This window comes from Furipterus horrens, unplaced genomic scaffold (genome assembly GCF_987537825.1).
Source record: "Furipterus horrens unplaced genomic scaffold, mFurHor1.1.pri manual_scaffold_1, whole genome shotgun sequence".
NCBI lineage: Eukaryota > Metazoa > Chordata > Mammalia > Chiroptera > Furipteridae > Furipterus > Furipterus horrens.
In genome coordinates, this window is record NW_028327171.1 from 128,138,720 (window position 1) to 128,210,808 (window position 72,089).

Consider the following 72,089-nt stretch of genomic DNA (forward strand, 5'->3'; position numbering starts at 1 on the left):
AATACTATAAATGAAATATATTGCTCATTAATTAAACCTTTTCTTTAAAAAATAGTTCAGCATTAAAATTCTACATGCCCAACACATTTTAGAAATAGGTTTGTAAACAATATTCCATCCACGTTCTCACGCACTATAGGGGTAAAACTTCTCAGTGACAATATAGCAAACAATGAAGATCTCTCAATTAAATCAGCAGGGAAGTTGACTGGGTCAAGAAAGCCACATTCTGGGACAATAGATACCACTTTTCTGTAACACTGATTTCCTGCCTGGACAACAATCATCTTCAAGTGAACATCTGAGAAGGCAAAGAAATCTCCAAAATCTTTTAATAATGTTCAATGACAATGACTTTGGCCATGAAAATAAACATTCCTGGAGATCATCAGATTTGTGAACACACTGATCCAGCAGTCTTTTTCACAGAAACATTTCTGGATGCATAATTAGAAGAGGCACATTCCACCTAGTTGACTGCTGTCTCCTACAATCTCTATCTGGCCAGTGATCATGTAGCCATCATAGTTTTCCATAACCCCTATGGTCCTATGACCAGTGACCCACACTGACTGTACTGTAGACATTAGGACACAAGGTTCCTTGCATAAGTTTCTGAACTTGTTCTGGTTTGACTCTTCTACAGTTAGCACTGCAATAGTATTAAACTATTAAAGTATTAAACTTGTCCCTGGCTGGTTTGGCTCAGTGGATTGAGCGTCGGTCTGCGAGCTAAGTGTTGCTGGTTCGATCTTCCAGTCAGGGCACATCAGAGAAGGAAAACTCTGACTCCAAAAAACCTCCGCTGCCTTGCGGCATACCTCTTCAGGGGAAAGGCTAAGGGAGTAAACCCCGACAGAAAATCCGGAGCCGGAGTCCCTAAGGTGGTTTGACGTTGTAGTCAACACCGGCAACTCCTGCGGCGCACCTGAAGCCAAGCTGTATTGACTCCGTCTTTCCCTTGGACCCTTCAGCTGCGAAGAGAGGGGGGGTCTGCTGCATGGGCAACAGCAGACCCTCCATATCACCCTGCCCAGGCTCTGTAGCTTCAGCTTCACTGGAGACGACACTCCAGCGTCATCGCAAGATGTCGATTCAACACGGGAGGAGACAGATACCGTGTCACTCCCGAGTCGGACTGCACAACCATTCTCGGCAGTGCAGATAGACTCTTAAGAAGCTACACCATCGTCTCTCGAGACGGACGGCTGCCGACGAGTATTAAACTGTGCCCTCTTCATTGTGCTGCCATATCATATAACCCCCAAATCTCAATAGCTTCCATCAAAGTTGTATTTCTTGCTTGCATTTTATATCAGGTGATGACTGACTACAGTTCTGTTCAATATCTACTTTTTAAAAATTTTAATATGTTTTATTCAGCCCAATATATCCATAATGTCATTTCAGCATGTAATCAATATAAACACAATTTTATATATTTTTTAATTTTTCAATTACAGTTGATATATGTTATATTAGTTTCAAGTGTACGATATAGTGATTAGACATTTATATAACTTATGAAGTGATCACCCAATAAATCTAGTACCCATCTACACCATAGATATTATAATATTATTGGCTATATTCCCTGTGCCATACTTTAAATACCCATGCTTTTTTTAAGTATATTTTATTGATTATGTTATTACAGTAGTCTCAATTTTTTCCCTTTCCTCCCCTCCACCCAGACTCCCCCCCCCCCCCCAGCCCTCCACCAATCCCACTGCCCCTAGTTCACATCCATGGGTCATACATATAAGTTCTTTCACTTCACCCTTTCCTGTATTATTCTTAACTTTACCTTGTCTGTTTTGTACCAACCAATTATGCTTATTAATCCCTGCACCATTTCCCCTTTTCTCCCCTTCCACCTTCCAGCTGATAATCCTCCAAATTATCCCCATATCTATGATTCTATTCCTATTCTGGTTTGCTTAGTTGAATTTTGTTTTTATTTGTTAGATTCAGTTGATGATAGTTGTGAGTTTGTTGTCATTTTAATGTTCATAATTTTGATCTTTTTTTTCTTAAATAAGTCCCTTTGACATGTCATATAATAAATAGCTTGGTGATGATGAACTCCTTTAGCTTTACCTTGTCTGGGAAGCACTTTATCTGCCCTTCCAGTCTAAATGATAGCTTTGCTGGATAGAGTAATCTTGGTTGTAGGTCCTTGCTTTTCAAACTGGTCTGCTGCTGGTGTTACAGAACCCCTGGGCTGTTCCAATTGAAAACAAACCCACGAGCTCTTTAATTAGGGGTCCAATAGCCTGCTGCCAGAATTACAACTCTTAATACTTTAGTTGAGTGAAAAGAAAATTGTTTATTTAACAGTTACACATATCCTTGCCTCCCCCCTACCAAACCTAGACAGTTTTAGGAAGGTCAGAAACACCGTTTCCCTACTTCCCAAACATAGTTCAGCTTTACCAGCGGCTGCCAATCATTCAATCTGATTGGGGAGGTCCTTTCTGTGCTGTGGTACTTTTCAGCTCTCAATACAAAACCACCAGGATTCTCAGCCTCCTTGTAAACTGCCTTCTTTCTGCAAACCTTGTGGATCTCCTCTCCTTCTCCAGAGCACCCCTGCGAACACCCGCCAGAGAGGGAGACAGCCCCAGAGCGTGCCGTCCTAAAGTGTTCGCAGCTGCCTATATATCCCTGACTGCGACCTCTGATGCAGTGGGTGTTGCCAACAGTTCTGACCATTCACAGAACCTTATGTAGGCTCTGTGTGCTTTCCATACCGTCCCCTGGTTCAAGACTCCTCCCATCCACCTGAGGCCTTGGAAGCATCCAAGCAATTTTGCATAATGAAAGACACCAGCCACCAGCCTCAGGCGTGTGGAGGCATTCTGAAAACTGCTTCCTTCTCCCCATCCCCCAGCCGCAAACTCTGGGGATTTTTGGACTCCCCTGTTTCTGTAACACTGGGAGTGCTCCTCAAGTGTCCCTCCCTAGTTTTGTTTTGTTTTTAAGTATATGTTATTGATTATGTTGTTACAGTAGTTCCAATTCTTTTCCCATTTGCTTCCCTCTTCCCAGTACCCACCTTCCCTCGAGCAATCCCACCTCCCTTAGTTCACGTCCATGGGTCACACATATAAGTTCTTTGGCTTCACCATTTCCTATATTATTATCTTCCCCCTGTCTATTTTGTACTAATTGATTATGTTTCTTAATCCCTGCATCATATCCCCATTTCTCTCCCTTCTCCCTCCCAGCGGATAACCCTCCAAATGATCCCCATACCTATGATTCTGTTCCTATTCTGGTTTGCTTAGTTGGATTTTGTTCTTATTCTTTAGATTCAGTTGTTGATAGTTGTGAGTTTGTTGTCGTTTTAGTGTTCATAGTTTTGATCTTCGTTTTCTTAAGTCCCTTTGACATGTCATATAATAATAGCTTGGTGATAATGAACTCCTTTAGCTTTACCTTGTCTGGAAAACACTTCATCTATCCTTCCATTCCAAATGATAGTTTGCTGGATAGAGTAGTCCTTGTTGCAGGTTGCCTTTCATCACATTGAACACTTCTTGCCAGTCCCTTCTTGCCTGCAAACTGTCCTCTGAGAAATCAGCTGATAGTCCTATAGGCAGCCTCTTGTAGGTAACTCTCTGCCTCTCTCTTCCTGCCCCCAGGACTCTGTCTTTATCTTTCACCTTTGGCATCTCAGTCATGATGCGTCCTGGTGTGGTCACCTCTGGGTCCAGCTCACCCAGGATGCTCCGTGCTTCCCAGACCTGTATGTCCATCTCCTTTGCAAAATTTGGGAAGTTTTCCTCATTTTTTTCAATTCTTGCTTCCTCATTCTGCACTGGTTGACTGTTTTTTTCTTCCTTATGTTCCAAATCAGTGATTTGAACCCGTTTCCTTCCCTTCACCATTGGTTTTGTGTGGATTTTCCTTCATTTCACTTAGCATAGCCTTCACTTCTTTTATGCATCTGTCGTACTCAAGCATATCTGTCAAGCCTATGAGCATCTTTATCCCCAGTGTTTTGAATTCTGCATCTGTTAGGTTGGCTATCTCCTCGTCACTTTGTTCTCCCACTGGATCCTTGATTCATTCCCCCTTTTGAGCCATACTTCTCTGTCTCCTTATCCTGACAGGCTCCTGTGTTTGTTTGCCTCTGCGTCCCGGGTAGAGCTGTTGTTCCTGTTACGTTGTAAGAGGAGGACCCTTAGGGATTCGTCAGTACAGGGCGCCCTGTTTTACCATGTTGTGGTGCTGTATGTGGGGGAGAGCTCCGAGAGGGAACAATGTCGCCTGCCCAGCACTCGCCCCTTTTCTAGGCACCTCTCCCACTTTTGCACCACACTGGCACCCCTCTAGCTGCTTCCCTGGCCGTCGTTCTCAGAGTGGGTGTGTCTGCGGATGTTCTAGGACATCTGCTGAGAGACCAGCACTTTCTGCTTCCACCCTGACCCCCACTCGTCTGCACAGTCAGAAGCAATGAGGCTTGATTTTCCCCGGTGCTGGCACCATGGGCTTCGAGGTCTGGTGAGGACCAGGGAATGCTCCCCAGGTGTCCCTCCTGACTTTAAAACACGTTACTGCGCTTTCTGCCAGCCTGCCACTGCTGCCGTTGCTGCTGCCATCACACCACATTCTTCCCACCCTGGTTCCACCCCTCCTACCTGTCTGGATGAGTATTTCTTCTTCACATTTTTGTTTGTTGGACTTCCATGCAGCTCAATTTCTGAAACTCTGTTTGTGTCTAGTTTTGGGGTAGTTGTGTTACTTCTTAGTTGTGGAGGGAGATGCAGCGTGTCTGTCTAGGCCTTCATCTTGGCTGGAAGTCCTCCATGTCTTCTTCATTCTGAGACCCAGGCTTAAGGAGCAGTGCCTGTCTAGGGATGCAATTCTTTTATTTTTTTAAATTTTGATTTATTTATTGTTTTTCTATTATAGTTGTCCCACTTTTTCCCCCATTGCTGGCCCCCACCCTACCCACCCCTTCTCCCACAATCAACACCCACCCCATTGTTTATGTCCATGGATCATTTATACTAACTAGTTCCTTGACTAGACCACTCCCCTTCATCCCCCTCTTCACTTTCTCCCCCCTTCCCCTGGTCTCTGTTTCTCTGCTCCTTGTTTACATGCCTCTGGTTCAATTTTGCTCATTTGTTTGTGTTGGTCATTAGTTTCCTGTATTAGGTGATATCATATGGTACTGTATTTGTCTTTCATTGCCTGGCTTATTTTGCTAAGTATAATTCTCTCTAGTTCCATCCATGTTGTCCCAAACGGTATGAGCTTCTTCTTTCTTTCTGCTGCATAGTACTCCATTGTGTAAATGTACCACAGTTTTTTGATCCACTCATCTGCAGATAGACACTTAGGCTGTTTCCAACACTTGGCTACTGTAAATAGTGCTGCTATGAACATAGGGGTGCATAGGATTTTTTGAATTATTGTTTCAGGATTCTTCAGGTATAATCCTAGCAATGGAATTGCTGAATCAAAAGGTAGTTTCATTTTTAGTTTTTTGAGGATGCAATTTTTGAGGCAACAGGAAAAATGAGCAAGTCACATGCCTAAACCTAACTTGAAAAAAGGAGAATGCATAATTTTCTCACAGGAGAGCAGCTGATAATTGAGAAAACATACAATCTAATACCGAACACCTTTTGGCCACAAATTTACATTTTCTTCCCTTATATACCCAAAATACATTTATTTTCCCTTGAATAAAAGTCATAAAATTTCTAGCAATAAGAGTTAAATTCTGAAACTTGAAAGTACATATAGTCCAATCAAGATGTGGTTCCTCTTGCTCTAGAAACCTGTAAACTAAAAAGACAATTTATATCCCTAGGGAATCCAACAGACAATGATTGAAGAGGGGTAGCATAACTATAATAAACAACCCCATTCAGAGAGAAGGACTGGACATACAGAATTCTGAATTTCTCCTTGGCAGAAGTTATAAGGGCTCAGTACCCTAGCACTGGAGAATCGTCGGCAGCCGTCCGTCTCGAGAGACGATGGTGTAGCTTCTTAAGAGTCTATCTGCACCGCCGAGAATGGCTGTGCAGTCTGACTCGGGAGTGACATGGTAGTATCTGTCTCCTCCCGTGTTGAATCAACATCTTGCGATGACGCTGAAGCTACAGAGCCTGGGCAGGGTAATATGGAGGGTCTGCTGTTGCCCATGCAGCAGACCCCCCCTCTCTTCGCAGCTGAAGGGTCCAAGGGAAAGACGGAGTCAATACAGCTTGGGTTCAGGTGCGCCGCAGGAGTTGCCGGTGTTGACTGCAACGTCAAACCACCTTAGGGACTCCGGCTCCGGCTTTTCTGTCGGGGTTTACTCCCTTAGCCTTTCCCCTGAAGAGGTATGCCGCAAGGCAGCGGAGGTTTTTTGGAATCAGAGTTTTCCTTCTCTGATGTACCCTGACTGGAAGATCGAACCAGCGACACTTAGCTCGCAGGCCGACGCTCAATCCACTGAGCTAAACCAGCCAGGGCAGCACTGGAGAATAATCCTTTAATTAAACTCCAATTGTAGTTCTTGGCTCTGCCCTCTAGGAGGCCCTTAATTTCCCATTATCCTTCTTGACCCGTATGAAGAAAACAGTGAAGCTCCCTTAAGAGGTAAAGGAGCTTTCTCAGTCTGCTCCATATGTAGAAGTTTAAAGCCTGACTCCAAAAAACCTCCGCTGCCTTGCGGCATACCTCTTCAGGGGAAAGGCTAAGGGAGTAAACCCCGACAGAAAATCCGGAGCCGGAGTCCCTAAGGCGGTTTGACGTTGTAGTCAACACCGGCAACTCCTGCGGCGCACCTGAAGCCAAGCTGTATTGACTCCGTCTTTCCCTTGGACCCTTCAGCTGCGAAGAGAGGGGGGGTCTGCTGCATGGGCAACAGCAGACCCTCCATATCACCCTGCCCAGGCTCTGTAGCTTCAGCTCTTAAGAAGCTACACCATCGTCTCTCGAGACGGACGGCTGCCGACGACGACGAAAGCCTTAAAGACCACATTTAGTCTTGAGTATTCATACTATTTTAATCCAACTTGGGCATTCTTTTGGTCATACAGTCATCTCAAAACCCAAGTTGTCTTTTTTATTCATTAGACTTCATTCAGCTCCAAGTGCAAAGAGCCACACACATGATCATTTTCCAGACTGGCCTATTTGTCTCTATCTAGACTTTATTCAGATATAAACTTACCCAGCTTTGTGAGAGAGTATATCCTTAGTCTTTTTCCCATAAGTCATTTCTCCAAGTGGAAGTATTTGCTCAGCATCCATGTAACAAATGGTAATAAACTAGATAGTCCTGGAGTGGGAATTATTCAATTATTTTAAGCTTTCTGATTATTTTAATGAGAAAGTCTCAGTTTTTATGCTCTTCTGCTTTTCACATTGTTCTAGTGTTGACTAACAGTAACCAATATAAAGCAAGCTTAATCTAAAAGGTTCTGTGGGCAACAGCTCTTGGTTAGAATTTAATAGTGTCATTTCATGTGTTTTTATAATGATTATCTCTGCCATATAAGACTTATTTTATACTAATATAAAATGATGTAACATACAATTGTTTTAAAATATATTTACTTAAATTAAAAAGGCAAGAAAAAGGAAAATATTAAGTTAGTAATAATTTCTGCAGTACAGAAATTACTAAAGTTTGAGAAACTTTGTTTAGAATATATCATAAACCCAGTATGGTTCTCAGCAGGAGGGGCTTGCCTTCTAGGAGACAATTTGAATTTTTGTGTGAACATTTTAATTGTTTACTACAAGAGTGCTCTGAGTAGGACTGAGGGGTGCTAGAAGTCCTACAATCCATGCAGTATTTCTACTCCAAAAGAATTAACCACTAGACATTCATGTAGGTGAATCTTCTGCTTTTTTTGTCTTTGGGAAACTTTTTAAAGTAAAATTCATATACTTTAACAATACATCCTAAGACACGCTTACAAATGAATAGACCTGTGTACCACAATATAGAGAACATGCCCACTATCCCAGAAAGTTCCTTCATGTTCCCCCAGTCATTTTTTCCCCTTGGAATTAATCACTATCCTGATTCCGCTCACCACAGATGAGTTTTATATCTTTTGAAGTTCATATAAATGAAATTATTTATTACACAGTCTTTTAAGACATGTTTCTGTTATTTAATATCATGTCTGAGATTGTCATGTGACTGTATGTAGCAGTGGCTTGCTCATTTTCACTGCTATAGCATATTTTATTGTATAAATATACCATAAATTACCATGTCAATAGTAATGGACATGTGGCTTATTTTTATTTGTGGCTGCTATAATCATTCTTGCATACAACTTTTGTGAATATATGTGCTGCTTTTTTTTTTTTTTTTTTTTTTTTGAGTATATGTACCTGAGAGTAGAACTGTTGGGTCATAGAGTAGGCATATGTTCAACTTTATTAAACTTTGCCACACAATTTTCCAAAATGACCTTACCAATTTACAATACCATCAGCAATATATGATAATTCCTCATATTCTTAGGTTTGGGGCTTCTGAAACTGTTTTTATAATAGTAAATACACTTACTTTTAAGCATCTGAGTTGAGATTCTACTTGCATATAAAGCCTAGTATATTTGCAAGGTTTTAATATACAGATTTTTTTTTGAAATTCAACTATTACATACATGTAGGGAATACTGCATTTTATTTTATTTTAAACTTTGCCAAGATATGTTCATTCTGCAGAAAAATCATATTATTGATGGCAATATCACTCGTGGTCCTTGAGCCTATAATAAAGTCAATACACCCACATCAGTTTGCATTTGTAGCTGCCAAATTCACAATGCTTCCATGTGGAAAATGACTATGAAATTGATTATTTATTATGTGTACTAGTGTTTATTTCTGTGCGTGTCTGAGCATTTATATATTGAAATAGATATTATTTTATCATAAATTCTTATTCTTTTATTGTTCTTTATATTATAGTTAGGACATCATAATATTTATAATTATTATTTACACACATGGATATTTATATTTCAGAATATTAAAGAGGACTTCACAAACTATTTCTTATAAAAATAGTGTGTTGGTTTGATATGACTGAGAATTATTGCTTTAAGAACAAAGAAATGGAAGGAAAGAACTGGTTGTGCAAAGAAATCTTGTGAATCAATTTTTTTTTTTGAGGGGGCAGGCAAAATATAGTTTATTGCTAACTCACAATACTTATCCCCTTCATCCACTGTCAGGTCTCATCAATCCTCTGCCACACTTCTTACCTTCTTTTCCAGTCTATCCAAAATAACATGTGACAATGTATGAAAAGGATCTTCGGTGGTTCCTCCACAACTTGGAACAATTAGTCACCCTTATGCACTCACCAATCTGACTTGATATACACCTTTTGAACACTCACCTTAAAGCTGCCAAAATGGTATCTTTTACAAAGAACATTTTGTAAATGTAGGAACTTGGTATACTGTAATCTCAGGACATGTTTCATGAGATCAGAGACAAAAGTGACATGAGGCCCTTAAACCTACATAGCTCTCTTCCAGTAGCAACTTTGTAGAAACACTTTCTCTTTTAGAAAAATGTATGTTAAATAGTCTTAATCTGCTTTATTTTTAGGTATATTTTATTGATTATGCTATTACAGTTGTCCCAATTTTCTTTTTCCCTCCATTTGCCCCCATGCCACCAGGTACCCTCCCATGCCTCTAGTAACCTCAACCCCTCTGCCCACCCCCCCACCCCCACTTAATACATGTTCATGGGTAATGAATATAAGTTCTCGGCTTTTTCAATTACTTTACTGTTATGAATGCCCTCCTGTCTATTTCGTATACTTACCAGTTATGCTTCTTGATCCCTTCACCTTTTCCCCTATTTTCCCCTTCCCTTGTTGATAATCCTTCATATAATCTCCATGTATATGGTTCTGTTCCTGTTCTAGTTGCTTGCTTAGTTCATTTTTTGTTTTTTAGAGTCAGTTGTTGATAGTTGTTAGTTTGTTGTCATTTTACTATTCAGTTTTGACCTTTTTTTTTCTTAATAAGTCCCTTTAACATTTCATATAATAAGGACTTGGTGATGATGGACTCCTTTAGCTATACCTTGTCTGGGAAGCACTTTGTCTGCCCTTCCAATTCTAAGTAATAGTTTTGCTAGATAAAGTAATCTTAGTTGTAGGTTCTTGCTTTTCATCACTTTGAATTCTTCTTGCCAGTCCCTTCTTGCCTGCAAAGTTTCTCTCAAGAAATCAGCTGACAATCTTATAGAAACTCCTTTGTAGGTAACTCTTTTCTTTTCTCCTGCTGCTTTTAATATTCTCTATCTTTAACTTTTGGCATTTTAATTATGATGTATCTTGGTGTGATCCTCTTTGGGTCCAACTTGTTTGTGACTTTCTGTGCTTCCTGTACTTGTATGTCTATTTCCTTCACCAGATTAAGAAAGTTTTTTTTATTATTTTTTCAAATAAGTTTTCAGTTTCTTGCTCTTCCTCTTCTCCTTCTGGCACCCCTGTGGTTCAGGTTTTGGTACATTGAAATTTGTCCCAGAGGTTCCTAAGCCTCTCCTTGTTTTTTTTAATTCTTGTTTCTTCATTCTTACTGGTTGACTGTTTGTTTCTTCCTTATGTTCCAGTACATTGATTTGAACCCTGGCTTCCTTCCATTCACTATTGGTTTCATGTCAGTTTTTGTTGATTTCACTTAGTGTAGCCTTCACTTCATCCCTTATGCAGTTGCCACACTCATTCATTTCTCTGAGCATCGTTATCTCCAGTGTTCTGAACTCTACATCTGTTAGGTTAATTATCTCCTCCTCATCTAATTCTTCTTCTGGAGCCTTGGTATGCTCCCTCTTTTGGGCCATACTTCTCTGTCTCCTCAATTTGACAGACTCTTGTGTTTGTGTCTTAGATAGAGATGTCACACCTGTTATGTTATAAGGGATGGAGCCTTAGCTATTCATCAGTGCTGGGTGACCTATTTCACCACTTTGTGGTGCTCTATGTGGGGAAGGGGTCAGAGAGGCAAAAATGCCACTTGCTCAGCACTCACCCCTTTTCCAGTCACTTTACCCACTTCCTGTATGAGACTGGTGCCCCGCTACCTGTTGCCCTTGTGATGGTTCCCAGAGTGCATAGACATTCTAGGGCCATGAGGATCTCTAAAAAATCTCCCCTGAGAGACTGGCCGTTTCTTCTGCCACCCCAACACCCACTGGTTTTCACAGCCAGAAGCAATGGGGCTTTATTTTCCAGCACCGGAACCATGAGCTGCGTGGTCTAGCCTGGGGCTAAGATTGGTCCCCAGATGTCACTCCCAGCTTTATAATGTGTGACTGCTCATTCAACTGGCTGGCCACTGCCACTGCCTTGCCACTACCTTCGTGCCACTGCCACCATAACACCATGTCCTCTCTGCCCTTGCTTCCCATCTCCACCCCTCCTACCAGTCAGGATGAGTATTACTTCTTTAAATCTTTGTTTGTTGGACTTTCATGCAGTTTGTTTTTCGGGAAGTTCTGGGTGTTTTCTGTTTTGAGGTAGACATAATCCTTCTTATGGCTGTGCAAGGAGGTGAAGCCTATCTACCTATGCCTCCATCTTGGCTGGAAGTCCCTTCTTAATTCACTTTATATAGCTATGCCCCTGGAAAGTGTCTGATGTAACAAATAATATAGGCTGTAGGTATATCTGTTAGTCCAATGAGCTAAAGCCCTGATATCATTAATTTGGTTAATGTGGCTACAGGATGCTTATGTAGGTATATCTATATCTCTAAGTAGAACAGTAAGAGAAAGAGAGATCAAGAAGAATCAATGAAAACAAAGTTGATGTTACAGCTACAGAAGTAGATTGATCATCTGGGACCATGTTATGTCTTTATATATAAAGCCTCAGTCTTATAGAATATATTTAACCCTAAAACCTTCAATCTACCAGGAACTTTTCTCTATTGATTTTAGAGAAAAAAAATTAAATATAAATTAAGAAGAGAAACAACAGAAGGATTTTCTTCCAATGACAAAAATAAAGAAATCAGGAAGCACGCTTATCAAATTAATATGTAATAGTAAACTAGGAACGAGAGCTAAAGTTTCATATAATAGAATTGGGATCCAATGTGGTTCCAGCAAGCTGAAACCCTGGACTAGTTGTTCTCAACTCTGGCTGCACGTGACCAGTAGTTGGAGAGCTTATAAGAACAGCCATTGCCTGGGATCTACCCTCAGAGATAATAATTTAATTAATCTGGGTAAGGGTCCAGAAATCAGTAGTTTTTAAATGCCCCACAGGCAATTCTAAAGCATAGTCATGTTTGAGACCACTGCTTTAGTTGATGCCCAGAGTTATGATTGACAGCAGTGATAGAAGGTGACTGAGAAAAGAATGACACAATTCAAGGACCTATCTGCTTGTCTTAGAAGGGAAAAAAAGGAGATTCAGAGAGAGACACAGCTAAAACCTACACGTAATAAGAACTAATAGAATCATCGAGTATTTTTTACATACCAGGCACTGAGCCAGGTGCAGAAACTTAAAAACATTACATTTTCTATATATAAAAAGATAAATTAATAAATGAAGAGATATATAGGTGAATAAATATTCATGGAAAATCGGGAGGAGGATGCCCAAGAAAGGAGATGATGGTTGTCTCCACAATGTGAGTTAAAGAAAGACATTTTTATTATAAGATTATATATGTGTTTGAACTTCTTTTTTCATTTTTCCTGTGTCATAATAATTTTAAAAATATTACTTAAATAATAGCAACTTTGGATCTCAATAAGACTTTTTTTCTATTATGTCCCCCAGCTCATGTAGCTTGTTGCCTCTCTTTCTGATACAAATACTCAGGATTATATTTGGATAATCCCCTTTGTTCATTGCTCATTCATTGCACATACTTAAAATGAGCTCTGTTGTTAGCAATTATCCTCAGTACTTTTAAATGACACTGGGCTTGGTACTTGCTGAAGGTCAGAGCAGTCCAGATCAATTGGCAGCATTCTGCCATGGAGACTTGCAGGTTGGGAGTGTACTACCTGGGGTGCCATTATAGATATACTTGGGGCTTTGCAGATATGCTGTGTGTGCCTACAGTTAGCAGATGGGCTAAAAAAAAGCCTGTGCCTGCTGTGAGGTAAGAGTATACAGATAAAATGGAATTTGCATTAGCTTGCAAACCCTACTCTTTTTGTAGCTCCCTTGGGTTGCCAAAGGTCTATAGAACTGTTAGCTCTCCAGTCTAATGATCAGGTTTGCCTTTGATATTCTCCTTAAACATGCATCCCCAGAGCAGAAATGTGGGTCGGGGAGGAGGGGGGAGGGCATGGGAGAAGAGGATATTGCCTAGAATCTCTCTCCCTACCCCCTACACACTTACTACTCCATTCAAAAGCATCCCTTGATCACCACCTGTCAGGAAGAAAGCACTTTTTCTTTCATAGGAGGAAAAGGCACCAATGTGGGAAATAAGAACACCTGGGATCTACTGGTAATTTTAGGGTGAAGTTGTCTGAATGTAGGCTACCTACTCTACCCATGAGAGGAGAAAGATTGAAAGGATAAATTTCAGCTTTTTAGCTATGTTCTACATCTTTGGATGGTGCATACACTTAGTAAAATACTAGTCTTTATAATACTGGTTAATGTATTCTCAACTTCAGTCTACTTGAAACCAGTGGCCTGTAAAATCTAGACCCAAAAGATAAAAATCATGTAAATTGTCAGGTAATTTGACTACCAAACATGCAAAATTACTTTTGGTATGGATCAACCAGACACTCAATTCTTCTTCTCAATTGTCTACTTGGGCTAGAGAGCCAAGTCACTATAATGTTCTCATTGCCACAATAAAACTTGGTGTTATATTCCAAATACTGAGCATTCTTGTTATACATAACTAGAGGATTCTATAGATGCATTCTATAGGTCTATCTATTACAAGAAGCACAATAGACAACACTGAAAAGTTATGGCATCTGCCATAGGACTCTAAATTTATTTTCTACCAGTAAAGTGTAAAGGAGGAATCAAGTCCTGCTTTCAAACAAGAATTCTTAATCTTTTTGTTTCCTTTCTAAAATAATAATTTATAATTTATATAAAATTGTATATGAGATGGAATCATTTTAATGACTAAAAGACTGACAGTTTATTCAACAGATGATCAATATGGCAAATCAATTTTATTCTTAAGAAAATAAGCATCAATAAATCCCTGTTCATGCATTTTAACAAAATTGTATGTTAAGCTTTTCTATAAGAGATATCATTACCAATCAATGGATTTTAGTTTTCAAAATTTTATTAGAAGTTCCCACTATTTTTTATTCATCCTCTGACCCAGAGGAGAAAAAGAAAGCTAAAATGGAATTTTTAAAAAATTACATCTTGATTTACAAGTCATATTTTCTGGTCAGACTTACAAATCCAGCTAAAATGTTTAATCAATATAGAGCACTTAAATATGATGTCAGTTATAGAATGCTTTCACCTGAAAGTGGTGCTTAAGCTAAGTTCTTGTTTAAAAAAACTAACTTTAAAAAACCCACCTTGCTTCTCTTTGGAATTTATTTCTCTAAATTAAATATAATGCTTAAGACATTACATCAAGTCTAAACTTATTTTCTAGCTTTTATTGAAGACACTGCATAAAATAAAAGAATAGATACTCAAAAATAACTCTCTGAGTACTAATAGACAGATTTGTGGAACTTTGAGTGGATGATTCAAGGACCTCTGTCTCTTGCTGAGAGGCCCATATTTCACATGGACTTATTGGAGGTTAGCAACAGCTGGTGGAAATATCTCAGTCACTTTCCACCATGAGGCACTAAATCAGAAGTGCCTACTTTTCTCAATGTTGATATTTAGAAATTAGGCCTCTTTAATTCAGAAATAGAAAGCAGAGAAGGTATTTGGTCTAAGTCAGTAAGACCATGAAGGGTACAAGTAGAGTAAAAATGAATAAGGTCATTAAACCTTGAACTCAGCTGTTAGGCCACCACATTGAAGATGAAAGCTGTCAGGATGACTAAAAGGAAGCACAGCTTTGAGTAGTCAGTAACAATTATACCAGAGTGATGAGTCTAATAAAGAAAAAAGTATAAATAGTTTCTACAAATGTTTAGATTAATTTATGGATAATTCAGCCATGAGTTAGCCATTAGGGGGAGTTGCTGATACATTTTGAACCAAGAGCAGTATTATGCCAGGTGCTTGACATGTAAATTTTTCATTAATTCTCACAAAATCTCTGTAAGCAGGTATTCCTAACTTTAGTTTACAAATTATGAGAAGTCAAAGGTTAAGTACATTGCTCTAGGTCACACTGTGGGTGATGAAGCTGGGATTTAAACACAATTTGACCTGATTTCAGGACCCATGAGCTTTCTCATAAGTGAGGCTGTCTCTTAAAGACCAATAAAACCTCTAACACACTAAATACTTACTGAGGTCACTGTCAGGCACATAATTGTCTACTGTCATCCTAATGCTGCAATAACTAAAATTTGAAAACCTGTTGGCATAAAATAATAAACATTTATTGTTGTCTACTAATCAATGAGTCAGCTGAGAAGCTCTGCTGAGTTTGGCCAATTTAACCCAATCTCACTTATGTGTCTGTGGTCAGCTAGCAGGTTGGCTGGGACTGGCTGCTCTAGAATGTTCTCAGCTAAGATGATTTGCCTTTCTTCCACCTAGTCACTTGCCCTCAGTAAGCTATCTTGGGCTTACTTTCATGAAAAAGACAGTTCTAACAAAGAATGGGAGCAGGCAAGGCTTCTGGAGACCTAGGTCCAGAGGTGGCACACTGATATTTCCACAATATTTTATGGGCCAATGCAAGTCTAAACCAATCCAGATTCAATGAATGTGAAAATAGATCCCACCTCTTGATAGAAGAACTTTAAAGTCACATTGCAAAGTGCTTGTACAGGGAGGGGTAGAATTAGATCATTTTTGCAATTAATCTACTACAATAATGCGGAGATAAAAAGAATAGCAGTATACACAAGGGTTGATGTCTCAACATTTATTTATTCATTCAAAAAATATGAATTTATCCTTTTCAGGCACTTTACAGGTACTGAAAATTCTAGAGGTAAGTAAAACAGATAAAAATTTCTCCCCAAATAAAACTTACATTCTAATGAGGGAGACAGGCAGTATACAAAATAAATAATAAAAATAATTAGTAAGTATATTATTAGTGTGCTAGGGTTACCATAAAAATATTACAGAAATGTATCTTCTCACGATTCCTTTTTTCTTTATATATATATTTTATTGATTATGCTCTTACAGTTGTCCCAATTTTTCCCCTTTGCCCACCTCTGCCTGGTACCCCAATTCCCTCCAGCAATCCCCTCCCCTAGTTGATATTCATGAATCATATATGTAAGTGCTTTGGCTACTCAATTTCCTACACCCTTCTCAACATCCCCATCTATTTTGTACCTACCAATTTGTACTTCTTACTCTCTGTAACTCTTCCCCCTTTATCTCCCTTCCCCCTCCCAGCTGATAACCCTTCAAATGATCTCCATATCTATGATCCTGTTCCTGTTATGCTTGTTTGCTTAGTTAGTTTTTTATATTCAGTTGTATTTTCTCACAATTCTAAAGGCTAAAAGTCCAACGTCAAGGTGTAGCATGTTTAGTTTCTCCTGAGGCCTCTCTTTCTAGCTTTCAGATTGCCCTCTTCTCACTATTTGCTCATGTGGAATCTTCCCTGTGCATGTACCTCCCTGGTGTCTCTTTGATTTTCATAGGAATACAAGGCCTGTCCAGAAGGTATCCAGCCATATAATACAAAAAAGAGAGATATTTATTGAAAAGGATACAAAAAATATTGTACATAGGACAATGATGCCTCAGTCCCCTTCAAAGTAGGCACCTTTGGACCTCACACAGTTCTCCCACTTGCCATCAGTTGCCCTGTCATATTTTCCTGAATTTCATCAGTGGTCTGAGATCTCTTCCCTTTCACAGGTGATTGTAGTTTTGGGAAAAGCCAGAAGCCAGAGGTCACCAAATCTGATCTGTAGGGGGCACTGAGTCACCTTGGTGATTTGATATTTTGCCAAAAAAAGTCTGCATGAGATGTGATGCATGAGTGGACATGTTGTTGTGATGAGTCTGCCAATCACCAGTTGCCAATGTCTGTGGCCATCTGAATATCCAGAGAGGTTCTCCAGAGGAATGTTCAAGTTTAAAGTAAAATGAGATGCAGATTTGTTGCTCGCATTTGAATGCAATGGCCACACAGTAAACACAGGTTCACTCAATGCCATCTACTGATCCCACTGACTAGTACAATGAAGTCATCATTGCTCATGCATGTGCATTCCAGTCCATTCTCCTTGGCTATCAGGTTACATCAGTGTCACTCAAACCATTCTTGTTATATTAACAGTGACTGGACTTTTTCCTGACAGACCTTCATATAAGTCATGTTATATTGGATTAAGCCTCCACTATTCTGACCTTGTTTAACCTTATTGACCTCTTAAAGGCCTAATCTTCAAATACAGTCATGTTGGGAACTAGATATTCAACACATAAATTTTGAGGGGATACAACTCAGTTCATTACCAGAATCGTCGTCGGCAGCCGTCCGTCTCGAGAGACGATGGTGTAGCTTCTTAAGAGTCTATTTGCACCGCCGAGAATGGTTGTGCAGTCCAACTCGGGAGTGACACGGTATCTGTCTCCTCCCGTGTTGAATCGACATCTTGCGATGACGCTGGAGTGTCCTCTCCAGTGAAGCTGAAGCTACAGAGCCTGGGCAGGGTGATATGGAGGGTCTGCTGTTGCCCATGCAGCAGACCACCCCTCTCTTCGCAGCTGAAGGATCCAAGGGAAAGACGGAGTCAATACAGCTTGGCTTCAGGTGCGCCGCAGGAGTTGCCAGTGTTGACTACAACGTCAAACCGCCTTAGGGACTCTGGCTCTGGATTTTCTGTCGGGGTTTACTCCCTTAGCCTTTCCCCTGAAGAGGTATGCCGCAAGGCAGCGGAGGTTTTTTGGAATCAGAGTTTTCCTTCTCTGTCATTACCAGAATATTACAAAATAAAAATAGCAAAGCCACAAAAAATCAGAAAGAAAGATAGAATAGGCAAGATAATCCTCACTGAGAATGTGACATTTGAATAGTGGAGCTGGTCACATGAATATCATGGGAAGAACATTTCAGGCAGAGGGAACAATAATTCTAAAAGCCTCAAAGAACCCAGCGGCAGCATCTGCCTGGTTTGTAGAGGGCCTGGTGGGAGAGGTTTGACAATGGAGAGAACATTAGAGTATGGACACAGAGAGGTAAAGTGGTCCACATCAGGCAGATCACAGTGAGCACTCTGGCTTTTATGTAGAGATGCAATGAGAAATTATTGGAGGATTATGAGCAGAAGATTTGCATAATCTGATTTATACTTTTAATAGGATCTTCTGACTGCTTTAAGAACATTGTTGAGAATAACCTAGGCGAGCAGTTAGAATAGTGGTTCTCAACCTGTGGGTCGTGACCCCTTTGGGGGTTGAACGACCCTTTCACAGGGGTCGCCTAAGACCATCGGAAAACACATATAATTACATATCGTTTTTGTGATTAATCACTATGCTTTAATTATGTTCAACTTGTAACAATGAAAATACATACTGCATATCAGATATTTACATTATGATTCATAACAGTAGCAAAATTACAGTTATGAAGTAGCAATGAAAATAATTTTATGGTTGGGGGTCACCACAACATGAAGGACTATATTAAAGGGCCATGGCTTTAGGAAGGTTGAGAACCACTGAGTTAGAAGGTATGATTAAGTCTTGTCATGGACTAAAATGGTACCAGTGAGACTGGAAAACTGGTTGAATTCTAGCTGCATTTAGAAACTAGAACCTACAAAATCAAATAAGGACTGTGATAGAGAGTGATATAAAGATAGTGTTAAGATTTTTGGCCTGGATAACCTGAATGAGTGAAATTGTCATTAAAAAAAGATAGGGAAGGTGATAAGAAGAGAATGATATGCTTGTGTATTTGTTATTTTATTCTATTGATTAATAAGGAGAATAGCAAGAGATCAATTTTGGACATTTAACTTTAAGGTGGCTGTGTAAAGGATCCTCAAAACCATCTTAGCTTCAAAGATTCATGTGAAGAACTCACAGGATGCAGAATATAGCTGTGTCATGTCTAGGCTTTCTTATAGCAAAAGGATACAAAGCAAATTCAGCAAAGGAAAAGACACATAAAAGAAAGTTGGGAAGAAACAAGGCACCAGTTTTATTTAAGAGTCCTTTGCCTGTGGAAAAACACAGGACAGGATTAATTCCTTCAGCAAAAAGCTGTGGCAACACATGCAAAGTGTTCTGAAAAATAAAAGGTCATTAGCTACCCAGAGCCAACATTGTTATTGGAGGTTGGTTGCAGGCATCTTCTTTCTGCATACATAAAAATCCCAGACTTGCAGAAGGAAAACATACATTCAATATTGTATAATTTAGATATAGTGAGCTACTCTGAGCAGTTAACTGTTGACTGTGAATACTCTGAGGGTCAAGTTCCCAGATGCCAGCCAACAGCTGACCTTGCAAGCAAACATTTCTACAGATAGCAATTTCAGACTTGCTATATTAACACTTTTCTGCACAATGCCCTTTGGACTTAGTGTAGATGTCAGGCAGGCAGATGTCTGTATAAATCTTGAGTTCGGAAGCAAATTCTGGACGGAAAGTACAAATTTGGAAATCATCAGCATAAAAACTGTATTTAAAGTAATGAGATTTTAAGGTCCCCTAGAGAGTAAAACAATAGAGATCCATGAACAAGCTCTGGGGATCTCTAACACTTAGTGATCAGAGAAACAGGAAGGAACAGTCGGAAAGTGGAGAGGAACAAACAAAAAACTAAGAAGGAGTGGATAGAAGAGAAAGATAAGAAGAGAAGCAGGAGCCAAAGACATCCTGGAAGCAACATAAAGAGAATGTTCAATGAACTGCAACTTGAGTAAAATAAGTGAAAAGTTATGATTGGGTTATGTTTTGATGTTTATAGATAAACTACACTTCTTATTCTGATATAATTTGGACATAACTAACCCATATCCTTGGCTTTTCACTTCTGGTGGTAGAAAATCCATGGAAATAAAGCAAGCAAGCACAACCCCAGTACCACTCCCTCTGTCCCCATCAAGCAGCCCTCACCAAGTGCTCAGCAAAGACAGTGACAGAGAAGCATGTCTTGGAGGCATCCAGGATCAAGTGGGAGGAGAGCTATCTGCTTGTGAGAGAATAGTTCAGGCAGATGGAGAAGTACCCTATCACATCATCTGCAAATAATGACAGTTTTACTTCCTCCTTTTCAGTTTGGAAGACTTTTATTTTTTCTTCCTATCTGATCACTGTGGCTAGAACTTCCAACACTATGTTGAATAAAAGTGGTGAAAGTGGACACCCTTGTTTTATTCCAGATCTTAGGGGGAAAGATTTTTAACTTTCACCCATTGAGTATGATGTTGGCTGTAGGTTTCTAATACATGGCCTTTATTATTTTGAGGTATGCTCCCTTTATTCCCACTTTGCTGAATGTTTTTTATCATGAATGGGTGCTGGATTTTATCAAGTGCTTCTCCAGCATCTATTGTCATGATCATGTGATTTTTGTCTTTCATTTTGTTTATGTGGTATTTTACATTTATTCTTTTATAATTTATTTATTGTTTTTTCAGTTACAATTGTCCCACTTTTTCCCTTTTGTTCCCCTCCACCCCACCCACCTCTTCTCCCACAGTCTATCCCCACCCTGTTACCCTGTTGTCCATATCCATGGGTCATTTATACTAGTTCTTTGACTAAACCCTTCCCCTTCTTTCCCCCTTCTCTTTCTCCCCTCTGCCCTGGTCACTGTGAGTCTGCTCCTTGTTTACTTGCCTCTGGTTCAATTTTGCTCATTATTTTGTGTTCTTCATTAGTGTCTGGTATTAGGTTGTATCACATAATATTTGTTTGTTGCTGTCTGGCTTATTTCACTAAGCATAATACTCTCCACTTCCATCCATGTTGTCGCAAATGGTAAGAGTTTCTTTTTTCTTTCTGCTGCATAGTATTCCATTGTGTAAATGTACCACGTTTTTTGATCCATTCATCTACAGATGGGCACTCAGGCTATTTCCAACACTTGGCTATTGTATATAATGCTGCTATGAATATAGGGGTGCACAGGTTCTTTTGAATTTGTGTTTCAGGTTCCTTCAGATATAATCTTAGCAATGGAATTGCTGGATCAAAAGGCAGCTGAGGCAGGCTGCCTCAAACACCCCAGCTCGGTGGACACTCCCTGTCCAGTAGAGGTTTCAGGATCATGGATGAGGGAGACAAAATTACCCAGACACTGTCTTTTGTCTGGGAGTAGAGGTGGCAAATCTCTCTAGTGGAGAAGATCCCCAAATGTTCCCTCTTAGTCCCTTTTATTGAGGAGGGTATTTGGGAGATACAAGGTCAGGATTCATAAATTACCGATCAGCTTCAAATGCTTGGGTTACAGTTAACAATTACTGGTTACAGATAACAATGTAAGGAACACGATGACCATTCTGTGTCAGGGTCTGTTAAACACCTAAGCACCATACTGACATCAGGTGCAAGACTTTATACATTTTTTGCTGCACACTCTTTATGGTTAACTAAGAGATAAGAAAAGCAGAGCAAGCTTCAAAACATAATATACGTTCTTTAAATCTAACTCCCATGGGAACTCTCTAAGTGGCATTTGATTCATGTCTGCCTCTGGCCTTCCTGGTTTTCCGTTCAAGACTTACAGACAGATAGAAACTAGAAAAAAAAAATCCCATTTACTATAGCAACAAGAAAAATAAAGTACTTAGGACTAAACTTAACCAAGGAGGTAAAAATCCTGTACTCAAAAAACTCAGAACACCAAAGAAAGAAATTAAGGAAGATACAACTAAATGAAAGCAAATACCATGTTCATGGGTGGGAAGAATCAACATCATTAACATGTTCATACTATCCAAAGCAATTTATAGATTTAACACAATCCCTATTAAAATACCAATGGCATATTTCTCAAACCTAGAACAAAATACTTCAAAAATTTATATGGAACCAGAAATAGCCCCACAATCTTGAGGAAGAAGAACACAGTAGGAGGAATCACAATACCTGATATCAAACTATACCACAAAGTGACTGTAATCAAAACAGCCTGGTACTGACATAAGAACAGACATATAGATCAATGGAACAGAATAGAGAGCCCAGAAATAAACCCAGGTCTATGTGGACAACTAATATTTGAAAAAGGGAGAAGAAACATAAAATGGAGTGAAAATAGCCTCTTCAACAAATGGTGCTGGGAGAACTGGACCAGGACATGCCAAAAACTGAAACTAGACCACAAACTTACACCATGCACCAGAATAAACTCAAGATGGATCAAAGACTTAAATGTAAGTTGTAACATCATAAAAGTCCTAGAGAAAAACATAAGCAGAAAAATCTCAGATATCACACGTGGCAATATTTTCACCAATATATCTCCTAGGGCAAAGAAAATGAAGAAAAGAATAAACAAGTGGGACTACATCACACCTAAGAATTTCTGTTTAGCAAAAGAAAACATCAGCAAGATGAAAAGGGAACCAACTGTATGAAAAAATGTATTTGAGAATGATACCTCAGACAAGGGTTTGCTCTCCAAAATATATAAAGAACTTATATGACTCAACACCAAGAAGACAGACAAGCCAATTCAAAAATGGGCAAAGGACCTGAACAAACACTTCTCCAAAGAGTACATACAGAGGGTCCAAAGGCATATGGAAGAATGTTCAACATCACTAGCCATGAGAGAGATGCAAATTAAAACCACAATGAGATACTACCTCACATCGTTCAGAATGGTCATCATCAACAAATCAACAAACAAGTGTTGGTGAGGATGTGGAGAAAAGGGAACCCTAGTGCACTGTCAATGGGAATGCAGACTGGTGCAGCCACTGTGGAAAACAGTATGGAATCTCCTTAAAAAAGTAAAAATGGGGTTGCCTGTAAGGGACCACTCTGTCTCGTTTCAAGAACTGTAGCCCAAGCTTTACAGAAATGCCATTGATTTCTGAATATTGACTTTGTACCCTGCTATTTTGCCAATTTTACTTAATGGGTTGAGTAGTTTTTTGGTGGCATCTATAGGGTTTTCTGTGTACACTATCATGTCATCTACAAATAGTGATAGTTTTACTTCCTCTTTTCCAATTTAGATGCCTTTTATTTCTTTTTCTTGTCTGATTGCTGTGGCTAGAACTTCCAACACTATGTTGAACAGGAATGGAGAGAATGGACATCCTTGTCTTATTCCTGATTTCAGGTGGAATGCTTTTAGTTTTTGCCGATTAGTATTATGTTGGCTTCAGGTTTCTCATATTTGGCCTTTATTATGTTGAGGTTCGTTCGTTCGTTCGTTCGGCAGCCGTCTGTCTCGAGAGACGATGGTGTAGCTTCTTAAGAGTCTATCTGCACCGCCGAAAATAGCTGTGCAGTCCAACTCGGGAGTGACACGGTATCTGTCTCCTCCCGTGTTGAATCGACATCTTGCGATGACGCTGGAGTGTCCTCTCCAGTGAAGCTGAAGCTACAGAGCCTGGGCAGGGTGATATGGAGGGTCTGCTGTTGCCCATGCAGCAGACCCCCCCTCTCTTCGCAGCTGAAGGGTCCAAGGGAAAGATGGAGTCAATACAGCTTGGGTTCAGGTGCGCCGCAGGAGTTGCCGGTGTTGACTACAATGTCAAACCGCCTTAGGGACTCCGGCTCCGGATTTTCTGTCGGGGTTTACTCCCTTAGCCTTTCCCCTGAAGAGGTATGCCGCAAAGCAGCGGAGGTTTTTTGGAGTCAGAGTTTTTATGCTTCCTCTATTTCCACTTAGCTGAGTGTTTTCATCATAAATGTGTGTTGTACTTTATCAAATGCTTTTTCTGCATCTATTGATGTGATCATGTGATTTTTGTCTTTCATTTTGTTTATGTGATGTATTACATTTATTGATTTGCAAATATTAAACCATCCTTGCATCCCTGGGATGAATCCCACTTGATCATGATGTATTTTTAATGTGCTGTTGGATCAGGTTTGCCAATATTTTATTGAGTATTTTAGCATCTATTTTCATCAGCGATATTGGCTTGTAGTTTTCTTTCTTTGTTGTGTGTCGACCTGGTTTTGGAATTAGAGTACACTGGCCTCATAGAAAGAGTTTGGGAATCTTCCCTCTTTTTGGATTTTTTGAAATAGTTTGAGAAGGACAGGAGTTAGTTCTTCCCTAAATGTTTGGTAAAATTCTCCTGTGAAGCCAGTAGGTCCAGGGCTCTTGTGTGCCAGAAGTGTTTTCTGTTATTGCTTCAACTTTGCTAGTTGTTATAAGTTTACTCAGGTTTTCTGCTTTTTATTGATTCAGTTTTGGAAGATTATATGTTTCCAGAAATTTGTCCATATCATCCAAGTTGTCAAATTTCTTGGCATAATTTCTTGTAGTAATTTCTTACAATCCTTTGTATTTCTGTGGTATCAGCTGTGATTTCTCCTCTTTTATTTATGATTTTGTTTATTTGGGTTTTCTCTCTTTTTTGCTTGGTGAGCCTAGCCTGGTTAAAGACTTGTTGATTTTGTTATATGAGATTCTTCTATCCTTTTTAGGTAGGCCTCTAGTGCTATGAACTTCCCTCTCAGGACTGCCTTTGCTGTGTCCCATAGGTTTTGGACAGTTGTGTGTCCATTATCATTTGTTTCCAGAATATTTTTTACTTTTTCCTTGATGTTATTGTTAACCCATTCATTATTTAATAGCATGTTATTCAGTCTCCCTGAATTTGAATGTTTTTGAGTTTTTTTCCTTGATATAGGTTTCCAGTTTCAGGTCATTGTGATCTGAGGAGACACTTGATATAATTTCAACTTAATTGAATTTTTTGAAGCTTGTTTTGTGTCCTACCATGTGGTCTATATTTGGAATGTTCCATGTGCACTTGAAAAAGATGTATATTTTGCTTCTCTGGGGTGAAAGGTTCTATATATATCGATTAAGTCCATTTGATCTGGAATGTTGTTCAATGCCTCAATATCCTTGATGTTTCTTTGCTTTGAAGGTCTGTCCATTGTTGATAATGGGGTGTTAAAATCCCCGACTATGAGTGTGTTGCTGTTGATATCCTTCTTGTAGTCTTCTAATATTTTCCTTACATATTTGGGTGCTCCTATGTTTGGTGCATATAAGGGTTATATCTTCTTGATGGATTCTTCCCTTAAGTATTATGAAATTTCCTTCTTTGTCTCTTTTTATGGCCTGTATTGTGAAATCTATTTTGTCTGATATAAGTATTCCTACCCCCACTTTTTTTTCCATGTTCATTTGCTTGAAATTCTTATTTTCCATCCCTCCACTTTCATTCTGTGTAGATCTTTTGTTCTGAGGTGAGTCTCTTATAGACAGCATATATGTGGGTCATGTTTTCTAATCCATTCAGGTATCCTATGTCTTTTGATTGGTGTATTTAATCCATTTACATATAAGGTTATTATTGATAGATACTTACTCATTGTCATTTCTCCCCTTTGTACTTGTGTCCTTCTCTGTCTCTGTCTCTCTCTGTTTCTTCATCTTCTTAAAGCAGACCCTTTGGCATCTCTTGCAATGCTGGTTTGGTAGAGATGTATTCTTTTAGCCTTCTTTAGTCTGGGAAACTGCTTCTTTCATCTTTCATTTTGAATGAGAGCCTTGCTGGGTAGAGTAGTTTTTGGTTGTAGGCTTTTTTTTTTTTTTTTTCATTGCTTGAAGTATTTTTTGCCATTCCTTTCTGGTTGCAGTGTTTCTGTTGAGAAATCCACCGATAATCTTATTGGAGCTCTCTTGTATGTTATTTGCTCTTTCTGTCTTGCTGCCAGTATTTTACATTTCTTGATTTGCAAATATTGTAGCATCCGTGCACCACTGGAGTGGATTCCACTTGGTCATGGTGTATGAAAATTTTAATGTATTGCTGGGTCCAGTTTGCCAATATTTTGTTGTGGATTTTAGTATCTATGTTCATCAGTGATATTGGCCTGTAGTTTTTTTTTATTTGTTGTGTCTTTACCTGGTTTTGGGATTAGGATGATACTGGCCTCATAACAAGAGTTTGGTAGTCTTCCTTCTTCTTAAATTTTTTTGTAATACTTTAATAAGGACAGGAGTTAGCTCTTCCCTAAATGTTTGGTAAAATTCATCTGTGAAGCCATCTAGTCCAGGTTGTGACACCATAACAGTCCTAGAGGAAAACATAGGCATTAAAATTACAGATATCCCACAGAGCAATATTTTTGTTGCTATATCTCCTAGAACATAGAATATAAAGGAAAGAATTAAAAAATGGGAATACATCAAATTAAAAAGCTTCTGCAAGGCTAAAAACATCATCAGCAAAATGAGCAGAGAACCAACCATATAGAAAAACACATTTGCCAATGATACCACAGACAAGGGTTTGATCTCTAAAACATATAAAGAATTCATAAGACTGAACACCAGGAAGATAAACAATACAATTAAAAAATGGGCAAAGGAACTTAACAGACACTTTACCAAGATGGACATACAATAGCCCATAGATATATGAAAGGATGCTCAACATCAGTGGCCTTCAGAGACATGCAAATTAGAACCACGGTGAGATACCACCTCACACCTTTCAGAATTGCCATCATTAAAAAATCAATAAACAACAAGTGCTGGCGAGGATTTAGAGAAAAGGGAACCCTAATGCACTCTTGGTGGGAATGCAGACTGGTGAAGCCTCTGTGAAAAACAGTATGGAATCTCCTCAAAAATATAAAAATGTAACTGTCTTTTGATCCAGCAATCCCACTGCTGGGATTATGCCCCAAGAATCCTGAAACACCAATTCAGAAGAACCCATGCACCCCTATGTTCATAGCAGCATTATTTACAATAGCCAAGTGCTGGAAACAGTCTAAGTGCCCATCATCGATGCATGAGTGGATCAAAAAACTGTGGTACATTTACACAATGGAGTACTATGTAGCAGAAAGAAAGAAGGAACTCCTCCCTTTTGCAACAGCATGGATGGAACTGGAGAGTATTACGCTAAGTGAAAAAGCCAAGCAGTGAAAGAATATACTATATGATCTTACCTATAAGAGAAAACTAATGAACAAAACAGACAAATGAGCAAAATAGTGTACTGGACAGCAAGGAAAAATATATTTATGACTTGGTCATGCTCTAATTCAAGAAACACACTCTAGAGAAATTTGAACAAATGATCATATTGTAATATATACCATTATCTTTATAATCAGTCTAAACTGAAGTCACAAAGAAATAATAAACATGCAACATAAATGCACCTTCTGTGATTGTCACATAGGCTCCAGAAGAGCAGAAGGCCTCACTGTAGGAGGCTTCATCCAGCTGATGCTATAATACAGGGCTGTGCAGACATTTTCAAAAGGTATAATTGCTTCATTTTATTATTTAGATTGGAGATGGTGAATATTTTCTATCCATAACATTAAGCTTAGCATTTTTATTCAATTCTCAGTGGAACTCTGAAATTTTTAGCAGCATTTAGGGACATCTTAGGCATGATTACTACATTGTATTACATTGTCTGGCTGAAAACACAATTTGAGGCTTTGAAGGAGACATATGTCAAATCAAATTCTGTAACAGAAGGCTCACTGGACATAAATTTTACAAATCAAATTTTGTGCAGTATCAAGCAGACACAAGAGCTCTCTGAAAGTCATAGGTGCGTTATAATGTATGGATAAAATCATGGAACTCCAGACTGAATGTCCAGTTATTCCTCCAAAGACTTGCTTCCTGGAAGTGCCTGAGATTCTTCTGGCTTCAAAGTTTACAAACTGAAGTAGGTCCAAATGATGGTTGTTGTCATGATTTGTGTGCTTGATGCGATGTTTTATAAATTGGACACAATGTTTAAAAATTGGGTGATTTCACATGGAATCTATATTCCTAGCTTCTCCTAAAAAAATCAAAATATATAACAACTGGACTAAGGTTCTCTTATGAGAATAAGTACCTGGGTCTCTGTAGAATCTGCCTTCTTTGTAGAGGCAAACCTTCCCCAGCTGTCCCATGAAAACATATGTACCTACATCTGCTTCAGTCACTTTACCTGCCTGGCCCTAGGAACATTTTAATTTGCTGTCTATAATCTAGCAGCATGTATCTAATTAAAGCAGGTCATTTAGAAACAGAGATGGGTACTGTCAGAGGAGTGAAGCCTGGGAGCTAATTTAATCAATAGTTTTACATTTGCCTTGTTTTCTGTCCTAAGCACAGCCTAACCTATTCATTATAGTGGCTCAGTAAATGATTGTTGGTGACTGTCTTACAGATAAACGCAGTGGGTAGTGCACAGTACTAAAAATCAGAAGGCCAAGTGTTACAGTATGGAAGAGCTTTGCTAAATATCATAATAATATCAAAATATTGTAACACTCCCTACACAAATACAACTATCACCTATGATCTTAAATTTTCATTCCACTTCTTTATAAATTAAAAAATAATCCAGATGTATATATATTTTTAGGTGCTACAGTTCAAAGATACTCAAGAAGCCCTTGCAATGTTAGAATGCTTTCATCTTTAATGCCTCTCAAATGCCTCATTGGCACTTCTGAACTGGAAGCTTTATTCATGCTCTGCAGTCTAGACCTCACTTTCTTTACTCCCATATTCAGTTCAAATCCACCTCATCAACGTTACTTTCTAGTTCTGAAGCCTCTGCTGACTCTCTTCTCTGAATTATGGTAGCTCTGCCTGCCTTTTTCACCCTTGGGAGGGGGTACTTACTATATATTCTCTTTATGATTGCTTTTTTCTGCACTGACTCATCATATAAATTAGTAATACAGTGCATAATGACTATCAAGTTTATAAATTGTATAAAATTCCATCCTTACAATTCATGAAAGTGGCATTCAACTGTATGTATCACCCATATTCCCACAGTTTCCAGTTCAAAATTGAGCACATAATAGGCCCTTAAAAAATGCTTATTAAGTAGATTATTTAATGCAGAAAATGAATGAGGAAATGAGTGTATGAGTAAATAAGCAGATGTACTGGTGAACCATGCATTTCTGTGTGCTTTGGATTGATCATGCATTTCATGTTTGGAATTTTACATTTGTACCATGACGTGCCAGGCCACATTCCCAGCCATGAACTGCTCCAAATCCGAAAACACTGCACCATGCTGCTCTGTTTCTGTGACTTCTATGGTAACACAAATAAATTCAGAACAAGGAGAGAAAGCCAACCTAGTGTGTATAGGAAAACACAGAGAATTAGGAATCCACAGACTGTTTCTGGGTCCAGAATCTGCTGTAAGTGGACACATTTGACTGTGAGTTGCATGTGGATGGCTAGTTGGTCCACTTTAAGATTCAGTTTCCTCATCTGCAGAGTAACAAGGGTAGATTGCATCCAATCTCAGAATCCATCAGCATTTACTTATTATGATCTGAATTAGACTTGGAGAACACTAGAAATTAATTGGCTTTCTCTAACATTTAAAGCATCAAGAAGAAATAATAAATTCTAAAGCACAACAAAAACAAGGAAAAGAATGTTTTCACCAACATATTTTGCTCTGATTGTTGTTGCTTTGAGTTTTTCCATATAGTTACTTTTGATCCATAATGCTGATAAATACCAGGAAAGTTTATCTTGCTTAAGTTATAAATACAGAATGACAGTTATTCTCTCTCTTTTTCATGTCCCTTTATCTGAGCAATCAGGATAGGAACTTGCTGCTTCTAGAATTGAATTCAGTGGACTTGACTTAGAATGTCAAAAAACATTAGGTTAGACTCTTTTATTTATTTATTTAATCCATAACTTATTCAGAGGAAGGTAATAAATAGCAGTTCTAGAAACCATCCTAGAATGACACTCATTACTTCATAAGAGAAATAAAGTGGAGATTCATAAACATTAACATGTTTCAGGATCACTTGGAGGACTTGTTCATACAATAATTACCGGGTCCCCACCACCCTGAAAGCTTTTGATTTAATATTTCTGGAGTGGGACCTGATAATTGTATTTATAACAAGTTCCCAGGTGAGGCTGATGCTGGTGATCAAGAGACCACACTTGAAAACTGCTTTTCTGTAATATAATGTCCTCCTTGAAAGTAAAACAAAGACTCTATCAGCAAAAATTACCAAAATTTCACTAAAACAATTTTTAGAAGCTAACTTGCCCAATAATACAGCGGGAGCATCCTAGCACCTGGAGACAACATGACCACCACATAGGAGTCCTAAAAATTCAAAGGTAAATTAAAAGGCCTCTAAAGTTCTTACATATCTCAGCTGCTATGAAATTCTGAACAAATGGATGAATGAATGAACAAGAGAATCAGTATATTTTATAAAGTGTTTAATGCAGCAAATTTATACTCTAGCCCATAATTTCCTTTAATTAATTTGAGTCTGATTTTTTTGCAGTTGTTATTTTTCATGTACTTCAAAGAGTGAGCCTCTCTGTTCCTCACATTCACAGATTGAAGAAGCTTGCTTTTATCCATCCATCACACACTTCAAATAAGCAGGGAGTTTTAAAAGGTCTTTACTCCCTTTAGTCTGTATCCTGACTGACAGAATAAAAAATTTAAATGAGAGAAAATCAATTATTGATCTACATTCTGTCTTCAAGATGTTTTCGTGCAATTACCCTAAGCTAGTTTTTGCTGGGATTTCAGCAATACACATCATGCTAATTGATTTTGCTTTATTGAAATAAAATTGTAAAGTTACTAGATCTACTTTTGCCCTTAATCTTCCAGGAAATGTTGTTTATGCCAAGAAAAAGAGCCAAGTTGAGTCACAATATGACTCTCTTTTGAAATATTTCTATTATTTTATATTTGCAGAAAACATAAGCCTTTTCAAAAAATAAGCCTTTTATGAGATGTCTCTAGTAATGAGAGACTGGCAGATTTTTAAATACCTGTGTTACAAATTCAACAAATTTGTCTTGAGGGCCACCTGTATGCTTTAAGCATTAATTTATTGATTTTTGTCACTAGTTTTTTTCACCAAACATGTATTGTCACACCCCATGTGTGTTTTAAGGGAAAAGAGAAACAGAAAGCAAAAGAACGTGGATGGATTGCAAATCCAGGAGTTCCCCTGTTGCCTTCTTTGTTTGCTTTTTCTGATCACCTGGCTACAACAAGAAGAGTTAGACTAAAGAACAAAGTGAGGCTCAAAACATTGACTGGACAATATAATATGCAATTGAGATTCCACTTTAATACATTGGACAAATTAATAAGAATCAGTAGCAGGAAGCAAAGCAATGCATAAGGGCAAAACTAGAGGGGGTTGTGGTGTAATGAAGCCATGAAACAATGAACTGATAAGAAAGAGCTGGGGAAGAAGCTTTCAAAAGGCTGCTTCTGGGTCTAAGATTTGAGACTTTATATGTCATATGTATATGCATCTATATATGTATCGCTGTATATAAACATGTGTGTATATTATGTATTGCCAAAATCTTTAATGTAACTTACATATCATTATAATTTACCCCTAAGTGAATCAACACCATTTTCCAAAAACTAATAATTTCCTACCTAACATAATACTATTATCACACCTAACAAAATTAAAAACAGTAATGACTATTATCATCTGATATACTTTCCCCATATCTCAAAATCTGGGAACTTTCCATGGCAGAAACCCTGTCAATAAGTATATAAAAGATATTTTCTTAAAGTTTATTTAATAAATTTAGTTTAAAATTTATTGATAATAGTTGGATATAATGATAGATGTTCCAGTCAGTGCTGAGGTATTTTTACCTTACTACTTTTATTCTACATTTTATTTTAAAATAAATTATTAAAAACAAAGGTGATTACTGTATATTTTTAGTGATCTTTATGTTGTTTTTCATAAAGTTCTAGATTTTTATAAATATTTTGTTGATGGTGATAATGTGGTGTTATCAAACTTTTATTGGAAGAGTACAATGAGAGTTTTGAAAAGAACCTATAATTAATTTTTAAAAAATTCCCTCATCGTGGAAAAACATATCTACAACCCATACAAAACTGAGCACATTGATAAAGTTGATAAAGAGAAAGAGGTAGAAGGCAGAAAAACAGACAAGTAAATAATAGGAAACATGTAAAGACAACAAGAATATGAAGAAATCAATCTTACTACCACTAAAAATTCTGAGGATGCAGGAAAATAATGAGTGAAAATTCAGAAAGTTTATTCAAAAAGAAATGCACAAAGGGTATTTCAGGGTTATTATTTTAAATTATTTTTCTGGACAATCAGGCACAAAGAAAATGTGATAACTAGTAACATGCAACCTACTAAAAATGTTTACAGTCTTTCTTTATTCTCCACACAAAAAATATTATTGTCAATTATCTTTCTATGTGTTCATGTTTTCTATAGACAACACAAGATTTGAGGCCATCTTAAATATCATTGTCTCTTTCACACAACCTGGCAGCATAATGCATTACACATAGCAGAGATTCAATAAATATTTGTTGTCTCTCTGTTTAATGAGAATAGAAAGCCTAATTTATTTTAATTCTTGTAATACCAAATCTAGGCTACTAATAAACTATCCTAGGAGTCCCTGGAAGCATTAACTTTCCTTTTTGAGAATTTTTAATCTATAAAAGCAAACAAGCTCCTTATCTTTAAGAAATAGGGAATAGATCGTAAATGCATGCTCATAGTACCCCAAGATTGCAATGACTGTCCCCATCTTGAAACAATGACAGAAGGTATATTAACCACAAGATCAAGATGCCTAATCAATTTGCAAGCACACAAAAGGGTTCACAATACTGGATAATAACCAGCATGACTTTGCGACCAACAAATCATGTTAAACCAATTCAGTTGCCTCTTCTGACAGAGAGGCAGAACTTGTATGCAGGGAGGAAGGGACAGACATAAAATATTTGGACTTCAGGGAGGCTTCTGACTTTATTCCACATGACATACTCATCAACAAGGTAGGAAAATATGACTTGCTGTCAGAGATGGATTAAATTGATTAGAAATGTAGCTAATTGTGAAGAAAAGAAAAGCTGGAGACTGCATGACAATACAATTACTCAGTGGATTTGGGTCTGGATAATTTCAAGGGCAAGTAAATATAGCAGGCAGAGCAGAACACTGTTAGATGGCAGAACCCTTGCCCATAAATAGAATAGCTCACCTCTTTTAATGGGATTTGTTCTAACTCTGGACATTAAGAAGTGCACAAATGAATGAACACTATGTTATTGTACTCATTGGAAAGTCATTATTTTACATTAAAACTTTGTGTCTCTAAAGTATACTATTAAAATGCAAAAAGTAACTAGATATAATCATTTTCTATTGCACTGTTAAGAATACATCTCCGTCAAGGATAAATTTGACAGATGTCCCAGATATGGCAGATTGAATGAGAACAGGAAAATAAAATGGCTAATTTTCAAGGGGAAAAAATAAGAGAGATAGTTTGGAGGATGTGTGACAGCTAATGGAAAAAGCAATATCTTCCACTTAAGATATTGGTTAAGGTCTGACTCTGAACTCAATATTTAGGGCAGGTCAAACAATTTTTGAATCAATCAAATCACCTGGAGGAACTACCATAGAAATTTGGTCAGGACAATCAACAAAGATTGGCGACTGACAGTGTGAGAACTAGAAGCTGATCTGGGGATTCCAAAACTACTGCGTCCAAGATTTGGATGCAGGATCCTGGCATGAAACATGTGGCAAAATTTGTTCCATGGCTTCTGCTACCAGAGCAGAAGAAACATTGTGCTGCAATTGCTAATGACTTAATTCAACCCCTTACCAATGAAGAGACAGAGGCATTATTTCCCTATGTACAGTGTTTCTTGTATCTTGTATCTTCCTCAATCAATGTCTCTATTTTCCATTAAAAAAGAAATTGGGTGAGGAATTGAAAAATCATTAATTATAACAAATCAGCTGTAAGTAATTCCTCATTAAACACCCATTACATATCCATCTCTACTTAGAGAGAGCCTCTGTCCTCAAAAATCTGTAGCACAAAAAGAAAAAGTAACACCTATGAAGATATGTGTTCTGATCTCTCCTCTCTTCAACATCTATGATCTTTCTCTCAACCTGAGTCTTTCTTACTTTACATGTATCCTAGTGCCCTTTCTCTAAAATCTTGCACTTGATTTTATGATATCATGTGTGGTGGTTTTGAAAGATATCTAAAAATTCTTTGAGATTTCTACTGTAAAAAGGTGGATCCTAATTCTTCTCCCCTTAATTGTGGGTTGTACTTAAAGACTGCTTCTACCAATATGACAAAAATGCTGGTGTGTCACATTGGAGAACATGTCTTAAAAAGCACATATAATATTAGTCATAAGAGAAATATTGATATACATGGTAACAATACAATTAAAAACTACTATTTATTAAGACATATAATAAGTAAAGTGGCAAAAAAACAAATCACAGAAAGTAGGAAGATATTTTTAACCAGATCATCAGAATACACAGGGAACTATACATTGACAAGAAAAAAATTAAACAAATTAATAAAAACAGTAGGCTTAAGACTTAACTGGATATTTAATTGGGAGTAAAAATAAGAAAATCCAATTGACCAATGCAAAAATCTGGTCAACTTCATTAGAAATGAGGAAATTGCAAATAGAGACTAAAGCAAAATACAACTCTACATTCATCAAAGTGGCTAAAATAAAAATCTGGGGAAGTCCAGTATTGGTGATGATATAAAGCATTATCTGCTAAAATTAAAACCAGTCTCACACTACAACTCATAAATTTCACTCCGAAGTAAATATACTGTAGAAACCATGGATACACAGGCACCAGATACATGTACAGTAACTTTAACAACAGTGCTTCCGGTGGAAACAGGATTCCTCCGTGGAGTTGTGAGAAAAACATTTTGGGACTCACACATAGGAGAATCTGAGCAATAGTGGCACTATTTATTGGAATTAAAACAAAAGACTGCCCCCAGATGTTTGATGTCTCATCCATGATCAAGTGACTCAGCTTTCAGGTAGCTCAGCTTCATCTCACTGAGGAAGTAGTCCAATCTCTGGGGCCTCATACCTGTACGAGAGCCTGTCAGGCCCAGAGGGCCAACATTCAGAGATGCAGAACTTCTCTGTGTCTCACTTCACCATCTGTATGTATCTGCCACCAAGGCCCCATGGCTCTTGGCCCACGACCTGCGCTGCACTTGGGCTTGCACGTCAGCCCACATGGATGCTACAGAGAGAGAATGAACACTCACATAAGCCCCTGGCTTTTGTTAAGCTTTGATTATATTACCTCAGGCTTGGGAGAGAATGAGTTTTCTTTCAAACTAATCAATCTTTTTCCTAATTCTTTGCAGGCTTGTTCTGGGACCTCCCTCTATCCAATCCCTTTCCTGGGTCTTCTGGGGTTCTGTGCCCATATCCAATCTTATCTTTTCCCAGGTCTTCCCAGATTGACTCCTCCCTTTTATTTGTGTTATAATTTTAGCTCCTGCTGCTCATGCCTCAAAGTAGAAGACCCCCTACCCTACCCTACCCATGCCATCTTGTCTTCTACTGTGCATGCCTCAGCAGAAGAATTTCCCCTCTACTTATTCTCCCTTCCTGCGGTAGTCTGTGGAAATGGACTCGTTGTTTCCCTGGGAAATTGGTTCCTTCCTGCTCTGGGATTAAGTCTCTTTGGCAGGGACTAACTAACTGCTGTAATAACAGCATAGATTTTGTGACCAAAGCCTAGGGAAAAATTATTTCAGCAGCAGAAAATGTAAAGTTTACAAAATGCAGCAATAAAAATAAACCTAAAGCAATGTGAATCAATTTGGATGAATTAAATAAACATAATATTGAATGAAAAAACACAAAAGAATATAGATATTGTAAATTACAATACATTGCTCATATTAGGTTCACAAAATAAAAACTAAAAAGTAATATGAAGGGATGCATATATTGGTGCTAAAATTATAAAGCAAAGCATGAAAGTTCAGCATAGTGGTTACCCCTAGCAGGTAGAGAGAGCTGGAGATATTCCAGAGTGAATATACAAAGAGCTTCTGGAATGCTGGCAATGTCTTCTTTCTTGACCTAAGTTGTGATTCACAGGTTTTCTTTTATAATTCATCTCAATAGATTATTTATGTTTTACACAATTTTTCTGTGTGCAATATTTTAAAAGATTTATGGAAAAGTAACAACAAAATTTATACCACAACCCCACCAATTAGCTTCAGTACCTGTAACTTTATAATTGCCCCCTGGGTTTTTCCTCAAGAATCCCATTAAATGGTTAAAAAGATGATTTTACATTGTTTTCCTGAATCATCCAGCTTGCAAATATTCATTAAACAAATTCTACTTAAATTTCTATTATGTGACAGGCACTGTTCTAGGTATTTAGATTTACAGCAGTGAAATAATAAAATAAAATATGCTGCCCTCACTTATGAAACATATATTCTTGTTTAAGTTTAAAATAACTAATAATTTTAGCAATTATCATTATAAAAATAAAGTGAACCTAGCCTCAGGAAAGACTGCATCCAGGGATTCAAATAGCATTGTGATTCTCAATCTCAACCTGCCTCTCTCTCCCTTAGCTTAAAGTTGTAATTTAGCCTTATTTCCTTAGATCAGCGGTTCTCAACCTGTGAGTCACGACCACTTTGGGGGTCGAATGACACTTTCACAGGAGTCATTTAAGATCATTGGAAAACACATATATAATTACATACTGGTTTTGTGATTAATCACTATGCTTTAATTATGTTCAACTTGTAACAATGAAAATACATCCTGCATATCAGATATTTAAATTACGATTCATAACGTTAGCAAAATTACAGTTATGAAGTAGCAATGAGAATAATTTTATGGTTGGGGCTCACCACAACATGAGGAACTGTATTAAAGGGTCGCAGCATTAGGAAGGTTGAGAACTCACTGCCTTAGGTCCTTCCATAAACAGAGGGCATATCCACAATTATCTTTGCAGGCATATTCCTTTAACTTGCAGTTTAAGGAAAAAGAAAGAGCATCTGTCTCCCAGTGTCTATTAAAAATAATCTAGGGAAGAGCTCTGGGTGGCCACATTAGAATCATTATTTCATCTACGAGCCAATCATTGAGAAGAAGATAATTGTGTTCTATGACTGGCCAAGCCTGGCCCTTATACCGAGCCCTGTGATCAGAGAAACCTGGTATTGTTGTTGTTAGCCCTACTAGAACAGAATGAAGTTGGTATGGGAAATTTCCAAGCTAAAGTGCTAAATTAGAACTTTAAGTGGTGCTGAGTAGACTAAACAGTTGATGTGCTCTCCAATAAGTAGACATAATACAGATCAGATTGTGATTAGGGTAATCATAAAAGTAAAATATAAAAAAGCCCTGCAGGATCACAGAGAAAGGAATAGTTATTTCTAACTGAAAAACCAGGGAAAGTTTTTTCATCTCATACCCACCTTCTCTCACCCCATAGAACCAGGTGTCAACTTAACCCCTGAAGGAATGACACTGACCATTTTATTGAGAATGAAAGAGATGCCGATCTGAGAGGAGCCTTAGTGTCATGCCAGCCATGCCAACACATTCTGAAAAGGACAAGTGATTTATAGAATTGCACACCTAAAACCTATATAATTTTATTAACCAATGTCTCCCAATAAGTTCAATTTTAAAATTTAAAAATAAATTAAATAGGCCATTGTCCTTTCTCTTCTCACAATCCAAAAGAATTGTCTATAATCAATTATACTGATGTGACCAGACTTTAAAATGTCTTCACTCTGACCCCCGCTCTTGCTTTGGGACTCTCAAAAGCGACTAAATCTTCACACCCAGCCTCTCCCCTTCATGATTTTATACTGTGTATACATCTCTCTCTCTCTCAGTCCTACTGCAGGATAAAAGTCCCTTTAGAGTAAGTGACTGTGCCTCCCTCATCTTTGTGTTTCTTGAACTCATAACATAATCTTGGACCAATAACCTAATGCTTTATGCAGAGCAGACATTTAATAATGGTTAACTGATAATTTTCAAAAATTTACATTAAATTGCAAGTGATTCTGCCATCATTTATCTTTCCAAAATTCACATGAATCAGAGAAAATGCTTACAGATCTAATAACTACATTTTGAGATCAGGGGACCAGAACTGAGACGTACAAGAGAGTGCTCTATGGCTAGTTATAGGGATACAGGCACGTAATAATTAAAAGCATGGAATCCACTATCAGATATCTCTTGAGTACAAATCTTAGCAATCTCGTTAAACTCTGTGACACTCATTTCCCTATGCATGATATGATATAATGCCCTTCTCGAAGGGTTAGTGTGGAGATTAAGTGAAATAATTTATATAAATTGAATAAACTTTCATGTAAATAATAATTAATGATGTGTGTGTGTACATAAGTTATATTTTGAGCTCCTGGTCATCCTATGTAATGGAAGCCTTATCTCAGCTAGTTTGGGGTCTCTATTCTTTCCATAGGGTTACCTCTAATTTGGGGAACCATTTACAAAGTTCCAAGGTGTGAAGCCAGGTAGGGGCATCAGTTCCACAGATATGCACTGAAATAGCTGGACTTTTACATGGCTGACACACCCATAGCTCCCATCTTCACTGATCCTTAATCCCATGGGCGCTCTGCTAGTTCTGTGCACAGCTATGGGAGAAACCTGCATGAGGTTGGCTGTGGCCCTGTCTGCAGTCTCAGAGTATTGTTCCCTAAAGAAAATACAGAACCCCTCTAATTTGTCCACCTCCAAGGTCCTGTCAGAGGAACACTAAGCAAGGCTCTCTCTCAGGGACCCACCAAACTCTCTAATGTCGGTGTTTCTCTTGCCCCTAGCTTCTCCCACAATCTGAGAAAGTTTCTCTGTACTGTGTATAGGGTGAGCTCAACTTTTCTCAAAGTCCATTTCTCCCAAATATTTTGCCTTTATTTTGGGTGCTCTCAGATACCCTAACAAGTCTTAAGTACTTAAAACTAAAGCCAAGAAAAGTGTCTTTTTTTTTTCTTTGCCTTTTTTACTTTGCCCTTCACCATGGTTAATGGAGTTAGAAGAGAAAAGCAAGGCCACAGGTAGAATGAAAGCACAGAGAAAATACTGGGAGGAAAATCCATCCAACAAGTGACATTATTATTACTAGTTCAACAGCAGGTGAGGATGGCCAGAATACTTCAGATACTTTAATTTCTTCATATTCCTTGAAAAAGAGTGTCCCAAAGTGGGAACTCTATTTTATAAGATTACTGACCAATAACAGTTACAATTGTTCCACAGAGAACATGCTAGTTTTGGAAAGAAAGAAGTAGACTGCAAGCAGAGTTTGCCCTCCAAGCACTCCTATTTACCCTCCACTTTGTATTTTTCCTTTCATTCAGGCATTCATTTTCTTCACCTCCCAGAGAGATTCATACAGATCTTCCCTCCTTAGATGGAACCACGGGTCAATAGGTAACATTCCTTTACCACAAATCCCATTCCCTCTGTAATTTAGCTCATACTCATGTCCAAACTGAAGGCTTTAGTGACCTAACACTTCAGAGGATACTTTCATTTAAAGAACACTAAAGAAAGGAGTCTGAGTCCCAGGCCCAGAGCCAGTCTGGCTGTGAGGGGTCAGGGGCCATGGTGTTGGGCACAAGGCCTGCCTCACCTGTCTCGGGCTGACCAGCATAAAGGTAATAGCAATGCTGATGCTGGCAAACGAAGTGAAGAGGGCCGATGGTCTCAAAGCATCTCCGAGGTCAGCATAGCCTCCAACTCCACTCCGAGGATGCCTGTGAGAGATAGGCTGTTCCTTCAAGAGGTTGCAGAACTTAAAGCTGACTTATACATGAAAAGTGCATTTTGCAGATCCAAACAAGCTCCGATGCTTTCAGGTAACTGTGAGGGTTACTACCTTGGTGGAAAACTTCAGTTTGAAACAGAAGTTTCTGATGTGTTCAACTTGGTGCCTCCCAAAATGAACTGCTTGACCAGGGCCTGGCTTCCCATCACCACAGAGGCCAGCCAAATATGTCTGAGTTTGTGGAGCGAATATTCGATGGCACTGGCTGGGCTCCCACAAGGACATTAAAGGATGTTGTTTGGGGATTAAACTGTTAATGATCTTTTGAATTTTGATGATCCACTGAATACTGAAAATGCGGAACATCACTTAAGGGACAAGGAAGACTTCTGAATAAAGTTGAACACTACATTAAGTGCTATGTTAGATGACAGGAGGGAAAGATTGTAGAGCCACACACAGTGTATTAGAAATTTGTCTCCAAGTTACACAAGAGGGAGCCCTGCACCCCAGTCCTTGTGCTGCTCCAGTCCCACTGACTTGTTCAGAGCCCTGTGACAGTCCTGAAAGGGACCCTCTTCACAACTGTCCATTATAGACAGAGAGTTCCACACAAATACAACATGAAAATGTGTTTGGGTTATAAAAAGTTGTCTGCTTACCTTAACATGCTTACCTTTTTATTATTAAATTTATGGGGTGATGCTGGTTAATAAGATTATATAAGTTTCAAGTGCAGATTTCTATGATACATGGTCTTCATATTGCATTGTGTGCACTCCATCCAAAGTCAAATTTAAAACTGTACAGTATTGGATGTTGAGGAGAATTTTGAGAAGTTGTAATGAACTCAGACTTAAGGCTAGAACTGGCCTACACCCCAAAATAACTTTCCTACACAAGTGATAGTAATGAGGTGCTCACTGTAGCTCACAGATTTGCAATAAAAAATGCACTACAAATTGTGTTTGGATGCAGATTCTCTTAGCTCCTTCCACCAACAGTGACCCTGCCTAGGGGTCATAAAACTTCCCAGAATGCATAGAGGCATTCACTGTAAATCTCTCACTGAAATATGTATTTAATGTAAATATATTTTGCTACAGATCTGTAATTTGTAAAGTTTAATGTTTTGATTATTTTTTCTATTCTATTTTCTATTCTCTTTTAGTTGGTATTTTCATTGTATAGATCAGACAGAGAGATGTTGTGTCAAACAACTGTTGAAGAGAAATATAAAAAACAAATAAAAGACAAAATAAAGAAATAAAGGAAGGGAATCCATAGTAGTCACTAGCAGGTAGCCATGCTTTTTGATGGTTGAAGAACCTTCTTACAGCCTCTCAAATATGGAGCAGCTGAGAATTATAGCATACATATTCCTTTTAAGGACATCGTTTGCAAAAATGACAGACACAGAGAGATAAAGCAAATCTTGACAAATTTTAATGGAGATAAATTATATAGACTATATTTCCAACCCTGATGGAATTAAATTAGTTGTCAATAACAAAAATGTTGTAATTAGCCAAAACACTATATATTTTGGAAATAAAAAATATATATATCTCACTCTGACTTGTGTGGCTCAGTTGTTTGGGTGTCGTTCCACAAAGCAAGAGGTCCCCAGTTCTGTTGCTGGTCAGACATATGCCAGGGTTGCCAGTTAGGTCCCAGTTGGGGCACAGACAAGAGGCAACTGATGGATGTTTCACTCTCGCATAGATGCTTCTCTCCCTTTCTTTCTTTATCCCTTCTCCTCTCTCTAAAAGTACATAAAAAAATTTTTAAAAGATACCCCTAGCTATATCTGTCAAAAATTTTTAATCTGTTTGTACTAAACAATAACAAAACACAACATTGCAAAATTAGTGATGTGGAGATAAAGCAGAAATTAGAGAAAAATTTCTGAGACATGTACTGGAAAACAAAAATGTATAAAAATTAACAAGCATCCACCTGACTCAGATTCTTCTTCAGAGAAGCACTTGCTCCTGTGCTATGGGTAGTGTGCAGTCAGCAGACAGTCTCTATTTGTCAGCTCCTCCAGAGTCTGCCTCAGCTTCAGAGAGCTGTCTACCCTAAGTCCATGCCCACATCTAATAACTGAGTGAAGAAGGGGTTTAACAGCCCAGCCCAATGCAGAAAACCCAATGCAGGACTACCCCTGGTTGGCAAAATCTGTGCCAGTGAGTGCCACAAAGTTGGCTCAGGCTTAAAGAGCCTGCCTCACAGTTCAGCTTTTCCTCATGCTTTAAGTCTGCTTTCCATCTCACACGACAAACTTCTTTTCAATGTATGCACCAAAAGAATTTAATCTGTGATAACATCTCAAAAAAGAAAGAGTATAGCACAGTAAATCAGTAAAAGTTATAAAAGAAAATAATAACTATATTACTGCATGTTGCTGAAAAAAATCCACACATTCAATAGAGATCATTAATGACCATTTGAAATAAGTAATAAAATTTTTGAATCACTGGTAAAAGTTACCAAAAAAAAGAAAAGGAGTGAAAGCACAATTAGCTAGTACACAGGATTGAGAAAAGACATCACCCAGATGCAAAAGACATTAAATAAATAATAACTATTTTTACTTATTAATACTTCTTAATAAATGTAATAGTCCAAGAAAAATATAACTTATCCAAATAAACTTGGGAAGGTGTTAAAAATCTCAACAGCCCCATAGCCATTAAAATAAATAAGTAATTTTAAACATTTCACATAAAAACTCAAAGCCCAAATAAATAATTCATCATCAAATTTTGCCAATTATTTTTTAAAGGTTTTATTTATTTATTTTTAGAGAGAGGGGAAAGGAGGGAGAAAGAGAGGAAAAGAAACATCAACGTGTGGTGGCTTCCCACATGCCCCCAACTGGGATCTGGCCTGCAACCCTGACTGGGAATCGAACCGGCAATCCTTTTGTTCACAGGCTGGTGCTCAATTCACTGAGCCACACCAGCCAGGGCAAATTTTACCAATTATTCTTAAAATAATTTAAATATTGCATAGTAATATAGAAAAGGAGTAAAATATATAGAAAATGGGGCCAACATAAACTTGCTGTTATAGGACACAGTATAACAAGGACAGTGTAAGAAGAAAAATTGCAGCTAATTTTTATCCATTAACCTGCATGCAAATATTTTTAAAATGTTAACAAAGCAATCTAGTGAAAACAAAACACTGGGTTTATACTGTAAGTTTTTGTTGTTAACATTAGAAAATAAATATACTTACCACATTAATAGATTACAGAAAAGTTATACAATTATTTCAATGGTTTAAAAAAACTCAGTGAAGTTCAACATTAATTCATGAAGAAGAAAAAAGAAAATCTTTAGAAATCAGTTTTGAAAATAAACTAATCAAAATAAATTTCTATACAAAAATTTTGGACCAAACATCAAATTTAAAAATCTTTCCCTTTACTCTATCATCATTTAATCTGGCATTATGTTAGATATCTAAATAACATAGTAATGTTTTGTAGCACCTCTCCTATATACATTTAAACTCCACTGATGTATGTTAAATAAATGAAGAGATTTTCATGAACTGAAACACCATTAAGATATCAAATATATTCATATTGATATACAGATTCAATTCAATGTCATATAAAATCCTAGTAAGATTACTTTTACAAAATTTGAAACTTAGAGTCTAAAATATATTGAAATGCAAAGTAGCTGATGATAACCAAGACACTCTAGATGAAGAGAAATGGGTGGAGAGGGCTTTCTCGCCTATATATGTAATTGGATTTTTTAAACTATGGTAATAAAATATGTATAGACAAGTAAACTAATGTAATAAAGACATGAGAAATAGAATCCATAAAACACATTTGATATATGACAGAAATAACATTGCAGATAAGTAACAAAATGACAGACAGCACAATAGATAATTCTTATAAAATTGAATAATCATATAAAAAGTGAATTTGAACCCTTTTCTTACTTTATACATAACCATGAGTTCTAGGTAGATTAAAGGTCTAAATGCAAAAGGTGAAATTATAAAAAATGTATAAGGTGATTCCTCAGAAGTTCTAATTAAAAACATAGATTCTTAAATAAGACATAAAAATAACTATCCATAAAGGAAAATACTGATACTCTCAACTGTATTATAATTAAAAACTCATGCGCACAAAGATAAAAAGCCAAATCCAGATTGGTAGAAAGGTATTTGCAGCAAAAACAACTTTAAATAAATAAGTATGGAGGATGTATAAAGAATTTCTAAAAATGAATAAGAGCAAGACCATCCACTTTTAAATAAAAAATGAGCTGAACAGTAACATAAAAAGGAAGTCTAAATAGCCAGTATACATGAAAATTATAGTCTCATGTATAATCAGAGGAATGGGAATTAAAACTATAATTAAATACCATTACACACTAACTTGCTGAGTAAAGGGTAAAAAGTCTGATGCGATCAAATGTGTGAAAAATATTGAGAAAAGGAACACACAAAATGTGGTTGATAGAATACGAAACATTTGGCATTATCTAGTTAATGAAAGGTATATGACTTATGACCCATTCCCAGGAATATACCCTATAGAAACTTTTACACATGTGTAGCAGGATACTTGTGCAACATGTTAGTAGAAACAATTTTTATAATAGCCCCCAAATATAAACAGTCTAAATCACCACTTTGATAAGGGAATTGTAGTATATTCATACAATAGGCTACTATACAGCAGTGAAAATTGAACTACAGCTGTTCCCAACTTTATAAATGAATCTTATAAACATAATATTGAGAAAAAGAATAAAGGCAACTATATACATATATAGTTGACCTTTGAACAACACAGACTCAAACTACTGCATGGATCCCCTAATATGCAGATTTTTAAAAATAAATACATTACATTTTTTTTCTGGAAATTTACAACAATTTGAAAAAGCTTGCAAACAAAATGCATAGCACAGAAATATCAAAAATTAAGAAAAAGGTATGTCATGAATGTATAAGGTATATATATATGCTAGTCTATTTTATCATTTACAACCACAAAATATACACAAATCTATTATTAAAAGATAAAATATGACAACATTTACAGTAAAAAGAAACATAAACAAATGCAAAGTTACAGTATTAAATCATAACTCCATGAAATTAACTCTAATACTGTATTACTGTAACAATTTTGTATCCACCTCCTGTTGCTAATTTTGATGACCTCAGTATGCAAGTATGTCCTTAAAATACAGTATGATACTAGTATCTCCAGTGGAGCAGTTGTCTCTCTGGTAAATTGCGTATGGCAGTAAAAAGTGATCTCTTGTGGCTCTCGTGCATTTTTTTGTGTTTAATACAATACTCTAAACCTTGAATAATACCATGGGGCTCATACGAAGTGCCACTAGTGATGCTGGAAGTGCTGCCAAGAAGCAAAGTCATGACATTACAAGAAAAATTGAATTGCTTGGTGGGTATCATAGGTTGAGCTCTGCAGCTATGTCTGCCCGCTATTTCAAGATAAATAAATCCAGCTTGAGGATTATTGTTAAGAAAAGAACATTTATGAAGCCATCACCGCAGCTATATCAGCAGCCACAAAAACCTTGCACTCTTTGTGAAATACAATTTAATCTCACATTGAAAATGCAATTTTTATATGGGTGAAGATTGCTCTACGGCACACATATAGACTCTAAATATGTTCAAGAAAAAGCAAAGTCATTATATGACAACTTAAAGCAAAAGGAAGGTGATGGATCTAAAACTGGAGGATTTAATGCCAGCAAAGTATGGTTTGATCATTTAGAGAGAGATTTGGCTTTAAAAATATCAAGATAACAGAGTAACAGATTCTTCTGACTAAGAGAGAGCAGAGTTTCCAGATGCCATTAAGAAAATCATTAAGGAGAAAGGTATCTGCCTGAACAGGCTTTTCATAAAGGGAAAAAAATGTCACAAAAGATACCTATTGTTAAGGAAGAGAAGTGAACACCAGGATTTATGGCAGGAGGATAGGATAACTCTATAATCTTGTGCAACTGCAGTCAGATATATGATCAGGACTGCCCTCATCTGCAAAGTTGATAAACTCAGAGCCTTGAATGGAAAAGACAAACTGCAGCTGCCAGCTTTTGGTTGTACAAGAAAAAGGCCCGGACAATGAGAGCCCTTTTTCAGATTGGCTGCTTTGATGCTTTGTCCTTGAAGTAAGAAAGTGCTTTGCCAGAAACTGTCATTTTTAGTTTGTTTGTTTTTTATATTAGGTAATGTCCCTGGTCACCCAGAACCTCATGAGTTCAACACCAAATGCATAGAAGTGGTCTACTCTTCCCCAAACACAGCCTCTCTAATTCAGCCTCTAGATCTGGGGACAATATGGACCTTTAAGACTCATTGCACATGGTACTTTATGGAAATGTTTGTCAACAGTATAGAAGAAAACATCATGAAAGTATGGCAGGATGACACCATTGAAGATGCCATCATTGCTATAGAAAAAGATATGAAAGTCAAAACAATAAGTTCCTGATGGAAAGAAAAAACTGTGTCCAGATGTTGTGCATGATCACAGAGCCAATCCAAAAAAATTGTGAGAGAGATTGTGGATGGGGCAAAAAAGGTGAAGCAGAGTGAAGGGTTTCAAGATATGGATCTTGGAGAAATTTAAGAGCTACTAGACACCACACCAAAGGAATAACAGAAGCAACCTGATGAAGATGAGTGCTTCCAAACTAGGCCTGGATGATGAGGAAGAAAACTGGAATAGGCATTTGACATAAGGCTTCCAATTATCTGACTGCTTCTGAGTTGTAGGACATGGGCCCTTCTGTGATATGGCACTAAAACTAAATCAAATGATGAAGAAGGAAACATATAGAGACCTTTTTATAGAAATAAAAAATAAAAAGATTAAACAGAAATTAAGATGAGTTCCTGTAAAGTTACACCAAGTGTGCCTGCCTCTCTGGCCTTCCTTTTCACTCGGCAGGACTCGTCTGCCTCTGCCATGCTTCAGTAAGAAAGACCAACCTTCCTCCTCCTTCCCCTCCTCCTCCTGTCCCCAGCCTACTCAATGTGAGGAAGACAAGGATGAAGACCTTTATCATGATCCACTTCCACTTGATGAATAATAAACAATCGCCATGCTATACAGTTAGTAAACTTATCCATGTCTACATGTGTCTTCACATGAAAATCAAATAACTGTACAGCAAGGACTGTCTGAGACTTTTTGTGTTATCCTTACCTGAGTTTTCTTCATGTAGAACATTGTATGCAAGGCTGTTATTGAAGTGGATAGCCTATCCTAACACAGACATAATATGAGTGACACTATAAAATTAATAATGTGATTGTTTTCTTAATGTCTTAGAACTTTATTTTCAAGTAATTGTGTTACCACACTTTATGCTTCTTGTCACTGGAGAAACTACGTATCAGCTTATAATCACAGGTAAGTGTTTTTTTAAATGTAATAGTGTGTTATGAATATGACTGTCATATTGTATGTCATAAAAAGCTTAGAACAATTTATTCATTAGTGTATAGGTTTGACTACCATGAAGCAATTGTATCAATTAAACTAGACTACCATAAAGCAATCATATTGTGGCTTCTTTATTATCAGGGATGAATTGTTATAGCTGTAAATAATTATTAATTTCTTTTGTACATTATCTTTTCATTTTTGGTGTCTAGTTTTAGTAAGATGTATAACATCTACAGTGTTCTGTATCACATAAACTATTGCATATGTACTGACAGATGATTAAGTCATCTTATAAATTATGATGTAAACTTACAGTATCAATGAATATAATGTAGTACTATAAATGTAGTATCTTTTCCTTATGCTTCTCTTAATAACATTTTCTTTTCTTTGGCTTTATTATAAGAATACAGTATACATACAAAATATGTGTTAACAGACTGTGTGATATCAGTAAAGCTTCCAGTCAATAGTAAGCTATTAGTAATTAAGTTTTGTATAATTTTTGACTGCGTGGACATTTGGTGCCCCAACTCCCACACTGTTTAAGGGTTAACTGTATATACAATATGATTCTATTTTTATAAACTGGAAAAAGGGAAATATTAAACTATATTATTTCATCATATATAGATGATTATGTGTCTCTTCTACACTTATGTTTCACAGTTTTAAAAATCAGTAACAATAAAATGAATGAAAGATAAAGAAATACAATGATTACAACAAATTTTTAAGATGTTTACCTTTAAAAAGAAAGAATATGTCATATCAGTATGTCATACATCTTATTTTTATTGTTTATTTTTTAAATTACCATTTACTTTCAATATTATTTTGTAGTCAGGTGTACAGCATAGTGGTTAGACAATCATATACTATGTAATACATCTTAAATTTACACAACATTATGTATAAATTACATCTCAATAAATCTAATAAAAACAAAAACAAATACATAAATAACATTAAGAAGATAAAAATACTCATATCCTCACATCAAACTAATAAAAGCATTTAATAAAAATAAAGAGAAATCATAGTATTGCAGAAGGCAGACTGAAAGGAACTACTTTTAATATAAATATGTGATTATTTAAATATTTATTAGAAGGTATCAGTATTAAAACAGGCATTAAAAATACAGGAAAGTACCCTGATTAGTGTGGCTCAGTTGGTTGGGTGTCATTCCAAAGAACAAAAGGTCACCAATTTGACTCCTGGTCAGAGCACGTGTCTGGGTTGCAGGTTTGGTCCCTGGTTGGGGCATGTAAGAGAGGCAACTGATTGATGTTTCTCACATCAACATTTCTTTCCTTCTCTTTCTCCCTCCCTACTTCTATCTCTAAAAATAAACAAATAAAATCTTTTTTAAAATACAGGAAAGTGAGTAGATAAATACCAGCATGTTACTCTTAAGAAAGCAAAAAGTCATGGACTCAGAACACAGAGGTAAAAGAAGACAAGAATGAATGCAGATGAATGTAATTTTGTAAATGACAGGCCGATCATCTGATGGTTGTATTTTTTCTCTGAGGTAGGAGGTGAGACCTTAATCCAAAAACTAGCCTTCTTGGCAACAGGAAGCTGACAGTCCTTTTCCTCTCTACTGCTCCAGCAGGCTGAATTGAAACTTCTTGTTGCTGCGGCTATGCAGATAATGCCCAGTGCGGATGCCAGTGTACTCACCAAAGCCAGTATAATGGGCATCCTAGCACTGCCAAGAGCTCTGGACTGTCTCCTGTAGGTGTCAAGCTGCATGCACCAACGGTGCGGGAGACTGCTAAACTGAAATACCACACATACTTTCACTTCTCCCTGCTGTTTTATTACGCTCATTCTATCCAGTCCATGAAAACAGAGTCAGAGAGTATCCCAAGTTTTGACAATATGCTGTGCGTAGTGTTTTTTTAACCTTTTATGTTCCCCATTTTATTTATTTTTAAATTTGTATTGAATTTATTGGGGTTACAGTGGTTAATAAAATTATATTGGCTTCTGGTATACAATTCTATAATACATCATCTGAATATTATATTGTATGTTCACCGCCCAAAGTTAAGTCCCCTTTCTGTCATCATTTATCGCCCCTGTACCCTCTCCACCTCCTCCACCCTCCTTTCCTTTAAACTTCAGTACTCCTTCTGGAATTTATTTGTCACAGAAATTTCCAAGTACAGTTTTTGTCAAAATGCTATGTGGAGTTTCTGATCCAGTAGAAAAGAAGAGGACTTGCAGTTCTACATTATTAACAATCTTTCAGGTAAACTCAATGTTGGTCCCCAATCACACTGTGAGGGACCAAGGTCTTAGGAACTTCATATTAAAAAGCATAGAAGGCCTAGTGTATCTATTCACATAACGTTTCAAAACATGCCTGAATTATAGGTAAACACAGCTTATGTTTATGTTGGCACATTCTTAAGACTACCCATTGAAGTGAATGATTAGCATACTTGTCAGTCAAAACTAATTGAGCATCCCCTATGTATCCTACTATGTGGGCTGCAGACAATTAGCAGGTATTGTCTCTGCCTTTGTTGAATTTATTTTTAACTCAGTGAAAAGCAACAAGATACTAGAAAAGTACAAAGAATATCAAGGACACTCAAACTAAAATAAAGTATTCAACTAGACACAGTCCTGCGGAACTGTACAAGTTCTTTATATCTTTCCCTTACTGACATGTTATCAAATTCCTTAGTATATCTTAAATTTCATGGTCTAGAAATCACAGCCATGCTTTATGCATTAGTTTCTTCTATGGATAGTTAGCTAAAGAAGTTATCCTTCTGAGTAAGCCATGGTATTAAATACAACATATCTAGAGTTTCTATCCATCATTGACATAGAGATTCTTTACCCCTTACTACAATGGGAAGCCACTTTCTTTTTTTCTTTTTTTAATTTGACAATTTTATCTTTTAATTGGACACTTCATCCATTGGCATTTAATGTAATTACTGATTTATATGGATCTAAACCTACTATTTTATAATTTTCTTTCTTTTAAAATAATATTTAAAAAATTTTATCTGTATTTTTATTACCATCTAACCCCCTTATATCTCTTCCCCCCTGCAATCACCATACTGTTGTCCATGTCAATGAGTACTTTTTCCTTTTTGCTTAATCTCTCCACCCCCAAACTCCCCCACCAATAGCTGTCATCTGCTCTCTATCTATGAGTCTGTCTCTATTTTGCTTGTTAGTTCAATTTGTTTATTATATTCCACATATAAATGAAATCATATGGTATTTGTCTTTCTCTGACCGGCTTATTTCATTTAGCATAATTTTATCCAGGTTCATTTCGTGCTGTCACAAACGGTAAAAACTAAACCCCCCAAAAACAAACAATCCAATTAAAAAATGGGCAAAGACCTGAATAAACACTTCACCAAAAAGAACATACAGATGGTCAGTAGACATATGAAAAGATGCTCAATGTCACTAATCATCTGAGAAATGCAAGTTAAAACCACAATGAGATACCACCTCATGCCTGTCAGAATGCCTATCATCAATCAATCAACAAACAAGTGCTGATAAGGATGTGGATAAAAGGGAAGCCTTCTGCACTGTTGGTGGAAATGCAGACTGGGCAACTACTGTGGAAAGCAGTATGAAGATAACTCAAAAGAATTAAAAATGGATGTCTCTTTTGACCCAGCAATCCCACTTCTGGGAATATATCTGAAAGAACCAAAACTTTAATTCAACAGAACATAAGCACCCCTATGTTCATTGCAGCATTATTTACAATAAGATATGAAGGCAGCCCAAGTGTCCATCAATAGATGACTGAATAAAACAACTATGGGACATTTACACAATGGAATACTACTCAGATATAAAAAAGAAGAAAGCCATTTTCACTTATTCAAAAATACTTTTTCTCTTTAGATTAAAAACTAGTCACTTCAAAATTAAAAAGACAAACAGCTGGTAGTATTTAATTTTGGGTTTATTCTACCTCCTTTTGGAAAATCAAAGGTGTTCACAAAGAATTTGGAAAATTTAATGGAAGTAGACTTTCTGAGAAAAGTTTGAAATTTGGTATCCAAGGACCAACATGTATATCACAAAGTAACCAAACTCTAGTTCACCTGGGACTTCCCTTTCACTGTGAAAATGAAACAGTGTAGATATTTGGGTAAAAAACTGTTAACTGAGGATCTCTGTATTTGTTCCGGTTATTATTTGTGTGGGAGGGTCACATTTTTACTTTCAGATATATAGGGGCTCAGAAAGCCTAATACCCAAATATCCTTTCTGAAAAAATTATTGGAAGATGTAGACCAGCCAATGGAAAAGTTACTCAAAATTAAACACTCAAGAATGAAGTTGGGCTTTAATTGTGATTTAAAAGGATGAGTTATGATCACTAAAATGAGTTAACCAAAGAGTTTATAAGACATAAATAAAACAATAATAAAAATACAAATAATAATTTAGTCCTAAAAAATAATTATTTAAACAAAAATTAAGAAATACAGAATGAGAATATAAAAAGTTCAAAAATGCTAATAACTTTGTCCATGAAATAAATATTTTTTTCAGCTATGCTGTGCCACATATTTTGTTAGAAGCTCACATTACAAAGGGTGATTTACCATTAAACTTTAAAATTAAGAGAAGAGTAAGTGAAAATATGTTTTCTTCTGGCATCCTCTTCTTTTGTTTATACATTTGTTTTGAAAATTAAATATTTTAGTTAGTTGTCCAAAATAAGACATGTAACTTTTTTTTAATTAAGAAGTACAGAAGTGTTTTTAATAAAACAAGAACAGCACCCTAACTCACCTTGATCTCAATTCCAAGGTGCAATTACTTTTTAATTATTTCAGCTTTGTTTTCCTAGTTTATAGTCTGCATATTTTCAGTGCAAATGCTTATCTTTTATTGCTTAAATATTCAATATTCGATATTATTTGTTAACTCCACTCTGTGAAAGAGAATTTAGATAATTCACAGGATGTTCTAAAGTGCTATCCACTTTTTCCTTCAGGCTTTACCTTTTTTCTTTATTGTCTCCCAGCTCGTGATCTGTGCTCACAGATCAGGAAGAAGGTGGACTTGCAGCACTCACCTGTGAGTCAGCAGAAATACTTCCACAGTGAGTCATTTGGTCAATGGAGAAAGATTTCCATGGTCAATACCAAGTTTGACTCCACCCTGAACACCAGGTATGAGTGAGAAATACCAGTTTTTATATTCTATATATTGACCTTCAAGCCCACTGTTGTCAAGCCATGTTTCACTTCTCTGCCTCCCAACTTGCAAACCCTGAAACTTCCTTGGATTTCTGCAAGGCAGAAAGACACTTCTTCTGAGACAAACCCCTATGTGTATTTATCTGCATCTTTCTGCACTTCATCATCAGAAGATATTTTTTCATTTATTTTCTGTCTTGCAGCAATTCAGTAAGTTCTCTTATAAGCAGATGGACCTCTCTGACCTCCTGGTTCTATGCCGCTTTTGAGCTTTACTATAATTTTTATGGGAGTGACATAAAGGAGGAATGAAAAGCATGTATTTTTAAGTACTATCTTGAACTGGAATCCTAAGTATATTCTTAAAATTAAAAACATAAAAGTATAATATAAATTAGTGTATTTTCCAAATGTTTAGAGAAAAACAAAACATCAAAAATATAATCCATGTAGAAAAATACAACAAAAGAACCACCTTTTCTTATTATTTTGAAGGTGTACACACATAGAAAGAATGGTATAGCCTTATTGCATTCATTATTCTAATCATATAACTCAAATCCTTTGTCCTGGCTCCAAGCTCACAAAGCAATCTGTTCATGTGTTGCCTCTCCTTAGAGCAAGCAAACAGCAAGACAGTGTTCTGGCTAGAGCATGTAAGTGCCCAGTTTTCTCTATAGTTATTTCTTTTTGGAAATCAGACAACTGATACTCCAATTTTATACATCAGGTTTCCGGGAACACTTCATTTCAATGTCTTCCTAGGATACAGACCCATTTCTGGTGTGTTAACCAAACTTGGTGCCTATAATTTCACAGATGAGAGTTAGATTCATTGACTGTATTAGATCCCTAGTGTCATCTGCCTCCTCCTTTTCACAAAGCTTCTTCTGCATGGAACAAATTAGTGAAATTGTCTAGGTTTTTAAAAACGTTTTTTCTGTACCTTTGGGGGATTTTTCATATTCTTCACAATACTTATATCCAGTGTCTGTAATTTTAAGAGAAATGAGCATTATTTTTAAGTTGCAGGTACTGAATTAAAATCAAAATACATAAAAACACATGTTGTTTATATAATGCTTTTATGTAATACCTTGCATAATTGTATTTATTCTACTGAAAAACCTCTTCAACAAAAATGTTCTACTATTACCAGCCTGGTACTTTTTGTCCCTTTTCCAATATGTTTCTAATAATACTTTGACAACTTTCAGTTCTGATAATCAGATTAGTGAATTAATTTTGAATTATTATACTGAACATAAAATAAACTCTTCTTATTCTCAGTAGTACAGGTGATAATTATGTAAGATAAGTTTTTAAAATTGAGAATCACTTTATAAAATTCAGGGAGGCTGGTAAGAGAAACTGTAAAGACAGAAGAAGAGAAGAAATTACTAGTTATAAAAAACATGAACAACCAAATCAATGACCAGGTTTCCCCAACTTCCATTATCAAAATTAAATTTGATTATTTTTTTCAAATATGACTCCCTAGATTTGACCATCCCAAGTGTCCATCAGTAGATGAGTGGATAAAACACCTGTGGGACACTTACACAATGAAATACTATCTGACTATAAAAAAGAAGGAAATCTTACCCTTTGTGACAGCATGGATGGACCTGGAGGACATTATGCTAAGTGAAATAAGCCAGTCAGAGAAAGAAAAATACCATGTGATTTCGCTCATAAGTGGAACCTAATGAACCAAATAAAATAACAAATAAAATAGAAACAGACTCATAGATAGAGAGCAGGCTGAAAGCTGTCAGAGGGGAGGGAGATTGAGGGCCTAGATGAAGGGATTAAACACACAACAAGAAAAACCTCGTAGACAGATAAAAGTATGGTATTACTAGAGGGAAAGGGGAATTGGATACAGGTAGGAGGGGGTGAAGCGGGGGTAAATGGTGATGGAAAGATACTTGACTTGGAGTGGTGAACACACAATACTATATACAGATGATATATTGTATAATTGTACACCTAAAACCTATATAATGTTATTGATCAATGTCACCCCAATAAATTCAATTAAAAAATTAGTATGGCTCCCTAAATCAAATCCATTCTGATTATTTCCTCTATTTGTTGTTGATTTTTAGATTCTAGAAAAACTCCCCTATGGACTATACAGCTCCTTCTTTAAATATAAAGCTTGTGAGGCCCTCAGTGAGCTGACAAGAAGGGAATCAGGTTGAAATAAAGAATATAAAGAAATACAGGAAGAAAAAAATACAAGTTAATATTTTAGTACATGATCCTGCCACACTTTTATTTAGTGCCTGCTATTTGATAGAAACTTCATATATATTATCATAGAAGACATATACTTCCAGGAAGATGAAGTATATATAGTTTTACCTAATATCCTCACTAAGTAGAATTAAAACCTGGCTATTTTATATAAAATAATATATATAACAAGATACTGAGAGAATAAGGCTGACCACCTAAGGACTTTGGGAACAAAAGAACTCAGTGAGGGTTTCTCTGGGTTTTCTTCTGGTTTCTTACATCTCAGAATTGGGGCTGAGGAAGTCACAAATGTAAAGATATCAACAGACTCTCATAAACAAATGCATCAGTGAACAAAATTTCCTAGCCAAATCATGAGGAAAAGGACAGCCTATCAAGACAGTAAAAATGTAGACAATAACCACTCAATTCCAAATAAACACCACAGGAAAAAAACTGTGGCCTCATAAACACACCAGCAAAGGTTGAATAGGGAGCAGAGAATTCCACCTGCACAAGGCAGTAACAAAGCCCTCCCACATCCCCAAGGTTATAGCAGGACTTCTGTGGCCACCAGCAGTGTTAAGTTACTCCCTCCACAGTGTCAATGCAAACCTGTGGGGAGGCTGAACTTTCATCTCCACTGAGTAGTAATGAGGTGGTTGCAATAGAAGCCTACCGGAGAATCAGTAGTAACAAAGCCACCCCACTGACCTGACAGTGGAGACTATGGGGAGAGTCAGAACTCTTAGCCCCAACAAGGAGTAACAAGTAGTAAATGGAAGCAGATAGGGAACATGAATTTCTACTTCCACCTCACAGAAAGGAGGTAGCAACATTCCCTTCTCATGACAGAGTATAATAAAGAAAAAAAAAAAACCAGCTAAAATCAAAGGTTTAAATGAAATCCAGAGTCTCATAACAAAATATGAAGATGTTCAGATTTCATTCAAAAATCACTTACACTAAAAACTAGGTCAATCTCAAACTGAATGCAAAGGAAATCAATAGATGCTAAAACTGAGATGACAGAGATGTTGGAATTATCTAACAAAGCTTTTAACCATTCATGTTTTAAAAAAAAATGCTTCAATGAGCTATTATCAACATGCTTCAGAGAAATAAAATAGACAGAAAATATCAGCAGAGTAATACAAATACACAAAAAAGAAATAATAGATATAGCCCTGGCCAGGTTACTCAGTTGGTTAAAGCATTGTTCTGTGCACCAAAAGTTTAGAAGTTTAGTTTGCACGTTCTATCCCAAGTCAGGGCACATAACTAGGTTGTGGGTTTGATACGCTGTCAGGGACATGTACATACAGAGGCAACTGATTGATATTTCTTTCACATATCAATGCCTGCCCCCCCTCCTCAGGTCAGTATTTTGAAAATTATAATTAAAAATTTTTAAATAAAAAAATTGAAGATATAAAGAAAACCCAAATGGAAATTTTAGACTTGAAAAATACAATAACTGGGACGACAATCTAAATGATCTTGGGTATAGTGATAACATTTTAGATACAATGCCAAAGGTACAATCCATAAAGAAATGATTAACATGGTGGACGTCATTAAACTAAAAAACTTCTACTGTGAAAAAACAATGTCAAGAGAGTCAAAAGACAAGCCAGAGACTGTGGGAAAATATTTGCAAAAGACATATTTGATTAATGATACAAAGAACTCTCAAAAATGTAACAATAAGAAAGTGAACAACTCAATCACAAGGTGGGAAAAGTACTATACACATATTAGGATGGCCAAAATCCAGAACACTGACAACACCAAGTGCTAGGAACAATGTGGAGCAACAAAAACTCTCATACATTGCTGGTGGGAATGCAAAATGATGCAATCACTTTGGAAGAAAGTATGGCAACTTTTTATAAAATTAAGCATGCTCTTACAATACAATCTAGCAATTGTGCCCCTTGGTATTTACCCAAAGGAGTTGAAAATTTATGTCCACACAAACACCTTAACACAGATGCTTACAGCAGCTTCATTATTGTACTAATAACTAAAACTTGGAAGCAGCTAAAATGTCCTTCAGTAGGTTAATGGACAAATAAATTGTGATACATTTAGACAATGGAATGTTACACAGTGCTAAAAAGAAGACAATCTGAAAAGGCATCACACTGTATGGCTTCACTTATATGACATTCTGAAAGAAATAAATCTGTAAAGAAGGTGGTTGCCAGAGGTTAGGAGAAAAAAAAAAAAGATGCATAGGCAAACTACGGAGGATTTTCAGGGCCAAAAAAACTATTCTGTACAATACTACAGGGGTAGATACTTGTCATTTTACATATGTCCAAACCCATAGAATTACTCCGCCAAGAGTGAACTCTAATGTAAACTATGGATATTGATTGATAATGATGTACCGATGTAGGTTCATCAATTTTAACAAATGTACTACTCTGGTGTGAAATGTTGATGGTGGGGGAGGTTGTACATGTGGAGGGATAGAAGCTATATGCAAACTATAGTGTCATTCAATATTTCTCTGAATCAAAAACTGCTAAAAAAATAGTTTACAATAAAAAATGAAAATATGTGTTAATACACACACAAAAAGGAATCAACACTTATGTTTGTGGCTCTTATATAACTACAGAACACCAACAAAATTTTAACTAAACAAATATTTAGTTGAAAAAGAATATGAGGAGAAACAAGATGGCGGAGGAGTAAGTGGAAGCTACACTAACTTCCTCCCAGAACTAGTCTAGATTTACAACGTAATTTTGGAGAAATCATCTGGAATAACCAACCGAACGCCAGCTGGAGAGAAGTCTTATAACCACGGAGAGACAAAAAAGGCCGCTACATCACAACGTGACCGGTAGGGAGTGCAGAGACCCGTAAGGGCTGGCTGGGCTCACACGGGTGGCAGCTGAAGGGGCTGAGAAACAGCTCAGCAGCCAGGGGTTCCCCCTGAGAAGGGCAGGGTCTAAACCCCCAGCTGGGCTCCCCAGCCTACAGCAACAGAGTGGAAAGTAAAATAGTATCCAACTGAGAAAAGCGAAAAGCCACAGGGTTTCTTGCTAGCCGGAAAGAAACAGCTGGAGAAAAAGAGCTCTTAAGCGGATCACATACAAAAATATTTTGGCCCCCACTTACCCTGGGCACAAGCAGAGGGAAGACAGAGAGGACTAGAGATGCTTGGGGAGAGTTTGGTGTGGTGGCTTTGAGGGGAGAGCTGGGGAAGCGGCCGGCCGGGTCCCCGTGCTGACTCATCCCCACACTGCAGGCAGACCATTCCCGGCCAAGTGGCGTCAGCCTGAGGGGAAGCAAAGGCCCTGCCTACAGGAATTAAGCTGCCACACCCACGGTCCTTAAGCCTGACAGCTAATCACAGATTGAATAGATTAACAACTAAAGAAGCCAGACAAAGGCAGTAGATCCCTGGAAGTCTCCAACAGGCTGCCTAGGCCCAGACTGGTACATGATCTGACGCCACCAGGGGCAGACCCAGGAAGTGCAGATCATTCTAAGAAGCACCAACAAACAATAGGAGTCACAAAACTGGGGAGACAGAGAAACAACCCCCCATCGAAAGGAAAGGTAGAGTCCCCAGAAAGAGTGCTAAGTGAAATAGAGGGGAGCAAACTATGAGATATGGAATTGAAAGCACGGATTATGGAGAAGCTCAATGAGCTCAGTGGAAACTACAAAGAACTCCAGAGAAACTACAGTGAACTCCAGAAGAACTATAAGGAACTTACTGAGAATTATACCAGCATTAAAAAGGACATGGAAGCAATCAATAAGAGCCAGGAGGAAATGAAGAATATGATCTCTGAATTGAAGAACACAGTAGAAGGAATTAAAAACAGGCTAGAGGAAGCAGAAGATCGCATCAGCGAGCTGGAGGACAATGTAGACAAAAACTCACAGACAGTGCAACAAAATGAAAAAAGGCTGAACAAGACTGAAGAGGCTCTAAGACAGCTGCAGGACAACATGAAACGTAATAATACCCATATCATAGGAATTCCAGGAGGAGAAGAAGAAGAGCAAGGAATAGAAAAACCTCTTTGAAAAACTAATGACAGAAAACTTCCCTAACATGAAGAGAGAAAAAATCATGCAAGTCCAGGAAGCACAGAGGGTCCCAATGAAGATGAACCCCAACAGGCCCACTTCAAGACACATCATAATTAAAATGCCAACATTCAAAGACAAAGAGAGAATCCTAAAAGCAGCAAGAGAGAAACAACTAATAACATACAAGGGAGCTCCAATAAGGCTATCATCAGATTTCTCAGCAGAAACACTACAAGCCAGAAGGGAATGGCAAAATATATTTCAAGTAATGAAAAACAAAGGCCTACAACCAAGATTACTCTACTCAGCAAGGCTCTCATTCAAAATGGAAGGTGAAATAAGGAGTTTCCAAGACAAAAGAAGTTTAAAAGAATACATCTCCACCAAACCAGTATTGCAAGAGATGCTAAAGGGTCTGCTTTAAGAAGATGAAGAAACAGAGAGAGACAGAGAGGAACACGAGTACAAAGGGGGAAAATGACAATGAATAAGTACTAAAAGAAAGAAGGAACTTCTACCATTTGCAACATCATGATTGGAACTAGAGAGAATTATGCTTAGCGAAATAAGCCAGGCAACAAAAGAAAATTACCTTATGCTATCACCTGTTAAAGGAAACTAATGAACAACACAAACAAATGAGCAAAATTGAACCAGAGGTACGTAAACAAGGAATAAACTAACAGTAACAAAGCGGGAGATGGGAGGGAGAGAAGTGGTAAGAAGGGGAAGGGTCTAGTCAAAGAACATGTATAAATGACCCATGGACATGGACAACTGGGTGGGGACTGAATGTGGGAGAAGGAAGGGACAGGGTGCAGAGAAGCAAGAGGGGGGAAAAAGTGAGACAACTGTAATGGAAAAACAAACAAACAGAAAAATTTTAGTGGGGGGAAAAAATAAAAATATAAAGAATAGAAATGCAAGTTCAGTGAATATTAGAAGGACAAGGATTTTCCTTCACACTGTATATATTTTCTCCCTATCTGATCCCTCCAGAATTTGGCATTCTAAAGAAGTAAGTAATGACCTAAGTTTCTTTGCATAAAACTAATAAGACCAGTTGTTAATAACGATTTTTTGACTAAGACTTTGACTGGAATGTCATGCCTAAAGGAGACATGATTGGGCTTTGGTTGTTACCAAAAAGCCCTGAGCAACTGGGACTGACTTTCAAAGGTTATAAAAGTCCACGAGATAAAAGGCTTGGTACCTTGGATGGATGAGCGGTCCATAGCAATCTTTCCAGGGAAGGAACGAAGGTTGTTTTCCTGAAAGATGGCTAGAAGGGACCTTAAGGCACAATGGAAAACCAGGAGGACCTGGAAAAGACAGGTGTTTACAGGCAAGGCTGAATGCCAGGTATGTGGCTCAGCTTCTGTGCCCTGAAGGGCAGACTGAAGGTCACACTAAATGTTCCTTGCATAAGTTCCAGCAAAGCAGAACTAAAGATCATTAGTGATCATTTGCTGCTCTTGTTGTGTTTATGCAAATGAACAGGATAAATTAAAAGTGGACTTAATGCAGTCCCTTTAATGACAAGGAGGGAAATCTTAGGGAGAAAGATCAAGATTCAAGGAAGATCACAATGCCCAGTGGTAGACTATAAAGTAGTGCAGCTAACCGTCTTTAAAGTTTCTTTTCATTTAAAATTTGTTTTCATTTGAAAGTTAAACTATGTCTGTGGCATTATCAAAGATGTTTAATTTACAGGCGAGAAGAATGTCAAATGCCTTGCAACTGGATGTCTTTCCGATAAGACAGTCCTACAGATTTAGAGACTTGTATGTGGGTTATGTTACATAAATTAACATGCGTTTTCTGTTTTCAAAGGGCATAAGCCTATGATCTCATTACCTGAGTGATTGTCTGTATGTATAGGCCTCACTTAATCCTGTCTGCATTGCTGCCTCCTGAGACTCAATGGTTTGGCTGAACTAAGTGGCTGGGTTGGTGAAGAACGGGGTGGTCTGTGGGCTTCACTTTAAAACTGGTTTCTCTTTTCTATCCTAATGGCTTGGACAGAAAGAGCCCAGAGGCCTGAGAGGGGGGAAACCTAAAATATTTCCCTCAGTCCAAACTAAGTATAATGGGCAAAAGGGTTTTGGACAGGTGAGATGTACCTGGCATACCTTCCTCCAAAGAAACCCTTCTTTTCCCTAATGTGGGACATTGAAACATTAATACCTGTCTTTTGTCATCTAGTGGTTACGGATTGAATGATGTCCTTTAACCCTGTTGCCCCCAGAATACAACAAGGATGCCAGCCTATTAAACCAAGCATGCCGTTGTCCAGAAACAGCCAACCAACCTGGAGTCTGCACGATCCTTCCCCTTGTGGGAAGACCACACTCCCCTCCACACCCCCACTCTTATTAGGGATTTCTTGACCCAAGGGTAGGTAGGACGACGACCATGTCCAGCTTGAAGCAGCTAGAGGAGCTCGAGACCTTCGTCCATTGTCCTTTATAAGATTGTAAAGGGTCTTAACTCTGAGAGGGAGGGATTGTTATTTTTTACTGTTAAAATATTTAACTAATTAATTATTTTTTTTTTTAAAGAAGAAGAATATATGAAAGGGTGAGCCATGGGCATGGACTTGGGGAGGGGATTGTCGGGGAAGGGGGGTGCTGGGTGGAGGGGAGCAAAGGGGAAAAAATTGGAACCATTGTAACAATATAATCAATAAAATATACTTAAAAAAAGAAAAAGAATATGATAACTAAAGAAAAAATGCTTAGGGTCTGAGCTTAACAGTGTAGGGGGACAAAAGAAACAATCAATGAACTTGAAATTAGAACAATAAAAATTATCCAACCTAAACAATGGAAAGAAAATAGACTGAAAAAAATTATGGAGCTTCAGAGACCTGTGGGGCTATAACAAAAAAATCTAAAATTCATTTAATCTGAGTCCTACAAGGAGAATTTTTTTAAAAGAGCAGATATTTAAGAGAACTTGAAGAAATAATGGCTAAAAACTTCCCAAATCTAGCAAGAGACATAAAGCCACAAACTCAAGACACTGAGCAAACCCCAAAGAAATTCAAACAAAGATACATTATAAGTTAACTTCTAAAAAGAAAAGACAAAGAAAAAATATTGAAACCAGCCAGAGAAAAATGACACCTCACTTACACAGAAAAATTAATGCAGTGAGAGGATTTCTTATCAGAAAGCATGGAAATAAGAAGAAAGTGGCTGAATATTTTTCAAGTGCTGAAAGAAAAGAACTATTAACTCAAGGTCCTATCTAGTAAAAATACCCTTCAGGAATAAAGGAAAAATTAGGACATTGTCAGATGAGGTTAAACTAAGAAAATTTGTTCCAAGCAACATACTCTAAAAAAACAGCTAAAGGAAGTTTTCTTAAAAAAACAAACAAAAAAACTACACACAATGAAAGAAACTTGGAAGGAAGATAATATACTAAGCCAAAATGTAAATAAATATGAAAGCTTTTGCTTTCTCAAGTTTTCTAAATTCTGTTTGACATTTAAAACAAAAATTGTAACACTGTTTCATGCAGTTTTAAATGTATGTAAAAGTATTTAAAAGAATTATAATAAATGGGAGGTGGTAAAGGGATATAAAATGAGGTAAAATTTCTATACTCCACTCAAACTGGTAAAATAATGCCACTCAGATTATGACAAGTTATGTGCATGTAATAAAATACTTAGTGCAATGACTAGAAATGCTATATGAAGAGATACTCAAAAATACTTAGACAAATTAAAGTGGAATTCTAAAAAAAATAGTCCCATAACTCACAGAAGGCAGGAAAATAAAAACCAAGAATTAAAATATAGAGAGGAAAAAACCCCACAAAAAATAGCCCTCACCAATGTGGCTCAGTTGGTTGGAATGTTGTCCCATACACCAAAGGGTTGCAAGTTCAATCCCATCAGGGTGTGGGAAAGGCAGCCAATCAATATTTCTCTCTCACATCTATGTTTCTCTCCCTTTTTCTCTCACTCTCTCTCAAAACAATAAAAAATGTCCTAATGTCCTTGGCTAAGGGTAATAGGTAAATAATATCAATCAATTAATCAATCAATCAATAAAATGACAGGTGTAAGCCCAAACATATCAATGATTACATTAAATAAAAACAGACCAAATACATCAATTGAAAGATAGATATTGGCAGAGTGGATTAAAAATCTTGATGTACATTGTGTATGACATATGCAAAAAAAAAAGGAAAGCAGGAATAGCTATATTAATATTGGATAAAATAGACTTGAAAGCAAAAAAATTATCAAAAGCAGATATATATAATAATAAAAGGCTAAATCCACCCAAAGACATAGAAATTATAAATGTTTATACATCAAAAAACAGCTGCAAAATGTATGAAGCAAATACTAGCAGAACTAAAAGGAGAATAACAAACCTACAATTATACTGGGAGACTGAACTCTCCTTGACAATTGATATAACAACTGCACAGAAAATAAGCAAGGATATAGAAGAACTCACATAATCAATGAAAAGGATCAATTTGGCATTAATAAAACATTCTACCCACAGAATATACATTCTTTTGAACAATTTTTTAGAAATTTGTGTCATGGTGAGTTTTTTTTCCCTGACTACAGTGAAACCAAACTAAAATTCAATAACAGAAAAATAATAAAATCTCAAAAAGACTGCACACTAAACAACACATTTCTAAATAATCTATGGGCTACAGAGGAAATCTAAAGGGAAATAAAAAATACATTTAAGTGAATGAAAATGCAAAATATCAGAATTTGTGGGATACAGGTAAAGCAGTGTGGAGGGGTAATATATAGCACAAAGAATACACATCATAAATGACAAAAAGTCTCAAATCAACAATATAAACCCTGACCTTAAATAACACAAATGAGGAAAAGCAAACTAAAACAAGCAGAGAAAGAAAATAATAAAGATAAGAGCAGAAATCAATGAAATCAAAAACAGAAAAACAATACAGAAAATCAATAAAACAAGTTGATACCTTATTTAAAAATCAATAAAATTGACAAATCCCTAGCCATACTAATATAAGAAAGGAAAGAAGATAAATTGACAATATCAAAAATGAAATGGGATATTATCACAAAACTTACAGATATCAAAAGGATAATGGAGATACTATTAATGATTCTAAACACAAAAATTTGACAACTAGACAAAATAGATCAACTACTTGAAAAACACAAACTACAACTCACCAATTAAAATAGAAAATTAAATTCATAATAAGTGTCCAAAATAAAAATATCCAGACACCTATAACTTTACTGGGGGATTCTATCAAATGTTTAAAGAATAATTAGTACCAATTCCAGAAAAGAATACAGAAACGTTCAACAAAATATGTATAATTAGAAATCAGTGATACATATAAGGAATTATATACACCATAACCAGTAAGGGTTAGTCCATGGATGCATGGATAATTCAATATTTGAAAATCAGTCAGTGTAATGCACCATATTGTTACTGAACTGCAGCAAATTGGGTCCTGCTGCCTGCTGACACCCTCTATGCAAAATTCCAGAGGCAAAAGTTTGGTAATAAAGGAAAAGTCTTTATTCAAGCAGTCACTTAATCCTATCAAGTCACAGTTTTAGTTACTTAAGCCTATCAATAAGGCTAAACTCTAGCACCTGAGTTCTCCTAGCATTTCCCCTGTTAGTTTCTGTAGGGTTAGTTTATAAACTAAAACAACATAATACACAAAAGCTACGCAATTCTGGAAGAATGGCAGGCTTCTGCCACAGGGCCTGTTCTCTCTAGAACACCCAAGGAATAACCTGCCACCCTCTGCCAGGCCAGCCTGATCCTAGGCTGTGCCTGGAGTTCCTTTCCATATAAAATACTGTCTGCTGGGAAATGCAGGCAGCTGCAGCACAATCATCCAGGCATCCTCAAGGAAGAAAAGCCTGAGATCCAGAGCCAGAGTCCAAGAGATAAGCAGCTCAGGAGCCAGAAAAAGCCCAGTATCTAAAGAGCCAAAGAGCCAGCTCTCTTTTTTTTTTTTCCATTGGCTCTGAGGCATTCAGCTTCTCAGCCAATCCCATCCTAGACTGTTTTCCATTACCTTGGCAAACTCCTCATATGGCCCCTCCTACTTCTCCCCAGTGATCTTAATCAGATCTCTCTCTACCAATATCAAAAAGCTAAAGAAGAAAAGTGACATGATTATATCAATTGATATAGAAAAAGCACTTGATGAATTTCAACACTGATTTATTATAAGAAAAAAAGAAACAAATAGATAACCTCCTCAATAATAAACAATTACAAAATAACCTACAACTAACATTGCACATAACGGTGAAAGACAGAATACTTTCCCCCTTAGATCAGGAACAAGACAAAAATGTCTGTTCTCATCACTCTTTTTCAACAAAGTGCTGAAAGTTCTAGCAGGGCAATAAGGCAAGAAAAGAAATAAAAGGTTGGAAATAAAGAAATAAAACTGCAGATTTGAAGATGAAATAATAGCTTACCTAGAAAATTTTAAGGCATTTCCCCTCAAACCTCCTAGAACTAATAGGTAAATTTAGCAAGGTCACAGGATACAAGATCAACACACAGGAATCAATCACATTTCTATATAGCAATAGCGAATATGTGGAAAATAAAATTTAAAAGACAACACCATTTATAATAATATAAAAGAGAAGTCAATATTTAAATGGAAATCTAACAAAACATGCACAAGACATATAGGTAAAATAAGTCAAATAAGATCTAAATAAAGAAATATGTTTATAGATTAGAAGATTCAATAAAGTTAAGACATCAGTTCTCCCCAAATCTATATACAGGTTTAAAACAATTCCAATAAAAGCCTTAATCTTGACATATAGACAAGATTATTTTAAAATTCATATGAAATGGTAAAGGATCTAGAACTTATTCTTTATTTAGGTTATTGGGGTGACATTGGTTCATAAAATTATATAGCTTTCAGATGTACAATTCTAGAATACATTATCTGTATACTGTATTGTGTGTTCACCGCCCAAAGTCAAGTCTCCTTCCATCACCATTTATCCCCCCTTTACCCTTTTCTACTTGCATCTACCCCCCTTTTCCCTGGTAATCACCATACTTTTGTCTGTGTCTATGAAGTTTTTATGTTTGTTTAATTCCTTCACCTTTTTCACGCAGCACCCAAACCCCCTCACCTCTGACAGCCATCAGTCTGTTCTCTGTATCTATGAATTCCTTCTATTTTGTTAGTTAGCTTATTTTATTAATTAGATTCTACATATAAGTGAAATCATATGGTACTTGCCTTTCTCTACTGGCTTATTTCAATTTCTAAAACAAATGTAATCAAAAAGTGGCAATAGACAGTCTACTTGATTTTGAGACTTTCTATATTGTTTCAGTAGTCAAGACTATGTGGTATTGATGGAGGGATAGACACAGATCAATTGAATGGAATAGAAAACAAATATGTCCAACTGATTTTTGGCAAAGGTATAAAAGCACTTTAGTGGAGGATGGATAGCCCTTCCAACAAATGATGCTGCAACAGTTGGACATTCAAAGCAAAAACATGAACCTCAGCTTAAACCACACATTTTATATAAAAACTACTCAAAATAGATCATAGACAAATATAAAATGCAAAACAATAAAACTTTTTTTTAATCTTCAGCATCTAGGGCTAGTTATTAGACTTGTTACCAAAATCACAATCAATAAAAGAAAATGTTAATAAATTGACATTCATAAAAATAAAAAATTAAAATGACCTCTGCTCTGTGAAAGATCCTGTTAAGATGAAGGAAAAACAAACCACAAATAGGGAGAAAGTATTTTTTAAACCACATATTTAACAAAGGATTAGTATATAAAAAATCTTTCAAAACTCAACAGAGAAAAGGCTAGCAATCTAATTAGATAAGGGACAAAAGACATGAAGCTACATCTCATCATAAAGAATATACAAATGGAAAATAACCTCATTAGATGTTTAACACCATTGGCCATTTGCTAAATGCAACTTCAAACCACAATTAGATCTCACTATACGCCTATCAGACTGGCTAAAGTAAAAAATAGTGACAACACTAAATGCTAGTGAAGATGTAAAAAAATGGAATCACTCATGTGTTGCTCATTGTTGGTGGAAATGTAAAATTATACCACCACTAGGAAAAATGAGTTTGCAGTTTCTTAAAAATAAATAAATAAAACTAAATAGACAACTACCATACAGCCCTACCATTGCACTCTTTGGTACTTATCCCAGAGAGATGACATATTCTCATGCAAAATCTATACAGAAATGTTCATAGCCACTATATTTGTAACAGCTAAAACCAGAAATGTGCAGGTGTCCTTCAATGGATGAAAAGTTAAACATTCATACCATGGAATACATATCCAGTAGTAAAAAGTAATTAACTATTGACATATGCAATCTGGGAGAATCTCCCGAGAATTACACTGAGTAAAAAAAAAAAATCTAATTCCAAAATGCTAAATACTGTGTAATTCCATTTATATAACTTTTAAAACCACAAAATTATAGATATACAATAGAGAGCCAAGTACTGATTGCCAGGGGTCAAGGAGGGAATTGGAGTGAGAGGGAAGTGAATGCGGTTATAAAATGGCAACAGATCCTTGTGGTGATAGAAATATTCTGTATTTTGACTGTACCAATCTCAACATCCTGGTTGTGACATTTTACTCTCAGTTAGATAGTACAACAGTATCAGACAAACACCAAAGCCAGTATTAAATACAGATACATTGGTTTCTATGGACCAGGCTATTTCCCCTAATTTATTTTGCCTCCTTAGAGGTGAAAACATTTGATATGAACTTAAAAGTACGAGAGTATGGGTAGTGCTTGGCTCAGACGAGAAAAGCAAGGGGAGCCTCCCCAAAAGAGAAAAAAACACCAATACAGCAGGCCTCTTTGGGGAATAAGTAGGCCGATTTCACTAGAGAAGGGAATTAGAGAAAGGCGGATGGGAAATCCTTTGGGTGCAAGGTGGCACCAGAGTGAGAATTTCTTGCGTGGTGATGTAATGACTTAGCCTCCTCCTGTTAGGAGTGAGGAACTTAATATTTTAAAGCAGGAAAGGACTTGATATAAATAGTATTTTTAAAAGGTATCCTGGCATGTTGTTTTTTTGGTGTCTGTAACAGTGTACTTGTGAATTTTTATAACACTGTCCCCAGAGAAACAGTGGACAGAGCAAAAATGTTCATCATTTCAGAGTGGCATGAGACTTCAGGAATCAGAGGACTTTTAACAAAATAAATAAATAAGGGCAGAATTAAGGTGGTTGCCTTCTCCCATCAATCCTGCATAATGCTGCCAAAGCCATATCTCTAAACAAAAATCCGATCCCACTACCTACCCTGTGAAACCCTGCCACAGTGCCACATAGACAATGAAACAAAATCCAAATTGTCAGAGCTCACAGGACTTGGGTAACCTAGCACCTCTGGGCCGTCACCATTGTTCTGGAACAGCAAACTGTCTCCCCTTCTCCCTCCAGATGGGACTGTACTCTCCCTGCAGGGTGCCACTGTAGCAGTAGGGCATGAAAAACCTCTGAGGCAGAAAGGAGATTGATGAAGAGAGGAGAGGAAAAAGTCTCTCTCATTTCTCTGTCTCCTGTTCTCCAAGAGGGAGCTTTTCCTTTTCAGTTTCTGCCTGAAAATCAAGTTGCTGACCACTGTTGAAGATTTAGAAAGCCTTTTTCTCCCCCATTTTCTCTTTGTACCTCTCTTCTGTCCATCTTTCCTTGTCTTTTCTCCTTGCTCTATGCTCATCCTTCCTTTCTCCTCCTCCATCTCTCCCTCTCTTCTGCCATCAGGCATATTTCCTCTTCTCTTTAGAAAACAACTTACTTCCTTGCATCTACCATAATTCAGTAAATATTCTCCTTGCCATTAGGCCCTATTCCTCCCCAGATTCTCACCATGCCCACATTCTGCAAGCTTATGGGACCACTCAGTACTGCCACTGCCAAGTTATGATAAATCACAGAACAAATTAAACTACCAGTCCAGTTTTCTAAGTGTGGATTCGTGGGAACAGTAAACCAGTATTTTCTATTCTTCTCTTCTTTCTCTTGAGATGATTTAAAATATGCAGTTATAGACAAGATTTGACCTTTTTCCCTCATTTGCTACATGGAAGACATGGTCATGAAATTTTGAATTAAAATTACTCTGCAGTTGTTTCAAATGAGACACTTTCTCTACCTATATATTTACACAAATATTCAGGCTTTCTCTTGGGGAGGGTTTTATGACATTCTACTCAGGTATACCCAATGACTTTAGTAGTAGTTTGTCAATGCTGCCCTCCACTGGGTTGAATCCCAATGCTTTTTTATATACAAAGACATAAAATATCTGTATTCTAGATTACAGCAAGAAAAATACTACCACATGATACACTGTTGTGAGCCTTCATAGAAGTGCTTCTATTGAACTACATGCTACTAGCATACATTATGATGCTGAGAAATCTATTTCTTTTTGAAAATATTGACAATGACAAAATATTGGCAATGTCAGCATCAAGCCAGTGCCTCTTTTCAGGAATCATGAGTTGTAGGTCACTGCAAACTCAAAACCAGAAATAACAGCCTCTTCCTGCTTTCACTTACTTCTTACTTTATGGGAACAACAAGTTTTACAACAGATTATGTTTCCCCTTTGTTGTGGTTCCTGGTAAATTCACAACCAAATCTGAGGCTCATCCACAGCCCTTGAATAGTGCCTTATGATATTCATTATATGTAATCAAATTTTCTTTCTATTTATTCTATTTTCATGATTTCAGTTTCCCTTTGCTGCCATTTCTTCACCTTCCTTTTCAAAATTTATCCCATAGTGTGCATGCAGATGAAGATGTATAGATAAGTTACCTCAAATCACTTTCCAGAATGGAGACACAAAAAAACAATATTTTTATAACAGTATCAATACAGCTCACTCCAATAGTATGCTTTTTCTCATGTTACTTTAGAGTTTGAAACTGATTCTCTGAAAAACTGCCCAAGGCTCAATCCTCTCTGTTCTCATAGCCTCTGCTCCAAAAGCCCTACATACGAATTTAGAAAAGTTTGCAGTGTTTAAAGACCTAGAAACTGACCTAAGACTATACAATAATTTAAATCACACATTTCATAGTACAATTGTAGGACATATGGATTCTAGAGAAGATACTATCAGTGTGCAGAGCTAGAGCAGCAGATGGTTTCATGGAGATGAAATAAAATGAACCTTGCAGACTGGCTGGAATTTGCATTCCAATGATCCTCCTTCTGTAGTCATTTTTGTTTTTGTTTTTTTTGTTTTTGTTTTCTTTTCTTTTCCGTTTTTTTTTTTTTAACTCAATTTCTAATTTGAAAACCTTCAACTTTTGGAGAGTCACAAAATTAGAACTTCTGTACCTGGCAGAGGCACCTCAGAAATCCACCATGCAAATTACAGGAGAAAGAAATCAGTCTGTGGCTTCTGGCCAAGATGGAGGCCTAGAGAGACACACTGGGTCTCCCTCCACAACTAAGAAGGAATACAACTACCTCAAAACTATAGAAAACTAGAAGTTCCAGAAAATCGAGCTGCATGGAAATCCAACAAACAAAGGCATAAAGAAGAAATACTCATCCAGACAAGTAGGAGGGGTGGAGCCAGGGTGGAGAGGATGCAGTGTGGTGATGGCAGTGATGGTGGTGGTGGTGGCAGCAGCAGCAGTGGCAGGCCAGCAGAAAGTCACACATTTTAAAAAGTGGATAGGGACATCTGGGGAGTGTTCCCAGCTCCTGACCAGACCACGCAGCTCATGGTCCCAGTGCCAGAGAATATCAAGCCTTATTGATTCTGACTGTGCAAACCAGTGGAGGTTGGGGCAGAGGAAGAAACTGTAGGTCTCTCAGAAGAGTCTGCTTGTTTAAAGGGCCACCATGGTCCTAGAATGTCCACAGACGCACCCACTCTGGAAACGATGGCCAAGGCAACAGCTAGAGGGACTCCAGTCCCATACAAAAGTGTGAGAAGTGCCTGGAAAAGGGGCATGTGCTGGGCAAACAGCATTGTTCCCTCTCTGACCCTTCCACCACATACAGTGTCACAACATGGTGAAACGGGTCACCCTGTACTGACAATTAGCTAAGGGTCCACCTCTTACAACATAACAGGAGCAATGGTTCTACCTAAGACACAGAGGCAAACACAGGAGCCTGTCAAGATGACGAGATTGAGAAGTATGGCCCAAAAGGGGGAACAGATCAAGATTCCAGTGGCAGAACTAAGCAACAAGGAGATAGCTAACCTAACAGATGCAGAATTCCAAACACTGGTGTTAAAGATGTTCACAGGCTTGACAGATATGCTTGGGTGTGGCAAATGCATACGGAAAGAAGTGAAGGCTCTGTTAAGTGAAATAAAAATCCTCACAAAACCAATGGTGAAGGGAAGGAAACTGGGGTTCAAATCAATGATTTGGAACATAAGAAAGAAGAAAACAGTCAACCAGTACAGAATGAGGAAACGAGAATTGAAAAAATTGAAGAGAGGCTTAGGAACCTCTGGGACAACTTTAAATATGCCAACATCCAAATCATAGGGGTGCCAGAAGGAGAAAATGAAGAGCAAGAAATTGAAAGCTTATGTGAAAAAATAATGAAGAGAAACTTCTGAAATTTGGCTAAGGAAATAGACATACAAGCCCAGGAAGCACAGAGAGTCCCAAACAAGCTAGACCCAAAGAGAACCATACCAAGATGCATCATAATTAGAATGCCAAAAGTGAAAGATAAAGAGAGAATTTTAAAAGCAGCAAGAGAAAAGCAGAGAGTTACATACAAAGGAGTCCCTACAAGACTATCAGCTGATTTCTCAAAAGAAACTTTGCAGGCAAGAAGGGACTGGCAAGAAGTATTCAAGGTGATGAAAAGCAAGGACCTACAACCAAGATTACTCTATCCAGCAACGCTATCATTTAGAATGGAAGGGAAGAGAAAGTGCTTCCAGCCAAGCCATTATTATATGAAATGTTAAAGGAACTTATTTAAGAAAAAGAACATCAAAACTATGAACACTAAAATCACAACAAACTCACAACTATCAACAATTGAATCTAAAAAATGGAAACAAAATCCAACTAAGCAAACCAGAATAGGAAC

At 37.1% G+C, this 72,089-nt stretch overlaps 1 pseudogene; it reads left to right on the forward strand.

Annotated features, from left to right (window-relative positions):
• Window positions 1–39,824: 39,824 nt before the first annotated feature.
• On the forward strand, window positions 39,825–40,356 carry LOC150021905 (NEDD8-conjugating enzyme UBE2F pseudogene; annotated as a pseudogene).
• Window positions 40,357–72,089: the final 31,733 nt, after the last annotated feature.